This window comes from Pollicipes pollicipes, unplaced genomic scaffold (assembly GCF_011947565.3).
Source record: "Pollicipes pollicipes isolate AB1234 unplaced genomic scaffold, Ppol_2.1 Scaffold_4002;HRSCAF=4701_pilon_pilon_pilon, whole genome shotgun sequence".
Lineage (NCBI taxonomy): Eukaryota > Metazoa > Arthropoda > Thecostraca > Pollicipedomorpha > Pollicipedidae > Pollicipes > Pollicipes pollicipes.
The window spans coordinates 38,484,020-38,554,803 of record NW_023596420.1 but is presented as its reverse complement, the minus strand read 5'-3'; the positions used below and the strand labels follow the sequence as shown (position 1 = coordinate 38,554,803).

At 53.5% G+C, this 70,784-nt stretch overlaps 3 protein-coding genes across 3 annotated transcripts in view; 2 read left to right on the top strand and 1 right to left on the bottom strand.

Moving 5' to 3' along the window:
• LOC119094468 (esterase FE4-like) overlaps positions 1-3,310 on the bottom strand; it is a 3,827-nt gene extending 517 nt beyond the window's left edge. The window contains exons 1-3 of the mRNA XM_037217525.1: positions 3,297-3,310; positions 1,178-1,539; positions 510-763 (exon numbers count right to left, since the gene is read on the bottom strand). Coding sequence (XP_037073420.1) covers positions 510-763; positions 1,178-1,539; positions 3,297-3,310 — 630 coding nt within the window. The remainder of the gene's footprint in view (positions 1-509; positions 764-1,177; positions 1,540-3,296) is intronic.
• Positions 3,311-5,612: 2,302 nt separating this feature from the next.
• Positions 5,613-10,442, top strand: LOC119094467 (WAS/WASL-interacting protein family member 3-like). The gene is made up of 4 exons (XM_037217524.1): positions 5,613-5,703; positions 7,789-7,959; positions 8,214-8,287; positions 10,394-10,442. Exons 1-4 carry the CDS (start codon positions 5,623-5,625, stop codon positions 10,440-10,442), a joined length of 375 nt encoding a protein of 124 aa, XP_037073419.1. The 5' UTR covers positions 5,613-5,622.
• A 12,210-nt stretch (positions 10,443-22,652) lies between these two features.
• Positions 22,653-52,623, top strand: LOC119094466 (protein expanded-like). The gene is made up of 15 exons (XM_037217523.1): positions 22,653-22,766; positions 25,346-25,445; positions 28,267-28,346; positions 33,948-34,027; positions 37,441-37,624; positions 40,141-40,365; positions 43,548-43,619; positions 44,335-44,494; positions 44,667-45,065; positions 46,105-46,284; positions 46,612-46,743; positions 49,929-49,962; positions 50,410-51,532; positions 51,997-52,107; positions 52,609-52,623. The coding sequence occupies exons 1-15, from the start codon at positions 22,653-22,655 to the stop codon at positions 52,621-52,623; spliced, it is 3,009 nt and encodes a 1,002-aa protein (XP_037073418.1).
• Positions 52,624-70,784: the final 18,161 nt, after the last annotated feature.

Genomic DNA, 70,784 nt, shown 5'->3' with positions numbered 1-70,784 from the left:
CTCTTCTCGTGGCAGTGCAGAAGCATGCGGTCCGTGAGGAGCTCGACCAGTTCGCTTGCAGTCCTGTCATCTATTGGCCGATCGCCAAAATAATGCTTTCTGATCTGCTCGCTGGTGGCTGCCGGTCAGCGGCGGTTCGCGCAAAGTGCAGCAGCTGCGGCGCCAGCTCGGTGAAGCGGCTGTTGAGGTCGCTCCAGCTGCTGGCTGTCGCTGAGCAGCGCGTAAGCCGCATCCGCTCCCTCGTCCCGGTTTGTGCCCACGATCCACGGACTGTGTCGGAAGTTGTTTTCGGTCATCAGCTCGCTGGGCGGCTTGGGCAAAAAACGGCTCGGTAGCGTACGCGTCGATGACGGGCCCGAACGGCGCCGCGCCGCCCATCTGTCCGCTGAGGTGGGCCGTGGCGCGCGCGATGTCCTCGGCTGAAGCGTCGCGCAGGCAGGTGAGCATTGCGGCGCTGTCCCCCGTCGGGCAGGCGAGCCGAGCGGGCCAGCTCATGGCCGTTGGCCAACCGTCTCCGGCACCAACGCCCCCGGGCAGAAGGCCGTGCCACTCTGCGAGATGGCGCGCTCGAACAGGTTCTTGGCGCGCTGCGTCAGCTGCAGCATGTGAACCGAGACGGCGCCCGTGCCCTCGCCCATGATGGTCGTCAGGCTGCGCAGGCCGCCGAAGAACGCGATGTTGTTGTTGATCCAGTCGAGCGCCAGCACCTGGTCGTGCAGGCCCAGGTTGCCTGGCGCCTGCTGGTCGCCAGTCGAGAGAAACCCTGCCAACAGAGGGAAAGGGCCGGTTGACTCATAGGACGGGGACCGAACTGCGTGCTCAAATTAAGGGTCGTCAGCATCAGCACAATGTTGTTTTCTGCTCTGGGTCAACAAGGTAATTGAAATGAAGTCAACTAACCGGTGCGCCTGACACCGAAATTCACCTCCACGTGCAAGTTCTACCCATTCTCAGCATCTCAGGCAATCATATTTAAAAAAGAGATCTAATGCAAAATCTCTCAGCCATTCTGAAAATAGTGATTTTTTCTGATCTTTTGACCCCCACCTGAGCGCGGCGGCGTTCAGAGGCGCTCACGCGTGGCAGTGACACCAGCAGTGATCGCACCGCTGTCCGCGGCTGAGGACCACACACGGAGCGCACCGCCGACGGACCCCTGCCGCCGGGTGGCACTCACCGAACGCGCCCAGCCGGCTGTTGAGAGTGACGAGTACCACGTCGTGGTCGAGCCAGTAGCGCGGCCCGTACCAGTGGCTGCTGCCACTGCCGCTCGTCCAATCGCCACCGTGCAAGAAGACGAGCGGTGCCGTCGGGTTGGCCGGCGGCAGCGAACTCGTGTATATGTTCAGGTAGAGGCACTGCTCGCTGCCGATGGCGCGCTGCTGCCGCTCGTCCCACTGCACGCATTCGGCGCCGTCGGTGGTGGCGTTCAGCACGCCCTGCCAGGGCCCGGCCGGCTCCGCGCGGCCGAACCGCTCCGTCACGCGGCCGTACGGCACGCCCAGGGAACGCGTAGATCGTGCGGTTGTCGAAGGCGCTCTGGAGCAGCGTGGGGCGCAACTCGCCTTGCGGCACGCGCACTGTCGGCACGGCGGCGTCCTGCGCGCCAGCCGGCGCCGCCAGCAGCGCCAGCAGCGCCAGCAGCGCGGCGGCACACCACGTCATCACGCTGGTCTGGACAGCCGCGCCTCGCGCCTCGCGACAGCCTGCTGCACAGTCCCACTGGCTGGTGCTTAGCTCTCTACCGCGTAACGCTCAGCCTTACTCACTGTCCGGTGCTCTGTTCTCCACTGTGCGGCGCTCTGCCTCTACTGTCCGATGCTCTGCTCTCCACTGTCCGGCGCTCTGTCCTCCACTGTCCAGCACTCAAGCTTCCACCGTCCGGCACTCAACCCTCCACCGTCCGGCTGGTAGTGGTTCCGAGCGGCAGCCAACTGGGGCCGTGTGTGCCGACCACTGCTCACGTTCCACGTCGCCGTGCAGCAGGCGCCGGCGGGGGCCGGCCGCGCCACAGCGCTCATCTCGCTGGCCAGGTCACTGAACCCACGGTGGCCGGGGGCCGGGCAGCTGGGCTCACCTCTAGCACGGCGTCCCAGCGAAGAGGTGCGGGCACACCGAGCCGGTGAGTCGCTGCTGACCGGGCACTGCCGGGAAGCAGGCCACCGCCCTCGCACGGCCGGCAGGACGAGACGCGGATCAATCCGTGAGGAGGAGGTTTATTAAAGGCATATCGCACTGCAAGCCTGATGGGGCTCTGCCAGTCCACGTGGCTCTGTTCATAGTCGATGCATGGAAGGTTAGTAGTTTGGTCATTTCAATAATCTTAGAAGCTCTTTCATTGATCAGATGCATGCAACAGGCTTTTCAAAAGTTGGTATAATGTCATTCCTTTGCAAGCTGTAGGGACTTCTGCACGATGGATTCAGCCTTTTCTTAGGGGCATTGCTATTGTATTACGATGGCAAGAACTCCACAGCGGACCCATGTACAACGAACACCAAATCAAAGTTTGATTGCAGATCGTGCAATTAGAATAAATCCACCATGTCATTGTGGTAGTAAAACGATTCGCTGGAACACAAAGCACAGTTGCACATGAATTGAAAAGACGCTTCTTTTTTGGGAGCCCAAAATATAACCAACGGACCGTTTCGCAAGTTGTTTTCAACTTTTTTTCGTCATCTGTTTTGGGCGAACCTAGCTCCCAGCGCCCCTGCGTCAAAACTGGCATCGTATTGACGGATTAAATGCGCCTCCTTCAACCACCCACGGATGAAATGAACTTCTTCCTCACCATATGCTATCTCCGGATGTAACCGTTGCTTGGATCAAAAACGTACAATAACAAGCACGAGCATCTCAGCCATTCCAAAACCGTTCATCGTTCAGCGGAAACCTGTCGCGTGGCTGACGACTTGAAAGATCATCAATATGATGAAAAATCCTAAAAGAATTCCCACAGTTTAGGAGGAACACCACCAAACCCAATTGCGAGCGTTGAGCCTCCACAAGCGCCTGGAAGGTCGGTTGGATACTTGTCGCTCGGGTGGGGGATCAGTTTGACGTCCTGAGATCTCAGGAGCTAAGGAACCTGGAGACACCAAACTCACAGGGTGTGTTTTTCTGTACGTAAACTCACTTAGGTCAAAGTGTGAGGTTACTAGGTCATGACCTTCGGGTCAAATAAGGTCAAAAAGGTCAAACCCGAGGCTGGCGTCCAAAGTACCACCAAAACCTAGATAACTGTTCCAAGCAAGGGGTCACAGGGTCATTTAAGGGCGGCGACTTTGTCTGACCTTTTGAAGGTCATGGTGACTAAAATAATATAATACTGTTTTGAGTTTTACGTTTCAATATGCGGCAAAGGTTACGCTGGACAGTATGTTCCAAAGAGTAAAATGTTGACTTGGGTGATTTTAGGTCAGTGACCTATTATGACCTGAAAAAAGTCCATAGAAGATGTATAGTACGGTTCCTGTTCTCAATAAATTCCAAATGAGCAACCGAAACTACCCCATGCAACAAGCCATGGAGTGTAAAAACAGGCTAGGTTCGACCTTGGTCTGGTCTTCACACCTGACCCTAGGTCAAAGTAATTTGTCCATTCAATTGTTGTGTTGCCTAAGGAAGAATATTCGAGATGTATTGCATTGTGTAACACTCCGTTGTTGCAACAGATTGAACGATTCCCTAGAAAGTGGCTTCGCTGAATCCATGGTCTGACTTTGACCTGCTGTAGGTTAGTGACCTCAGAAGGCATATCTAAATGTTTGATACCAAACGATCCACTATGCCACTGCCTACAGCTCTGCAAACTTTGGCGCGGCCTCGCCTCGCTATTAGGAAACTATTCCGGAAAAACCTTCAGAGCGTCAATTTGACCCCCACCCAAGCACGTGTTAAAACAAAACAAGAATGAAAACGTGTGCCCTCATGAGAAAAAGCGATACCTTAATTTAACAAATCTCGAGATCCAGAGCCGAGTTAAAGTCAAGTCAGCTCAGCTCCTTGGGCATGAATTGTATGCTCTTTCGATAGCGCTACATATTGTGTTTTGTGATAGCCTGGCCAGTGTTCATTGGTTTGGAAGATGTAGCACATCTTATCATGCATAACGAAGTCGTACCCACTTATTTGTCACAGATAGGCCGTGATAATCGCTTGCCTCAAGCTTACGCGCTCAAGCTTACCTATAAACTGGCCTTACATGACCTTTGTTGGAAGCCTAGTAGAACCTTCTACGATGGGACTGGCTTTGATCTGTGTGCTGAAGAATGCAGCCGAATCAGTAAATAATTTATACTAAAACAACCTGAGACAAAGGAAGTAACTTTTCGTTATTCCTCTTTGTAGCGCGCTTAACCGAACGGCCCTGCGCTGATACCGTCAAAACTGTGATTGGGCCTAACATGGATGTAATTGTTCTCCAGAATGGCTGAAACTAATCGAATGACAGTCCCAGATGCGTGATGCGCTCACCTGGAATGGTTTTGAGACTGTTCTAGGAGATCGGAGGTGAACTTCGTCTAGGCCTCAATCGGTTGGCTATTAAAATGGTATAGTCGTTAGTTTCATGTGCCGGTTTAAAAAAATGAGTGGTGAGTTGTCTTTACAATTTAAGATTGCGTTGTTGGAAACATGCCCCATCATGCAACTCGACATTGTGCCCGCGTCTCAAGCCATGCTGACTATTTGCATCCATCAGCGCACATTCTGGCATGTAATTTGTTTCATGTTATCATACGCAATAGGAAAATACTGAAACCACCTGCTGTTTTTTGTTGTTTTTTCTGCTGCGTTAACAGTGGATTTCTACCAATGGTTGATGGAAAACTAGGAGTGTCGATTTGTATAGATTTGTGAGTGTCCTGACCTGACCCACCCAACGTTCATCTGGCCTCCATTGTTGCTTCGAGGCCCAGCATTTATTACTGGCACGTCACACAACACAAAAGTATTGTAAAATTTAAGTATCACACAAGGCCTGTATTTTTGGGGTCTTATTTGTTAGTTATAATGAGCGACTACTACGCTGCTCCAATGCAAGACCATTTGATGAATAAAACTAAACTAACGGATTACAAGTGTTTTTTTCTAACGAAGTCGGCTGAATCCGCTGGGGAACACACATTTGGAAGGAAGTGAAGCTGGTGGGCACTGTCCCCCCCCCCCCTCCCACCACCAATGGCCAATCATATACACGAGTGAACGCGCCTGGGGGCGACAGTTGTTACCGAAGTTACCGAATGTTGTTATGTTGTTGTTGTGTGTTACAGATGTTATGTTGTGTGTGTGTGTTGTTGTTGTGTGTTGTGTTGCACCGAAGAGCTTCCAGGAAGACGAGACTCTCAAAGGGTAACGGGGTCGCCGTCGGCGCGGTTGGATCAAAGCCGCTATGAGGAGCTGATGCTCATTGAGCTCCGCCTCACGATAGTCACGACTCGTCTCTTAATCCTGTCGATGCCTTTTCGCAGCTCGCCTCAATGACAGCCACAATTACGTTATCAAATGTCATTGTCTGCAAGACGGCGGCTCACAAAGCAAAGTCCGTCTCCGTCCCGACAGGCACTCATTACGTTAAGGCCGTCTAACGACTGATCTCTTTTCAGCCACCAGTTCCACATGGCCTGCGTTGACCCTTGGCTGTTGAAGAACCACTCATGTCCAATGTGCAAGATGGATATTCTGAGATATTACGGCCTGGTAAGAAAGTGACGTTGCATTGCACTTGGAATCTTCATGCTGTGTATCACAGATGTTGTGAATAGACTTCAGCTTCAATACTCAAATTTGTCATCCAGTGGCGACACTGCGTTGACTGCTGACAGTTGATGGGGCTAGCCTTGGTCTGGCGTGCTGTGCATTTTTTTCGTAATGTGTAAGTCTATCATCTTTTTTGCCTGGTATCCATTTCATAGTGTGTTATTCTTTCGAGTCGCTTGGCCCCGTAAGACCTGTGACAACCTGGACAAGTATGTTGGTTTTACCTGGCTCGCAAAATACGTTGGCTTACCGACCAATCCAATGTTCATTAGAAATGGGCTGCATAAATAATTCGGCAGCTCATGGATCAAAGTGAAGGACGCAGCTTGGAACTTCTCTATCTAAGGGTGTTTGATCTGAAAAATATCTTTGAATGTATGAAAAGTGATACCAAAAATAGGCCACCTGTGCGCCATCTGGTAAGTACTGTTGCAGATTGCTGGACATTTGGATTGCGTCTTTTACGCAATCATTGTGGTTTGGGAAATAGAGAAGCAGGCCTCCGTCCCCGCACTCAGCGACTGAATACGCCATTTGCGATACACTAGTAGCCGGGGAACGTGCTGGTTATTCTGGAATTCGGAGAGTGCGTTCGCGTTCCGGGGGCTGCCTTGAAGACGTTTTGAGGGGGGGGGGGGAGGTGGACATTGATTATTAGAAGAGAAATGTCCAAATGTTCTAAGATATGTAACAAACGAAACTGGTAAATGCATGTCACTTTATGCATATCACGGCCCTTTTAAGATCGACACTGTAGATGAAACACCCTGTAGAAGCACAGACCATTCACTAATGCTGGCCCCGGGTTTTTCCACTGACGGCCCTCCGCCTCCACTCTGTGGCCTGACGCAACATTAACGGAATCTTTCAGCCAAGAGCTGCTAACATCTGGACTCGTTTTAAAAACGTAGCTGTTCTACCTAGAGCGGCCAAGGTGATCTTGCAGGAATTCGTGAGGGATGCCGTTAGCATGTGCCCATATGGTGCCGGGGTGTGAGTTAACCCCTCCCCCCACCGTCTGCAGTGTTGCAACCGCGACCGCCTGCGAAGTGGCATCTTCCCCAGCAATTTCCTAACTAGTTACTGGATAGTAGAAATTGAAACAATCGGTATCCATGGTAACGGCATCTCACAACGCTGTATGTTGACCTCCACCGCTTGAATGATGACGTCCAGGTTTTCAACACTGTATAGTAGCTCGAGACACCCTGGCAAATGTAGTAATGGTCGCAAACCTGTGCGCCGGGCCACAAACAGGGGAGCGCCTCCCTGCGCGCATGAAAGGTGCCGTAACATTTTGGGAAAAAAAAACTTCAAGGATCATGGTCAGCTCCATGTCAGATGAAGCCAGCTGATTAAATATGGTCAGCTGATTAGATGTGTTCTGCTCTCCCGAGTCCCATCATCCAAGGTGTCTGATAGGGATCCGATCATTGGACATTGCTAGTTTGGGAGTATTTATCACAAATTGACCGCACAAATCACTTTGGTTCTGCACAAAGAAGAAGTCCCCCATGACCTAGGTGCCTTCGCATAATTTTGTATATTAAGATTGTCCCTGTGCATGTAGTACGATGTAGCCGATCGGTGCAATGCTACTTTACATTAAAAGCATCTGAGAAAAACACGAATTTCTGCGTGCAAAGGAGACGAGGCAGGTGAGCCTGCACTGGTCATCTGGTGGCGGATCGGCCAGTCAGACCGGAATGTTCCCACAAGGTCTGGCGACGCTCACCATGTGATAACCTGTGTGCTCACCTTGTATTGATAACCTGCTAAACGTGGCTGGAGTGGTGTGGAAGTTATTTTAGAAATCTGGAACGGCGAGGCGGCTGACTGGTGTGTACTTTGATGAATCTAAGAACAAACTGACAAACAAACCGTAGTCGGCAACCGAAACCATAACCGAACAAACAAACCGTAGTCGGCAAAATGAGGCGTACCTTCCCTCGGTGCCCCCACCCCCACCCCACGCTGAGTGAATCCGTCCCTCGGATGCTTGTGACCCAGAGCGTCGCGCCGCAGACTGTGGTGACCGGAGAGGAGGGCAGACCGCAGCTGGAGGTGCAGGACGAGCCTCCGCCACCGCCACCGCCACCGCCACCGCCACCGCCACCTCCGCCTCCAGCCGCCGCCCCGTCGAGTCCGCACTCGGCGGCAGCGGCGTCGTCGCGGCGCTCCACAAGCTTGCACGCGGTGAGCCCTCAGGTCCCGACCTTGCTGCTTCGTCAGCGCAGGGTCCCGGCCTGGCCGCTTCATCAGCGCGGTTCTCCGGTCTCCACTTGTTCCCTCTTGCCGTCCCCGCAAGATGACGACCGGCACTTTCGGGCCGCTGTGTGACTGCGTACAGCTGGTCACACGGTATTGGTGCTGCCCAAGGTGATGGCCGGGTCTTCCGAATCGCTTCATGACCGTTTACAGCTGATCAGACGGTGTTTCTGCTGCCCCAGGTGACGGCCGGGTCGCAGTGCGCGCAGCTCTCGCCGTCCTCGCCGTCCAGTGAAGGCTCGCTCCGGCGGCAGGCGTCGGCACCGGCGGAGCTGGCCGCGCCGCCCGTCGCCCGGCAGGAGGCCGCCGCCGCCGGTCGTCTCGACGCGCCGCTGCCAGCCGATCGCCGGCTCTCGCTGGCCGATGGTGAGTCGGACCGTGAGTGACCTCGCTACCGGAGGTGCTCGCGTACCAGTCAGTTGGGGGAGTGACCTCGCTACCGGGAGGTGCTCGCGTGCCAGTCAGTTGGGGGAGTGACCTCGCTACGGGAGGTGCTCGCGTGCCAGTCAGTTGGGGGAGTGACCTCGCTACCGGGAGGTGCTCGCGTGCCAATCAGTTGGGGGAGTGACCTCGCTACCGGGAGGTGCTCGCGTACCAATCAGTTGGGGAGTGACCTCGCTACCGGGAGGTGCTCGCGTACCAGTCAGTTGGGGGAGTGACCTCGCTACCGGGAGGTGCTCGCGTACCAATCAGTTGGGGGAGTGACCTCGCTACCGGAGGTGCTCGCGTACCAGTCAGTTGGGGGAGTGACCTCGCTACCGGAGGTGCTCGCGTACCAGTCAGTTGGGGGAGTGACCTCGCTACCGGAGGTGCTCGCGTACCAGTCAGTTGGGGGAGTGACCTCGCTACCGGAGGTGCTCGCGTACCAATCAGTTGGGGGAGTGACCTCGCTACCGGGAGGTGCTCGCGTACCAGTCAGTTGGGGGAGTGACCTCGCTACCGGGAGGTGCTCGCGTACCAATCAGTTGGGGGAGTGACCTCGCTACCGGGAGGTGCTCGCGTACCAGTCAGTTGGGGGAGTGACCTCGCTACCGGGAGGTGCTCGCGTACCAATCAGTTGGGGGAGTGACCTCGCTACCGGGAGGTGCTCGCGTACCATCGTTGGGGAGTGACCTCGCTACCGGGAGCGCTCGCGTACCAGTCAGTTGGGGAGTGACCTCGCTACCGGGAGACGCTCGCGTACCAGTCAGTTGTGGAGTGACCTCGCTACCGGAGACGCTCGCGTACCAGTCAGTTGTGGAGTGACCTCGCTACCGGGAGACGCTCGCGTACCAGTCAGTTGTGGAGTGACCTCGCTACCGGGAGGCGCTCGCGTACCAGTCAGTTGGGGTTGGCTCGGAATCCACCGAGTCTCGTGAACGATAGGTCTTTAACGGGTCATTTTGCTGACAACGTCGTTAGGTGTTTTAGTTTTCTTTGTCTAAAGGCAGGTGTCTTACTCAAGATATATCTCTAAATGAGGTCATCAGAGCGCGCGTGAGGTAGAGTTCAGGCGGCCGGTGCCGGGACTGTCACAATCACGTAAAGAGGCACGTGTGTGTTCGGAATCGATACTGTGCGCTCCTTGTACATTCACGCTCTGCTGATGGGCAAGCGCAGAGGGGCCTGCCGAGCTGTCGTCAGGCTGTTACTATGGTGACCCAACCCCAGTAACCGGCCGCTCCCGGCCGGCTAATGCTCCCGGCTGTTCCGCCGACTGCAGTGCGGAGTTGCGATGAAGTGTTTGTATGTAGACAGACGTTGTTGGAGCCTGAGTGGTGCGTGGGATGGCGTATGCTGACCAAGCGTCGTCGCTAATCGTGGCTTGACGCTGTAGCATTGTTGTCGTCGGCCGTCGTTAAATGTTATTATCTGGACAGGTAAGCTTGACAACGACGATGTGTTTTAGAAGCTCGTGTTGCTGGCACAAGGCACACCGCGTTGTATGTGTACACGTTCGGCTATGTTTATTTTCATATGTATGGAACGATGCACATCTGTATCGGTCAAGCTACCGCCAGCAAATGGGTGAGCTGGGGTGTTTGTGGCTTATCAGCAGGCTGGGTCATGATATCCATGTTGTTCGTGCATCCCCGGCGCGGGTGCACAGACGTCCCGTCCCGGCTCCGTGCCGTCTCCCGCCGTCACCAGTGCCGCGTGACTGTCTCGTCGAAAGACGCCGTGCTCGAGCGAACGGCGCGCGGCGTGAGTCTGAGCGGTGGCCTTACCAGCCGGCTGCTGCCGTTGCAGACGACGTCAGCCTGGACGAGAGCGCCTCCTTCCAGTCGTGCCGGCTGGGCTCTGGCGGCAGTGCGGCCAGTCTGGCGTCGGCCAGCTCGCCAGCGGTGCGACGCGCCGCCGCCGCCGCCCCCGCCGCCGCCAGCGCCGTCATCGTCGTGCACCGGGACGGCGGCCACGAGTCGTTCACCTAGGTCGGCCCGTCACCCGCACCCGTACGCCGTGTGTCACCCGCACGCGGTGGGAGCTCTCAGGCGGCCGGTGTCAGCGGGCGCCGCCGAAGCGCGCGGCGCGGCGCCGTCCAGCATGTCTTTCGTGTCGGTGCGCGGTGGGAGGCAGACCGGTCCGGGACCGCCGACGCCGACGCTGTCCGCTCCATCTGGAGCGCCGTTGGGCGCGGCCGGGACCGACGGTCGGACCGGCGCCCGACGTGGGCCGGCGCCACCTGGTGGCGAAGTGGCACCCGGCGCTGCCACCTGGCGGTCGCTGTGGTCGTTAGTCATGGCCGGCCTGTCCGGGCTCTTGACGCTAGTGACCGGTGACCAGTTCACCCGTGGCCCATGACTATCGGGCCCGTCGGGACCGTTGCTGATCGTGAGTCCGGTGGTCGTGTTATGTGTGCTCTGCTATATAAACATTGAAGTACACGCCTGTGGCGCCATCACAATCACAATCGCGCCCATACTGGGACCCAATTTGCGCAATGGACAGGAGTGGAAATGATGTTAGATTTTTTAGTACGTTAAGACTCCGGTTGTGCCGATCTTACCATTCAGTTCGTCTCTTTTGAGCCAGTCTTTTTGTTGGAAGCTGCTCAGTCGATTGCTTTTGCGCTCGTGCAGATGTATTTTTGTTCCATTTGGAAGACTGCTTATCTGATGTTTCATGTGGGACTGTGTCTTAAACCAAATCAAACGCTAGCAGTTTAAAACCAAATTAATTCGTCGATAATATGTGCAATATTTTCACCATGAAGTCAAGCTCATTACTTGGTCTTCACCGATTCATCATTTGATGCAAACGCTCCTCAGATCACGTTCTGTCCTTAGGTGTGAAATTGGGTTGTTTCAATAAGCGCAAGGATGAAAACTGACCCTCAGTAGCACCGATTGTAAAACTGAATGATGAGGTATAAATTTGTGGATTTTAAATTTCTTGCATTCAGTAACAAGCCTTTTTCGTGCTTTGTGAGCTAGATATGTTGGCGTACTTAACACATTCCATCCAGAGAGCTATGTGCTGTTTCAGAGCGAGCTGCTGTTTTAAGGCCCGACCTGATCTATTGGCTGCTTCTGGCGCATTTGCCACTCTGGCGGCCCGCCAAACCGCACTGTTCTGGGTGCGCGTTCGGCGATATCTCCCGGCTGCATTGAGGCGGTGCGATATGTGATCTGTCGGCACCGGTCTCGGTAGCGCTCAGCCCTAGCCTCGGTAGCCTCAGACGTGATAGCAGGACACGCGACTGTGTCATGACAACACGTGTCATGACAACAGGCGCGTGTCAAAAGGACGACTACTGATTGCGGCGGTGTTGAGCGGAAGACGCGTTGATGTATACTTGTTTTGTGTCCGAGGTATCGAGAAAGGAGGCTGTCCTTCGCCATATGCTGTTGTCGTACCTGCACATGCAGTCTTGATTGCATGTGATCGACAATGGCGTGCAGCCAGTAAGAGACACCTTACCCATGCTCCTGTTTTTCAGTAAGATGGTGTCCAAAGAGATGGATGTCGGATGTGATGGGTGTTTTTGTCGGCTAATGTCGTGTAATGTTACCTGTCATGATAAGCTGTTTTAATGTTGATAAGTCATTGTGTTTTAACATTAGGACAGGAACTTCATCTGACTGACACCATGCCGCGAGCAAAATAAATGCGTAAATGTGCATTTGTTGTTTACGGCTGCTACCAAATGTTGCCTCATGGTACCCTTTTCCAATGAAGTTAAGTAGTGAACACCTCTTGAGAACAACAATGCTCGTATAGCCACCTCACAATGAGATGCATTGCCGACACTCAGAGTCATATTTTACACAAGGATCTTGCGGTAAGTGTACCCCATGCCGGCCGCCGCTCTGCACTGCCCCTGATGGACGCGGCCCTGGTCCACGGACCGAGCTCGTGAAGAGAAGCCTGTGGGCCGGGATGGGTTGAGCTGGGTCGACTGATCAATGGGACCAAAGTTGTAGTTGACGCAGAGCAGCGGAGGGAAGCGTTTACGGCAAACGGGAGAAATATACAATGCAAAGGACGCTCATTTTGCGTTTTTATTCCCGGCTTATGCTTTGAACTGTTTTTTAGCCCAGCAACGCTCTGAAAGCACCGCGAGCAGTTTTTGTTGAGAATCGGTTTGCGTCAGGCGCCTGACGAGCTGGTGCCTAGACTGCGGGGATCCTTATAGCGGTTTCCGAGACGGTCACATGCCGCCCGAGAAATTCAAAGGACCTATCGATTAACCCACGGTCAATGTCGGTTATCCCCCGGTTATCTGTGCTGTGTGGGACCGAAGGCCTTCTCTCCATGTCATATAAAGGAAGCGCACGCCGGGACCGGTCCGTAATAGGACGCATCTCGGGTTACGGCCCGCAGCCGCCCCGAGGCGACCGCCCCTCCCTCAGCCGACGAATCGGAGAGAGCATCTCCTCAACGACCGCAACTCCAAAGACGGCCGGCCGCACGGCCACGCATTGGGCATTGCGAGATACGTAACTGCGGCTATTACGCAACATGTTGGTCCCCACGTGAGCGCCTCACACGCCAACCCACGTGCATCCTGAACACTCGAAAGGCAGTTCTTCCAACAATGTCCCCCAGGGACACGTGCTTAGGATGCACGCGTCTGTGACCAGACAGTGAGCACGTGTGGACCTGTGTGAGTTGCGAGCCTCTCCGATGCAACACAACCAGTGTCTTCCCACAACCAGCAACGGCTCCAAGATCCCCGACCACACCTGTGGGAAGTTGACCACTAGTGAATTATCGGCATGGTGCTGAGGGGCGGCGCAGCAGGAAGAGGAGGGGAGGGGGGGGGGGGGCATAGCCAGTTGTCCACTCCCTGCCCGCAGGCCCCTTTTGATGATGGTGTCCCTTCTCCCAACCTAAAGCCATTGTAGCTACCCGTAGACTACCAAAATGCTGATCAATGAGGACCCCATAACTTAGTTGAAGAGTAGTAATCGGGCTTGGAAGACCCTCAGCCACGTCAAGAGACCCGTTGCATGAGTGACGAGGTTACCTCTATGAACAAAGTAGCCTATGCTCTTGATTAGGAGGGCCAATATCGTGCTAAACAAGCCCCTTTTCTGGCTTGGTAGGCCCCGTTGCAAACTAGGAGGCATATATTGGTGGTTAGCAGGCACTCTATATATTCAAATATTTATGACGACTGGAAGGACACATAGTTATGAGTGCCCAGTCTGACCGCATTTTGCCCGGTCTGAGAGCTCGAAAATGGCATCCATTTGGCCATGTGGGCCTCGTTTGCGATTAATTCATTCCTTGAGGATCATGATCAGTTTGTAATTGATCCGTTCTACCGTCTACACTTTGTTATCGGTTCGCGCTCTTTGATTCGTGCTCTCCCGCGCAGAGCGCAGAGGAACCTCTCGCGTCTTTTGGGTGACGGTATGAGCCTCCCCCCCCCCCCCCAAATCCGGCCAGGAGTCAAAATCAGTTGTCGATGGACTGTCAAAGGGGAGCCAGACAGGCGCGGTTTCCTTAGCGTAATATTACATGCCTGCAACGCATTAGCCAGCGTCCAATGGCATGCCAGTTTTGATGTAAGGACCCCTGGGAAAACTCGACCAAGACGTCAAGACGACAGGATCACATGACCAGGATTCGCCACCTGCAAACAGGCGCGACAATAACGCTATCCGGTCGCGTTAATGAACCCCGAAAATGCATCCAAATGGCTGCCAACGTCTTACGATATTGTGATTCATCCCGGAGCTACACAATGTGACACGGGTTCAACAACGTTCACAAAAATGAGTGCCATTTTTGGTGTGGTAAGCACATCAAATCATATCATCTGTAAATATCTTACCACGCCTGAATTCTCCTCGTCCCAGCCTCGCCATTACATAACGGCTCGTTACGCGAAGATTGAAAGAAAAATGTGACCGCTGCAATGTGGTTACAAATGTTTGACCCTATCAGGCCAATGATCAGATGCATGCCAGATGGCAAACCTTGTCTCAGGTCAACGGAATCGACATTGACTGAGGGTAAACTTATACGTTACTTTAGGTATATGCAGTACTAGAACTTCAGACTGTTCGGTTGGTAAGCAAATGCAGCCACTGGCCTGATTGGGCCGCATCAGTCACACCAACAATAGGAAAAGCAGATCAGCATGTATTCATCTATCATGGAGCGCTCAATCGCCACTAGTTTGTCAAAATAAAAAAGGACCAAATGTTCTTGATTGACGCTCTAGTGCCTCCGGTGTGGAAATTTGTACCGGCTCCTGGTGTTGACATACCAAATGATATGCCATTCGAAACCACCCACGCCACTGATTAGATTACGGCACAATATCTGACGCAAGCTTGCATCTTCACCGACCCATTCCTTCACGCTTACCTGTGCTCCGCATACCACAGAGCCCAGATCAAAACATAGCGGTAATGTGCTCCGGTGTGCGATCGTGGCCCGTACCCGTTTCACACGTGCACTCTCAGACACACTATCCCTGCGCTAGACCGGAGATCTGCGTCCCCGGCGCCCCACTCCGCCCGCCGCCGGGGCCGCACCCGCGCTGGCAGCCCCGTTAGCTCGTTGTGCACGATGTCAGAGACTGTGCGGACCGGCGGAGAATCCCGTCGCCCGGGCAGAGGCTACGGGTCCTGGTTTCCACACGGCATTCCACCGTGTCGAGGTAGGCCGCTGGTTGCCGCTGCGGTACGGTGGTGCGGGGACGGGGCCAGTGTGGACGGAGCCGCCGGCGGGCGGGGGTGCGGCGGCGGCCGGCGGACGGTGCTGTGCGGTGGTGCGAGCCTGACCCGCGTGCGTCGCAAGGTAGGATATAGAGCGGCTGCCCTGGATCTCTGCTGGGGAGCGCACGCTGGGTCTGGCGTTGACCATTCACAGGTGAGCAGGGGGATTCACGCGCGCACGTGCTGTGCAGCCGTCAAGGGCTGTGTGTCAGTGTCAGTGTCGGTACCGTCAGGAGCGCAGCGTCAGTGTCGGTACCGTCAGGAGTGCAGCGTCAGTGTCGGTACCGTCAGGAGCGCAGCGTCAGTGTCGGTACCGTCAGGAGCGCAGCGTCAGTGTCGGTACCGTCCAGGAGCGCAGCGTCAGTGTCGGCACCGTCAGGAGCGCAGCGTCAGTGTCGGCACCGTCAGGAGCGCGGCGTCAGTGTCGGCACCGTCAGGAGCGCAGCGTCAGTGTCGGCACCGTCAGGAGCCCAGCGTCAGTGCCGGTGCCGTCAGGGGCGCAGTGTCAGTGTCGGCGTCGGTGTCGTCAGAAGCGCAGTGTCAGTTTCGGTGCCGTGGCATCAGACCATTGGGTCGGGACGGCGCGCCTGCTTTTCTGGTTCAAACATTCTTTGAAGACAAACATATATATATACATATATATATATATATGTATATATATATATACACAAGCATATATATATATATATACATATAATATGGCGGGGTGTCAATGGGGGGGGGGGGGGAGGGGGGGGGGTCGGCGTGGGCGTGCGCTTGCGCGTGCGCGTGCGTGTGGGTGTGCGTCTGTGCGTGATATTTGTGGTACAGAAGCAGGGCAAGTGTAAGAGCATTTTACCATGGTCCGTGCTAACTATTGGTGTAGGCGTGAAAGGATACGTACGTGCTACGTAGAGATAGTCATAGGGGTGTTGGCCTACTTACAGTGGAGCAGCTTTTTGGTCGTAACTTGCTATGTTGCCCCCCCCCCCCCCTCCCCTCGATTTATGAGTTGCAGCTGGCCGGGTTCAGGAAGCCAGCTCGTGGCTTCTGACTAGCCAGTCGGAACACGACACCCATACCGCATCCCAACCGGTGATGGGCGCCTGTTTGAAATGAAATTTAATATTGTCGAAATTAATTTGGGAAATAAATTATGGTATTGTTTTTTAGCATGTGCCCGGTTGCCGCAGGTTAAGAAATGCATAGACGTTTGTAATGTATATGTGAGTTTGTTGGCATAGGCATAGAGGAATGTCAACTAAGCGTATACAAAGGATATCGTTTACCGATTTGCCGGGATATCAATGAACTTTTATTTTTCCATTCCGGGATCTAGGGATTGGTAAAAAACCGATATTCACATTGCTGATTTCAAGCATCACGTGGCAGTTCTTGAATCGGGTGTAGATTTTGATTGGTGGAAGTTTTCGCGTCAGAAGTTTTGTCGCGTAGAAATAATGTCACGTAGAAGTAACGGTACGTACAAGCCCCTAGGTTGCAACTTATGTTGTATGGAAGTTGATGCGCTATTTTTGCGTTTGAAGCTATTTCTCGTTGAGGCCTTTGCGTTAGAGGTTTTGTTACGTAGAAGTTTATGCACTAGATGCTCTTGCATCAGGGCTAATGCTGCGTAGAAATAGTTTCGTGCAAGTTCCGCCGTTAGCAGTTTATTTAGATTTCACGTACTGTCGGTGGACTTTTTCAAACGGCCCATAGGTCCGAGCGTGTCATTAGGTGATACAGGTGGACATGGGCGTGGGAGCATGTGGAACGGCGTAGAACGGCTGTCACCCGTTCACAATCTTTAAAAAAGCGCATTAGCTGGTGCAGTAAAGAGCGGTACGAACAAGGAATTGGACAAATGCCGTCCAGCCACCGGGCCTCGTGCCGAACTATCAGACGTCCGTATACGTTTCTGCCGTCAGATCACGCCTTCAGCGAGCTTGACGTCTCGCGACAGTCGTCAGGTCACACCTTCAGCGAGCTTGGCGTCTCGTGACAGTCGCCAGATCACACCTTCAGCGAGCTTGGCGTCTCGTGACAGTCGTCAGATCACACCTTCAGCGAGCTTGGCGTCTCGTGACAGTCGTCAGATCACACCTTCAGCGAGCTTGACGTCTCGTGACAGTCGCCAGATCACACCTTCAGCGAGCTTGGCGTCTCGTGACAGTCGTCAGATCACGCCTTCAGCGAGCTTGGCGTCTCGTGACAGTCGTCAGATCACACCTTCAGCGAGCTTGGCGTCTCGCGGCAGTCGTCAGATCACACCTTCAGCGAGCTTGACGTCTCGCGACAGTCGCCAGATCACACCTTCAGCGAGCTTGGCGTCTCGTGACAGTCGTCAGATCACACCTTCAGCGAGCTTGGCGTCTGGCGGCAGTCGTCAGATCACACCTTCAGCGAGCTTGACGTCTCGCGGCAGTCGTCAGATCACTCCTTCAGGGAGCTTGACGTCTCGCGGCAGTCGCTTGTCTCGCGCTAGACAAAGTCGTCAGCGCATCGGCGCAGGAGCCAGGCTGGCCATTCAAGCAAGCATTAGAGGGCACCACATGCCAGGCAAAGTGGCTGTCGCCGAGCTAGCGCGTGGCTGGCTGGCTGGCTGGCGGTTGGAACGCCCTGCTGCTGCCCTAAAACGCCTGCTCACCTGTCTGATGGCCCTGACCTGTCGGGTCCAGCCGGCTAGCAGCTCAGAGGCTCGCGCTCTGTTCACTCATCACCAGCTAGCCGAACGCAGATCGAGTATTGGGTGTACGAAATACTCTGCTACTTCACATTTAGTCTGAATCTTTTGATTTCATTGATTTCTGGCTCTGACGCAAAACAGTGGTTGATGCGCGAGCCCACTTTCCACATTCTCCACTCAGCCCCACCTTCCGATCGTCGAGTTCCGTGTCAACGGCAAAATTTTTCAGCGATGGCATAATGTACCGTAAGGTTTGGCACGGTCCTTCCTGCCCTATGACATCACCTGGCCTTTAGCGCGGTCGCGTCCACCTGTCGAGGCCATTCTAGTTAGGGGCAAACAGCGAACGCTGAATCTGCACGAGCCTACCCCGCTAGTGGGAAGCAGGTCCTCGGACCGATCGGGCCATCGGGGCGGAAAGACCTGACTCGAATAGCGCTGGTATCGATGTCCGAACGAGACAGATCATGTTTAGGCCCTGAGGCCCTGCCCCCCGTCCAGCCTTTGGTGACGTAGAACTATCCCAGTCGCAGCTCTGAAGTTCAAGTATGTCGGTCATGCTACAGAAGAAGGACGGGCAGCGTGACTGAGCAAGCGCAGCGTGAACTCGGGGCTTCCAGCTGCGCCTGGTGGCCTTGTCGACGGGAGCGTGATGGCGGGATTTGGTTCGAGGCAGTCTGGCAAGCTGCATTTGATGTAAGGGCGGCTATTTCTTGCCGTTTAGCTATTTGTGAAATGCTGAAAATGCGCTTTAGGGCCGTCATCACAGCTTACTTGCAGGCAATGAAACCTTACTTGGTGTCCAAAAGGATACCTGTGCAGCGATTGTGACTGTAAAACACACACATCCGTCGCTTAAAACCTAACGCGCCGTTGTCGGTAGGCTTGGCTCTCATATTGTGGACTTACATTGTACATTGTTATGGACCGTCCGTAATAGTGACACCGTGAGTCTGTCACGGTTCCACGTCCCGGGACTGTCCCATGGACGCCATTACAGAAGGGGTACCGCTTCTGGAGTATGTGACGCTCCGGCGCATATTCGGCTTTGCCACTGTCATTGGGCGTTGTATATCAACATTTTGACAACATTTTATGTATCATCATCATGTATCATCATCATCATTATGTATCATCATCATTATGTATCATCATCATCATCATCATCATTATGTATCATCATTTATATATCAACATTTCGATGTCTGGCCGGGCGTCTCGCCCGGCCAGACGAGCCATCTAGCCTGCTAGGGCCAGCCAGCCTGCCCGACGTCAGCTCGGGCGGCCGCTGGTCAGCCGCTGCACGTCTTCATCTTCACGGCTCCGCCTGGCACGTTTTTCATACTGTTCACGTCCGAATGGCTGGGCTGGCCCGTGCGCTAATGTTTTGAGGGCTTGCGGGCGTGATCCGGACGTCCGCCTAAATCACACAAATATCATGTCGCCAGTGATCACAGCCTAGAGTTGCATGGCGCGTGGCGCTAGAGCTGCACTTCAGTGCGCATGGCCTCAGACGACAGCCCTTGGATCGCAGGCAAGGACAGCCTCGGTGAGTCCCGCCTCGCTGATGCCGCGTTGCCGGCGCGGCGGGGGGCGGGGTCGGTGCCTCGCCGGTGGGCGCGGACAGGGCCGGTCAGCCCACCATCAGCTCGGACAGTGACAGCCGCCGTCCATCCTCGCCGGCCGTCCCATCCAGCGCTCAGCTCTGACGGCATCATTGGCTGCATTGTACTCTGACTGGATCATCTGAAGAATGGCTGAAATATTGCACTGGGCCTTATGACTACAACGTTGGGATCAAACAATGAGGTGCTGGAGATTCTCAATGCACAGGTAATTCGTGGCAGCCGGAGTTGCAGATATTGGTTCTATTTGATGAGATGTCTGAGTGGATATTATATATCTGAATATATATATATATATATATATATATATTCACCGTGATATTCATGGATAGCAGCCTTCATACCCACGGTTATGGGCTTTTCGCGCGGAGGGTAAGCAGGGACAAAGTCGTCTGCTCCATTCACGATCGTGAACATGGACACCGAAAATCGTTCACCGTGGGCGGTGAGGTTTGCGAGCCGGGTTGAGCCAAAAAGATTTTTCTGCGTTGGTTCAAATCTTTCTACACGTCTTCAGATTTTTAAAAACCAAAAATGTCTTCCATTTTCACGAGCAGCGTCTTCTTTTTGCAGAGATCTAGAGTGTGAATCCGTGCTTCGACGCCTTCCGTGATGGCCGAAGCCTTCCATGATGGCCCGCGGCTCTGCGTCTTCCCCTGTCTACCGCTTGTTAGCAAATGCATGAACAAATGTCGCGGCTGCGCAAATCTGCGAGGGAAGATGGCGCCACGACTCCAATAACGATTTACGGTGCTCACAACAATGGATAGAATACAAAATCATCTTATTTTAAATTTGCGCTCCCAGTCAATAAAAAACGCTGTTGCCGTTGGGAACCAGGACACAGGCGCTCCTATATGAATGCGATCCATCACGCGGATCGCGGTTTGCCGTGTGATAAAATGTGACACTGTCCGTCGATGAGCTACGCGAGAGGGTCGGCTGGGTCACACGACGGCCAGTAGCGGCCGGCTCTTCCCATACGCACAAGTGCTAATGATCATCGGTTTTGACATATGGACGGAATAATAGTTCGTGCCATTACTAAGCATTTCAACCAGTTAATTCCCCTGCCGTATCTCGTGTCATTCAGTCCTGGAATCGCAGAGCGTCAGAACTCAGGAATCCTGAATGCGCTCGTGGCCGAAACGGTGTATGCATACCAACACACCACACGAGGATAATAATCCCAACATTATTCATCCGTGATGCTGATGCGTCGCCTCAGTCATTGCGGTTTTCACACACGTCATGCATGTCGTCACGAACAGAGCCGAGGCTCTGGTGATGCGTGCAGTGTTGATGCTTCGGTGGCCCATCAGTACCTTTGTTCGCTTCGGTGGCTCATTTGGAATGATTCGCATAACCATCAACATAAGCACGCAAGTGTTATATATTGCAGTGCTTCTATGTTAATTGCGCGTTAGTCGTTAATGCCTTTCTGCCACTCACCCATGGAACCTGATACTAACAGCGATACGGTGCGCCTGGCCTTTCATTCGGTGACGCATGAAACTGCGGCAATACTACATAGCTGCTGTAGCAGAGCGTGTTTTTTTATACCAAACGCTTGTAATCTCTGGCAGAAATTGAAAATTAATATGATGGCATTTCCGACCATTGTGACTTTGCAGCCCGGCTGACCAGATCACTGTTACGAGACTGCACGGCGGCCGCGGTAAGCCAGTGACTGGCCCAGCTCCACCATCCGATTAGCTCCGTACGCCAGCCGCCTCTGCGTTCAGCGGAGCGATGGTTTTATGACATGAGCCTCTCGCGGCTTTATTGTGGCACGCTATTTCGGTTCATTATGGCACTGTATCGGGTGCAGATATTTTTACAGCTGTAGGATGGTGTGTGCATAGTACACGGACGTAATGCGTGTGCAATGCATGCATTCTGTGATCGCGGGCTTTTATGCATGTGCTGGCGTGCTTGGCTTAGTGCGGAGATATTGCAGAGTAACCTTTTTGTGGTTTTTATTTACGTGACAGTAAACGTTAAGGTCTGATTATCATGTCAGCAAGAATAAGCTAACCACTGGCGCCGTTTGAAGAGCCGGATGAACGACGTCGCCATTGGTTTAGAGAACAATTCTAAAGTACCGATGAATGAATGTATACATCAGCCAGGACGTCCGCTGCGTGACGTCACACCACGCGCACACCCGTGCCAAAATACCGACCTGTCTGTCGTGACGGTAACGATAAGCTTCGTGAGCAGCATTGGTGGGCATCGACCACATCCTGTTGCTCACGTAGACCGCCTTTAACCGTTAATCCGCTGCATTTGGTCTTCACGCGTGTCTGGTAGTTAGCAGTGACGTTGGTTGTGCTGACGGCTGCCTGTCCATGCCAGCAGCACATGGCTTGCTGGGGTGCTGCTTTGAGGCATGCAATTTTCGCCGCATCAAGTATTGGGTATGGTGGGGGTAGCGGAGGGTGCTGCTATTTGCATCTTTGTCCTTCCCTTGCAATTCCAGGCCGAGACACGCCGAAACGCGGGTGCTCGGTTCCAATGGGATTTCACTATCCCCCACGGTGAGCGCCTTCATGCATGACGCTGTGAGGATTGAGTACCGGGAGCGCGTACTGAGAGGCGTCGACTGTATGGTTGGTGTTGCCCGGTCACCTGGCTCGAAGAGCGTGCAGGATGGGGCCGGGTGGGCGGGACCTTGGGCGGGGCAGGACGTTTGCTGATGAGCTTCCGTCGGCTGGCCGGCCCGTTATGGCGAGCACTAAGCTGGAGCGGCTATCAAGCAGGATCGTAAATCGATAAACTGGTGCAGACCGACGCGCCACATCGCCGTAAGATCTCACTAGCTGCGCTGTGACCGCCGCCGGTTAGCCAGGAGTCGCCAGTGGGTGGCGCGGGCGCGGGCGGCGGCGCCTCTCAGCGGTGACGCCTCTCAGTGGTGACGGCTGCCGTCCGTCCCGGGCGTTGATGGCCGCGCCTCTCAGCGGTGACGCCTCTCAACGGTGACGGCCTTCGTCCGTCCCGGGCGCGGGCAGTGGCGCCTCTCAGGGGTGACGGCTGCCGCCCGTCCCGGGCGCGAGCGGCGGCGCCTCTCAGCGGTGACATCGCTCAGCGGTGACGGCTGCCGTCCATCCTCCGCAGGGTGTGCTCCGGCGGCGGCGGCTGCTATGAGCCGGCCGGGCCGGGCCCGGCTCCTCTGTCATGCGCCGGCCGTCCGTCTCGCTGGTCGCCTCCTGCGCTGAGCCGCTCTCCAGCTGCCGCAAGTACGTGGCCGTCCGGCTGCTGACCCAGCAGCGACTCTACTTCACTATCGACGTGAGTACCAGCTCGGTGCCGTCCAGCCGCACGCACGAACACGTCCAGCCGCACGAACATGACGTTACGGCATTGCCGGACGATAGGCGGACTATTTCTGCGTGTGCCCGTAGAGCCAACGAGCAGGTACGAGGCGCAGTTTGTTGGGAAGTTTTCATGGCAGTTTCGCTTCTCGTCAGGGCACTGGCGCCCGAACACTGCATGTGTTTCCTACCGTATGCAGTAAATTTGGCAATATGCGCACATCCTTGTGCTAGGTTCAGACGCTATCGAATGTCATGCTTGTCGAAATGTTTTGTAGTTTCCCGTGCGATTCCAGTGACCTGGCCTGTTTTCCGCGCTTGCCTGAAACTGTTTATCATTTATTCAGTAACATGTGCGTGTCCAGACTTAGGGCATATGGTTCCTGATGCATTTTCATTTAGGAAGCTGAACAGACATACCAGCTTCTGTGCATGTTGTGTTTGCATACCCGTGTCGGTGTGCAGACACCTACAGCGGAGGTGGCACCGGTCCTTGTTGGCCGCCTCAGCTGTGATCCGAAGCTGGCGCGTGGGATCAAAGAAGAGACGACCCTTTGTCCTGAGCGCTGAAAGCTGCGGGGGACGACTGTGGCAAGAACCACAGCCGAGCCAAACGCGACACGTGCCGCACGTGGCCACGTCCTGCTGTCGGAGATGCCGCTGCGGCGCGAGACAGCCGAGCCAGACGCGACACGTGCCGCACGTGGCCACGTCTTGCTGTCGGAGATGCTGCTGTGGCTCAAGACGTGTCGGTCGACTGCGGCGGCTGGGATGTGACCCTCCACCGAGGCATGCCGGAGGAGCCAGCTGTTTGCAGTGACCCGGACTGAGGTCACCGCCGTCAGGCGGCGTCGCTCCGGCCTGGTCAGCCCTAGTCGGCCCGAGCACACACGCTCAGTGACCTGGGCTGAGGCCACCGCCAGCAGGCGGCGTCGCTCCGGCCCGGTCAGCCCTAGTCGGCCCGAGCACACACGCTCAGTGACGTGGGCTGAGGCCACCGCCAGCAGGCGGCGTCGCTCCGGCCCGGTCAGCCCTAGTCGGCCCGGGCACACACACTCAGTGACCCGGGCTAAGGTCACCGCCAGCAGGCGGCGTCGCTCCGGTCCGGTCAACCCTAGTCGGCCCGAGCACACACACTCAGTGACGTGTGCTGGGGTCACCGCCGTCACGCGGCGCTGCCGGGTCCGGTCAGCCCCAGTTAGCCCGGGTACATACGCTCAGTGACCTGGCCTGGGGTCACCGCCGTCACGCGGCGCTGCCGGGTCCGGTCAGCCCCAGTTAGCCCGGGTACACACGCTCAGTGACCTGGCCTGGGGTCACCGCCGTCACGCGGCGTCGCCCCCGTCTGGCCAGCCCTTGTCAGCCCCGGTGACACGGGGGTAAGGATCCAGATTGCCACCAATAATTCGTTGGCAGAGAGCGGGGCTTGAACGACGGCTTAAGTTGGAGCCGACTCCGAAATCGACCAAATATTCTTTTATCCAAGGTGGAATCGATTCCTTTGAAATCTATGTAAGACTTAGTTGGTGTTGGGCGATGCGTGTCGGCTGAAATCTGTGATTAAAAGTAAAGCTAATTGATACGTTTTTCTCTTATCGATCAAATGCACGTCCAACGAAAACTTTTACGTAGCCTTAAAACCTTATGTACGCCGAGCTCTTTCCACCAGATTCAGCTCCATCCCAAATCAATTCCGTAAGCGCAACACATATACGCGAATTGGAATCGGAGAAGACTCGAATTAATGACTCTGTTGTGCTGTGTTTCTCGGAGTCAGAGTAGGAACCAATCACATGCCTCGCGAGTCTGAATGTGAATCGATTCGAAATGAAAGGCGTGAGTCATGAAAGGCAGCATCAGCCACAAATCAGAACCAGCAGGCATGTTTCGTCAGTCACCGACGAGACATTTGTCTACAGTGCAGACCAGTCTGCGTGCCGTCACTTCCCTGCGCGTTGCGACTGTCCGCGGGATTGTCAACAATCACAAGGCCACTGGGGCTGACCTGATGCGCCGTACGCCTTCCCTGTGCTTCCCAAGTCAGTCTTGTACGCAGGCACGGCTTCAGCATTTAACCAGTGATATATGCCCGGTCAAACAAACGCGTGGGGCACTGTAGGTGCTGGCGAAGACTCGGCCAGTAGCCCTGTCTGCTGCCGGCGCCGGCCACGTCAGCGCGGTGGGGGCAGCGCTGGTGCCGCAGCGGCTTGAACCGGCGCAGCGCTGCGCCAGACTGCCCGGCCGCCGGCCGCCGGGCGCCGGGAGCCGCGCGCGGGCGCGTGCGAGCGCAGGCAGCGGGGCCAGGTGTTCATGGCTGGACGCATCACACGGCCGACCGACTCTGCGCTGAGACCGAGGATCGGTCACGCGTCAGCTAGCCCGCCGCCTGGCTGACGAACGAACACGCCAGCCTGTCCTGCCGCCCGAACCACCTGCGTTTCAGGCCTCCGCACGGAACGCTGCTCCTGTGCAACTAGGTTACTCTGTGTCCCTCTGCATTTGAGTCTACCGTGCGATAATGCGCCCGTCTAATCCCCGTGGGCCTGTCTGTTCCAGCCGAAGTGCAAGCTGTGTGAGCTGTATTCATCCGTAGCCGAGCAGATGTGTCTCCAGGGCATGCAGGACCCGGACCTGTTCGGACTCGCCGTGATCTTAGGTGAGCTCGCCGGCCGGCTGGTCAGTGCACCGTCACCCAAACGTCTGCCGCCGGGGTCAGCGGCGCCGCCCGCGCGTGCGCTGCGCGTCGGGCGGCTCTTGTGTCGCGGCCGCCCAACCGCGCCACGGTAGGTGAGGTACTCTCTCAGAGTGGCTCGGATGACAGATGCGCGCGGCCAAGTGAGGCGCGCCACCTGTCACCTGTGCCGTCACGGGCGGCTGCGGGCGGCACTCTGGCGTGACGGAGGATCAGTCCCGGTCGGTGGGGCTGCCGACAGGGCGGGGCCACTTGACGCTGGCAGGGCACGGCCCCCGAGGCCGACAGGGCAGGGCCACTTGACGCGAGCAGGGCACGGCCACCCGAGGCCGACAGGGCAGGGCCACTTGACGCGAGCAGGGCAGGGCCACCCGAGGCCGACAGGGCAGGGCCACCTGACGCTGGCAGGGTACGGCCACGTGACACCGACAGAGAAGAGGCCACGTGACACCGACAGGGTAGGGCCACCTAACACCGACAGAGGAGGGGCTACCGAGGCCGACAGAGCAGGGCCACCTAACACCAACAGAGGAGAGGCTACCGAGGCCGACGGAGCAGGGCCACCTAACACCGACAGAGGAGGGGCTACCGAGGCTGACGGAGCAGGGCCGCCTTACACCGACAGAGGAGGGGCTACCGAGGCCGACGGAGCAGGGCCCGCCTGACGCTGACAGAGGAGAGGCTACCGAGGCCGACGGAGCAGGGCCACCTAACACCGACAGAGGAGGGGCTACCGAGGCTGACGGAGCAGGGCCACCTAACACCGACAGAGGAGGGGCTACCGAGGCTGACGGAGCAGGGCCGCCTTACACCGACAGAGGACGGGCTACCGAGGCCGACGGAGCAGGGCCGCCTGACGCCGACAGAGGAGAGGTCGCCCTAGACTAGACAGGGCAGGGCCGCCTGAAGCGGATATGGTAGGGCCACCTAACGTCAACAGAGGAGAGGCCTCTCGAGATAGACGCGTTCGCCACAAATAATATTTGTAACGAGTTACTGGTGTTGTAGTTTGTATAATGGAGGTCGACCTAGCCTAGTGCGGGGGCTGTCCTTTTGTCTCGCCTTCCACTGCTCGTGAGCAAATGGCAGTGGAGACTCGAGTCCGGGTATGCATCACATTGGACGCGCGAGCCCAATTCCTGTGCAATTAAGATACGCCCATTCGCTCACAAGAATGGCCTGACTAGTCTTGGCTGATGCATTTTGAACTACACTTCACCGCTTCCAACAGATTGTGGTAGAGTTTGGACAAATGTGCGACACTTCAAGCTTACCCTGACCTTTTGAGGATTCTCTTCGCTCCCCGTCCTGTGGCACATGTCATCCGACCACCGTCAGCCGCTACGCGTCATCTCCCATGCAACGAGGAGTCGTGTGCGAATTGGGACCATTCGAGACCGAGACGCACGGCACGGCGGGTGCCGTGCGTCCCTGGGATGTGGGCGGCATCTCTGGGATGTGGCCAGTCACGTTGAGCCTGAACGGAACCACTCCTTACGTACTCCGCTGATGTCACGCAACAGCAACATAACATCGCCACAGTAACCTGCGGCGATCTTCACCCGGCGGGCCATGGGCACTGACTGGTGTCTTTCGAACTCGCCGCCAACCGTTCCCCATGGTCTGTTGACCTCACAGGTGTTGAGCTGTGAATGGTGCAGGCATCAGGTCATTGCAGCACGAGGGCCTGTTCGCTCGGTAAGCTGTGTGCGGTCACATTGCTGTGCGGCACCTCGTGTCAGGATCGTGCCCGTTGCTGGGATTTAGAAGAGGCGGCTGGGGCCGCACCGTTGCATGCCTCCCCGCGATTGGTGACGCGCAGTAGGTCTTCTGGTCCTCGTTCCGAAGTCGCCGGCCGGCGGCGCTGCCGCCCTGTCGCAGCCAGGCCGAACTTATCTCAAAACCTGAGTAATTGAAATTAATTGCCAGTACTGCATTTAATTATCTGTGCTTTGAAGAGTATCCAGTTTGTGGATTTATCTTTGGCTCTAAGATTTTATAGTGCTGTGAGATGTGGGGCATGATAAGTATTATAGTGAATTTAGACGACCCCCTTACAATAGCCATATACCTGATATTCGTTAAGCTGCATTTTTGTATGAACTTTTGGTTCAGCGCCTTGTCCACAGAATAAAATATTCCAGTATCTAATGGACACCAGATGCTAGCCAGAGTTGCCAGCGCGTTTTTCTCTCCAGCACACACGTGATCACATGACACACATTTCTCACACTGTGACCGAACAGATTTCAATAGATCACAGGCCGTAGGATGCACTAGCCTTGTGCAGATAAACACTACATTTTTCTCTAGGATGAAATATTTTTAGTTGGATTTGCTTAGATTTTAGCCACACAAAACTTTACCTGTCTCTGTCTGTACAAAGTTAGTGCATTTTATCACCTTTGGGTTACTGCGATTTGTGGCGTCGGGCCGGCGCAGGTGGCTGGCGTCAGCGCCACTGGGACTGGTGTGATCGCTCGCGGAGCGGTATCTGGAGACGAACCGGATCCTTGTGAAGACAGCGGCATACTCTCCCCCACCGTGTGGACACGTGGGTGCCGTAGGTGTGCCTGTGGCGGCGTCGGGTCGGCGCAGGTGGCTGGCGTCAGCGCCACTGGGACTGGTATAATGACCCCCGGAGCGGTGTCTGGACACAAACAGGATCCGCTTGAAGACAGTGGCCTGCTCTCTCCGACCGCATGGACACGTGGATCGGAGTGGTAGCTTGATGTGGTGTGGAGCTATGGTTCCAGAAGACTCATCCGTTTAACTTATTTTTCAGACGGCGAGTATGTGTTTGTGGACCCAGAGAACAAGATTGGGAAGTACGCACCGAAAGCGTGGAAGACGTCACAATCTGATGTAAGCAAAATCATGGCGCGCCACTCGACTGTCATTGACGAACACCTCCTTTGAGTGCAGTGTGCATCACAAAGCGGATATCTCCAACGAACTTCGGTTGGAATTTGGTTTCCACACAAATACATGACAGCCACCAATGATAAAGCGTCGAGCTGGCTCTTGCAATCTTTGTTGCAAAGTTCGTCGTTCCTTTTTCTTCGCTCGTGGTCCGTCGTTCATGACGAAATGCGCGGCTTTTTGGTAAAACTTTGGGCATTTTATCGCCACATGGCCGGTTGTGCCTGTTGGTTAGACACTCCAGCTCGTTCCCAATGCATGTGCAGCGCGGACGGGTTCTGCCGTTGCACCTGGTTACTGTAAACAAAAAGACCGTCGAATTTATGATCAGCCGAGCCGTGCTGGACGGCGTAGAACACGTTTTGGTGCTGCATCAAACGCAAAGCTTCTGTTGAAAGTAAGTGCCGTTGACATGGCCCGGCGCGGCATTACGCATTACTGCTGAGAGTATGGCGCCGCGGGTAAGGGGACGCTGAAAGCCCGGCGTTCTCAAGAAAGGTCACTTGCCGAGGTGGTTTGGGGGGGGGGGGACGCCGACGCGCTGGCCGTGGTGGAGATGGCGAGGAGGGTGTGGGATGGGTGCCGGCGCGCTGGCCGTGGTAGGGATGGCATGGGAGGAACACCACGCTGGCCGTGGTGGAGATGGTGTGGGAGGGACGCCGACGCACTGGCCGTGATGGAGGCGGTGTGGGAGGGACGCCGGCGCGCTGGCCGTGGTAGGGGTGACATGGGAGGAACACCGCACTGGCCGTGATGGAGGCGGTGTGGGAGGGACGCCGGCGCGCTGGCCGTGGTAGGGGTGGCATAGGAGGAACACCGCGCTGGCCGTGATGGAGGCGGTGTGGGAGGGACGCCGGCGCGCTGGCCGCTGAGCTCTGCCGCCAGGTCCGCGGCGGTCACGTGACCGGGCGGAACAGCCGCCGTGAGACTGGTTCGGGTACCGCACAGCGAGCCCAGGCGGCTGCACAAACTCCACATAACCCTGTGCCGTTTCTCCACCGTCCGGACGGGGAGGACGGCCGGCGCCGGACCCTCACATTGCGGGGAGATGATAGCGTTCATCTTACAGGCATGAGAAGCTTCGGTGGCACTCAGAAACGCCGATGTCCCTGGCCGCCGATCTTACCACATGGTAGTGCTTGATTTTCACAATATTTTCCTGTAAAATTGTGTGAATTAAGCCGTTTACGATCACTCGATCATGAAGCATTTAAACATGTTCACATCTGAGAGCTTGGGACATGGTTAACACAATATTTCCTCCCTACGAATCAGTTAGTTTCATTTTTGCCACCTGTCTGACCGGAGATATAAGCAATGTGTTAGTCCGTCGGGTGCGTTCAGCGAAAAACATGACGAATGTTGTAATCACACATGTTAACAGCATTCATGTAAGTCATAACCTGCCCCTGCCTATGCAAGGTTTTGTTGGCATCTGCCATTTTTAGTCTGTGAAAGGCTTCACGCCTATTTGATTGACTTACTACCTGGCAAGTCATAATGAAACAATGATCATGCCCATTCTCTAACTGTGCGCCTAGCGGCCATGGCATTAATTTGTCTGGCAACGCAACAACGACCAGTTCCGGCCCAGTGTTCCGACCAAACAATGCCAGCAATGCCAGCCGATTACAGTTGCGGTTAATATGCGCTGTCCTGTATGACTGGATGGCATGCTCGAGTTCAGGCGACCCATACACCGTCCAAATCTGGCTCGATATTCCAACCAACGATTCCATATGCATTCCAGAAATCGCGGTGGCGAATTTCTAAGTGCCATGTATGGGTGTGCTATTCGCCCCCCCCCCCCCCCAAGTGGAGGCCGTTGCCGTGGTTTTAGGCCATGCCTGATCAGTGATTGTCGGCATCGACTGATCTCTGAATAACGTCACCCGGAAAGCCGTGCCTTTCAAATTTTTGTCCTCTAATGACAAAAGTGATAAGATAACAGCCTGACTATATTAGATATCTACGGTTTGGCATTCAAGCAGCGCTCAACAAGGAAAAACAATCGGAGATATTCCTGATACAATAGCTATGCTCATATTCTTCGGTTGGGCGTCGTGTCGAGGCCGGTGAGAAAGCAACAGATACTTTCGTGCTGAATTGGGATTCGGTCAAGATCAAAGGAGCGTGACTTAATGCGGGAGCTTAGAGCTGAAGCCGCGGCGGAATCCCTCCGCACAATCAATGCCAGGTATCCACAGCAGCCCCAGCAGCCACAGCATACACAGCATCCATGGCACCACAGCACAAACGGCATCCACAGCACATGCAGCGTCAGGAGCATCCACAGCACACGCAGCATCCACGGCATCCAAAGCATCCATATCTCACACAGCATCCGCAACACCCTCAGCATAAGCAGCATTCACAGCACACGCAGAAGCCACAGCAGTCACAGCATCCACAGCACACGCAGCATCCACAGCATCCACAGCTCCACAGCATCCACAGCATTCACAGCGGCCGCAACAAACGCAGCACCATAGCAACCACAGCAGCCTACGAGTCCACCAGCCACTGCAGACATTTATCCAGCTGCGCTCGCTGAGAGCCCGATTTGCCAGCGTATGATTGGACCTGCTCATGATGACACCAGTCGGAATAGCAGAGACGCCCTTTCTCGCCCAGATGCTGCGCATGACACTACGCGACATCCGGTGGTAGAAGGACGCTGCTCTGCTCCCACCGCGTCCCACCAGGCGGTCTGCTCATCTCCCACCGCGTCCCACCAGGCCGTCCGCTCTGCGCTTACCGCATCCCACCAGGCGGTCCGCTCAGCTCCTATTGTATCCCACCGGTGTAACGCCTCGTGTTAAGAATGCCGTCCAATGCGACGCCTCGTGTTAAGCCGGCCCGCTCCAGTGCCGTCCACTGTGACGCCTCGTGTTAAGCCGGCCCACTCCAGTGCCGTCCACTGTGACGCCTCGTGTTAAGCCGACCCGCTCCAGTGCCGTCCAATGCGACGCCTCGTGTTAAGCCGGCCCACTCCAGTGCCGTCCAATGCGACGCCTCGTGTTAAGCCGGCCCGCTCCAGTGCCGTCCACTGTGACGCCTCGTGTTAAGCCGACCCGCTCCAGTGCCGTCGAACGTGACACCTCGTGTTAAGCCGACCCGCTCCAGTGCCGTCTAACGTGACACCTCGTGTTAAGAGTGCCGTCCAATGCGACGCCTCGTGTTAAGCCGGCCCACTCCAGTGCCGTCCACTGTGACACCTCGTGTTAAGCCGGCCCACTCCAGTGCCGTCCACTGTGACGCCTCGTGTTAAGCCGGCCCACTCCAGTGCCGTCCGCTGTGGCGCCTCGTGTTAAGCCGGCCCGCTCCAGTGCCGTCCGCTGTGGCGCCTCGTGTTAAGCCGGCCCACTCCAGTGCCGTCCACTGTGGCGCCTCGTGTTAAGCCGGCCCACTCCAGTGCCGTCCACTGTGGCGCCTCGTGTTAAGCCGGCCCACTCCAGTGCCGTCCGCTGTGGCGCCTCGTGTTAAGCCGGCCCGTTCCAGTGCCGTCCACCGTGAAGCCTCACTCACAGCTTGCCGACGCCGTGGTCTGTATGGCAGACAGGCTGGTTAGGTGACGGTTCGAGGTCACACTCCCAGCAGCCGTGCTGCCGTCCCGTTTGAGCGGTGTGCAGTTGTCGCCCCCCCCCCCCGCAACAGATGCTTATGTTTGATCTGTCCAGACAGCTTCCCTAGAACGGAAGGGGCTGGGTGCATATAGGTGGTTGCCACCCTGGGACGAGGGCGGGCGAGGCCCCTTAGGAAGCCGCGCCGAGATCAGGAGTACAGCTTATCATCAGAGTGTTTGTGCGGTATGCACTTCAAGGCAGTCTGTGCAGGACACCTGCCGTTGAAGGACATGTTCAACGTTTATGTGGGGTTTTGAACTGAAATGGCCGTCTTGAAGACTTTTTGGTGCAGTTAACAGCCCTGCCATTCTTGAGACCAAAATCCCCTTAGTTTCTGAGCTGCACGCCCGTGAAAATGGGGAGAGTATTTCGGGGAGAGTATCCCAAAGTCATTTTAGTCACAGCAATCTGCCAATTATTTGACCACCTGCGACGACCAGGGATGTTGTTGCTTCAATGACGGTTCATACGTTGATCCGGGGTGAATGGCGTGAGTCACAAGGCCTCCCGCGTCAGAGAGAGGACTAAGGTGAAATGGTGTATCCCTCTAAGGGGCTTCGGATCGGCTAGGGGATCGCGCAACAACGACGATCGCAAAATGATGTTTCCGAATTTCATTCAAAATCAAGCCGTAAGGTTCAAAGATTACACAGCGGGAATAATTTTTTGCAACTTTGTAGTTGTCTTCTGGACAGCTTAACACCTACAACAGCACGAAAATTGAAGATTTTAGCTTTACTCTTTCAGTTTCACCACCAGATTCGAGGACCATTTCGCGGTGCTGTACAGGCCAGTCTGTTATTATTATCATCAATCTAAAAATCGCATAAGTGAAATATACACCCGGAATATCTATAAATGTACAATTGCATGTCCAAAAGCGTTCAAAGGTTCTTCTTTCAAATGCATCATCATTTGCGTCCACCTGTTGGCTAAAGCCTAGTGTTGGCCGCGGGGCCGACGGCGAGCGGCCTGTGGAGAATACAACGTCTGGTGTCGAGGTTTTCGTTGCTAAGATATGCAGGTGCCCTTGCTCAAAATTGCGTTACATAGTTTGCATGACTAATCACGATTTTGGTTGAATGTGGAGCATATCCAGATAAAAATGACTTGGCCATGCTAATACAAATTTTTGAACCATTTGCTCTTTAAGCTATATTTGTGGGTTCTTGAAATCCTTGCACAACCCAGACAAAAATTTCAACACAGTTTCTGCGCTCTATATCGGATTAAAAAGTGTCCGCTGAACTATTTTCAAATGAAAAGTGCCATGGATTTATTTCATGTTGTCATTTAACACATGACGTTTTCAGTTTATTGACTATATAAACTTCAGGCAGAATTGATCTCGCGGTAGCGCCCGGCATCCATTTCAGTTGTAAAAGGTACAAATGTGTAAGATTTATATATATATATATATATATATATAAAGATATATACAAAAATATGCATATATATATATATATATATATATATATATATGTGTGTGTGTGTAGTCTACGAACAACATGCTTAAAAACATGCTTCCACTAACGCCATATCCGACATTTTTTGGGGGGAGGGGGGTTGGAGGGCCCTTTTACTATTGCGCTCCTGCGGGGGGGGGGATGGCGGAAAGGGGTATGGTGTTCTGTGATCTGTAGCGCTGCTGGCCGCGGTCAGACAGTTGGGTATCCTCTGCTCCATTGTTTTAAATAAACAGATCATGCATTGGGTTGCGATGCATTGGATTGCGACTTGCACATCTGTGATGATACCCAACCAGCCTAATGCACTTTTCAACACCAGCCACAGCTACACTGCGCCGGATGTTGCTGCTGTCCTGCATTGTTCGGAGGAGGGAGGGAACTAAATGATGCGACCGCATGGTGGACTTTGTCGCGTTCGGAATAAATATTCCCATCAATATATTTTTCAGGGTCTAGACGCCTCAAACCAGCCCCTACTTCAGTTCAGCCTACGGGTCAAGTTCTACGTGGAGTGTCACCTCCTTCTCAGGTGAGTGACATGGAGGCGACGCGTAGTTTTAGCTCGCGGTTTGCGGTTTGAGTGCGAACGAGCATTGTCTTGATCCGCTTTTGCTTGCTGTGATCATGAACTAAGGTAGATTAGTGTATTTCAAAACTTGTTTGCTTAAGGTCCGGGTCTAGTTCTCTGAATGCACCTTCCTTTCCTCGATGCATCGGTTTGTGAGGTTGCGTTGTCAACGCCATGTACATGTCACGGTGCGACGGAGTACTCCTAATTTCTCTGGGGAAAGAACTGTTCTTGAGCCCCTGCCCGGTAGGGTGAGCTCAGATTTGTTTATATTGCACCTATTGTCCAAAGCGCGAAGAGGCTGTGCATTGCGATGCGTGGTAACACAACCCAAATTAAAGGCAGTATCATACCACATTCTTTCAAATTATGCAGTCCAACTCCCAATGTATTGATAACTATTTTGTGGAAGGAAACCAATTTTTAAAAAAAATCAGAGGCTTGAAATAACAGTCAAGTCGAAGGCAGTGAAAAACCCATATCTTGAATTCTCAGAGAGACGACGGCGATCAGGATGTAGTCTGTGAGAACACATAGTCTGAATGACGAGTGAGGCTGACGGACTCCTGACGATCATGTTGTCTTCCACTTTGTGCAAAGAAATACTTAAAGCGGAACCCAACTTGATGTTGCACACGCCATAAACACGCGTGTGAAAAAAGTTAGAGCCTTACAGAAAAAAATTGAGCTCATTATGTGGCCAGCTGCAGCATACCGGTATCATTCATGTGGTATCTTTTGCTGTTAAAGACGTGGTCGCCTACCTTTCTTGTGGCTGTTGCTCCTCCTCTACTTTTTAATAGTCGTACGGTTTGGCTTTTACTCGAGTCGGTGTGAGGCTTGAACCTCATCGATATGCGTTGTGAAAGCGTCGTATTTGGATTTGAATTCAGTATCGCGCTTCCATTTACTTCGCATTCTTCGACTTACTTTAAAGCCAATTCGAATTTCATTTGTGAGTATCAAGATATTTACATGTACGGCTGTACAGCCAAGCTTCTTATTCAGCCCCATGCATGTCATTAGGAAGTCTTCATTGCGGGTCACAAATTTACCAGGTCACAGTCGGGTTATGCAGCGAGCGGTTGAGGAAGAACAACTGATGAAGCGCGATGACGCTTAACTAAGGCCTAGGCCAGACAAATGCTTGCTCTCGACGGCAGTGGGTGCATCCTCATGTTCATCCCTACGCGTTATATGCCTGCGACACCAGGGGACATCGAATTTATAGGTGTGGAAACTAATGCGCAGATGAACGAAGTAAAACAGTTTATTTCATGACATCTAAAAAAACGCGCTTGTTACGTTTTCAAACGCCTTCTTGCATCTGATGTTCCTGTCGAGATACGGCAATGTTCTCACCCACACCGAATCGGCTAGTGCGCGGTGACTGCGGCGAGTTTGCGCTGCGCCGCGCGCCGCCACCGGGCGGCACCAACGACACCCAACCGGAAGTGCTTCACTTCCGGTCGGGAAGTGAGTCGGCCGGTTGGCGGGCGGCGCCAGAGTCGCTGTGGGTCAGCCTCCCGTCCCGCGTGGCGCGTGGTGGGCAGGAGCATTAGACCGCGGAAGGCCGTTGGTGTCTGGAACGGCAGCACGAGATCAACTTGAGTGAGAGAAAGAGACGCGGCATCGAGTCTTATCTCATGTCGTGGAGCTTCGTGGAGCTTGTCAGCAGAACCAGTCGATCAAATTTGTGCATTGCGCATCACCTTGCACTAGCACTTCTTAGAGCGTCTTGTAGTTACCCCCTTTTCACGCAAGCATTACTAGACAGGGGCATGATTTGGTACCACGCCTGAAATGCTTGACAGGATGGATACGAAGGGATATGATGATGTTTTGCGGTATGGGTTATCAGCATGGCTGTAACTTTAACGCGATCAACTCACCCCGGAGGCGTTTTGTATCATTATCATGCACATCTTCGTCATTTCCAGTGTGTGATGGATGCTCCATGGGTTGTTCCCATGGGTCAAAATACACAGGCGTGATGTGGCCCACTGGAACGTGATGTCTCAACAAAATTACTTAAAGAATAATGTTTACAGGATATTAAACCTGACAACATATTTTTGATAGACCTGACGAAAAGCCATGAGTTGCGGCACCTGTGCGTCCCATGTTCCGTTAGTTTTAGAACGAGGTGTCTGTGGAATGCGGCTGAACTAAATTAGGTACCAGTCGAACAAACGCTAGCGTGGAAAGGGTGTTACATATCTTACGTTTCATCATGCATCCAACCTTCTTTCCTCAATCTTGCTCTATCCTGCGACTTCGTGGCGCCCCGTTTGCCCGGGTCAAACTACATGCACGAGCCACGAGCGCGCTAAGGTGCCCCTGGTGGTACCAGGCACCCCCAGTGCCCCATCAGAGCGCCGAGCATAGAGCTCGTATGGTGGCCCCTGCGCACTGTGCGGGCTCAGTTTCGGCGGAGGAACCCCCAGGTGTATATAGCTTTGTTCCACCACTATCTGCTCTCGTTCAGGCTTCATGGTCCTGAAGTGGTCACAACCGGTCGAATGGGCTCCAATCCAAAGCAAACCAAAAAGTGTCATCAGGAAATATGCTGAGGGACCGAAACATCAGGACATAAAGATATTTCTGTCTCACAGCAGGGCTTTCACTTAAGTGATTGTAACTTAAAACTATGTCACCTTGCCTTGTACGTGATCAGCCTGCACAGATCATCTGGCGTGCAGACGCGCTGAACATGGAGTGGAATATGTCGTGTGTATTTTGTATACAATTGAACCCCTACCCAGCGTTTAGTTGACAACTGTGGATGGATCCTAGAACCAAAGCCACAAGGCGCAGTCGAGGGCGACACTTTCCACAAGGATGATTGGGGTGCGGGTACACTAATGAGTACGTGTTGGACTTTTGTGGCAATTCACCCCATGCAAGGATATAAGCCTTATCTAGTAATCCCAAACAGGAGTATGCAACGTAGGCACTCCTGCGAACAGTGATGTTTTTAATTTCATTGTTTCTCACGCAAGGATACCGAAGCAATGCTAGACTTGCTAAAAATTCCGCTCCTTGTATGTGCCCGTTGAGCCTGGGTCAGCTTGCACCCACTGCGTGGTGCCCTCGGGCCGTCCTCGCAGGGGCGTTGTCAGCATTGTGTGGGTCAACCCTCCTGTCTGGTCAGCCGGGCCACCCGGCACCGCTGTGTGGGCTGACCTTCCTGTCTGTCCCTGCAGGGACCGGGTCACCCGGCACCGCTGTGTGGGCTGACCCTGTCTGACCATCCCTGCATGGACCGGGTCACCTGGCACCGCCGCGTGGGCTGACCCTGTCTGTCTGTCCCTGTGGGGACCGGGCCCCCCGGCACCGCTGTGTGGGCTGACACTGTCTGCCTGTCCCTGCAGGGATCAGGTCACCCGGCACCACTACTACCTGCAGCTGCGGGAGAACGTGCTGGCGCACGGGCAGGCGTGCAGCCGGGAGTTGTGCCTGCTGCTGGCCGGCTGGGCGTTGCAGGCTGACCTCGGCGACCGACCACTTCACGCCGGCACCCAATACTTCCGGCCGGCCGACTACTTCCCCGACTGGGTACGCGTCCGCTCACAGACAGAGTGGTAGTGGTGGGGGGCGTCTGTTTCTGTCCCGCTCGTCACGCGTCCGCCGGCGTGGTCTCGTCGTCCCGTGTTTAGGCGCTGCGCTCGCGCATGTCGGCCGGAGCTGCAGAGCGTTTGTGCAACAACGGGGCAGCGCATGCGAGTATTGTGGCTGCATTCCTGGAGCAGCCACTCACGTGTTCATGTGGCACAGTCTGGGGTATTTCGCCATCCGCGGCAGCCTAGAGAGGGCTTGATTTTAACTTCTGCTTCTCGGTATTTCAGGATGTAATCGTCGGACCGAAAAAAACTCAAACGACAGTCGAGAGCCCCGGTCGATCTTCCTGAGAAATTTTTCTATTGACGTCCATCACTGATGACGACCGCTGATGCATCCCAAATTTTCAAATGATTTCAAGGACCTCCACCCTCCTTAATATTGATTGAGGGGCTATGTGACCGGAATCAAACGGACGAGCGCGTATTCTTGCGTCGCATAGCTACGCATAGTTGGTAAAGTGGAATGCTATAATACTAAAAACGGTAAGCGTTGAGGTCGTATCATATCACGTCATGGTTATGCCAAGTCCAGGTCTTGTTATCAGATGTAAAGGATTTTCGCACTCATCCGGTTAAAATGCTATATAGAAGCCATTGGTATGGAAATGCCTCAGTTATACCAATTTGTTAACCACAATTGGGCAACACAACTTACGTTGCTTTAACACCTGTAAGATGGCCTAACATGATCTCGAACGGTGAACCGGTGTGAAATGGTGTGGCCGACCGTTATTAGAGGCACTCAAGCTAGCGGAAAAATTGATTGATTACATTACAAAGTAAATTAACCACAACTGAAAGGGAAAATTGAATTAGTTAAGGTTTATTAAATTATTTAACATTTAACTCGATATTAATTAGTGTTGAATAAAATAGTTCATAATTTTTTGATGCAATGTTACTTAACTTAATTAGTTAAGAACAACTTGAGACTTAAAATGGAAGTCCAGAAAAACAAAGGAAATTGTGAATCGCTGCTCGCGGTTGTGACGTCACAGCTTGCGACTTGACCTAGTATCAAAAATTGTGATGCCCAGGAATATGCGAGGTTGATTAAGTGCCAGTTGCTGAAAATTTAGCGCACCTACCAGCTGGAGCCAGCATTTTTTTTCTGTAAACATGGAGGAGGCTGCTTTTCCCTTTTTCGAAAGCCTCCTCCCTTGCTACGCTGTGCTAAGCGCTGTGTCCCAAACGTAACGTCCGTTTGGCCCCTAATTGAGTTAAAGATTAGAAGTTAACCGTGTTTGGTTTGGGGTTTTAAACTATTAGAAACTATTTCAGCACGATTTACAACCTTGCTTAATGACCAACATCTACCGCACCTAATAACGACACCTTTTAACTAATACCTAATAACCGCTCCAACCACCCCAACCACCCCAACCACGTCACAGCATGATGCGATATTCTCGCGCCATCATTGCGATTTGATTAGACTCGAACAAAAAAAAACTCCTTCCCTCGTGCAAAATGTATTTATGGACGGCCTCTGGTTTGCCAGGACTCACTGGGGCCACCAATAAAGCCACAGAATATCACGCGGAGCACAGAAATCGATTATCATGCTCGGGGACTAGGAATGGGCTTCACTCAATGTTCACACCCATGCTTTAAGCGAGCATTTGCGCAAAGCGCATGTAGGATAAGTGGCCTGTCCGACACTGGTATGGCAGACTTCAGGAGAGTCTGTGTGGTGCTTTTGGATGTAACCGGCAAGTTAAAGCATTAGTGTGACAATTGATCATTTCAGATCATTCGCTCATCATTACCATCTTTATGGTTTTCGCTGGTCGCTCATTATGCTGCAATGTTGCTGCCCAGTTTTTGGCATGAAAAAGGATCCTGTTGGTAGCTGTTGTTACCAGTGCACGTTAATGAACGAAGTGTTTCATAGCACGGCATTACGGTGATATCGTCCTGACGGCAACTTTGGGAATATTTCCTTCGATTACTGCGTTGCGTGTAATTTGTGTGTCCGTCTAGTTGGCACTTAATTAAAATGTGATAAAAAACTAAATGGCACTTAATTCAGATTTGCACAAAACTGGGGGACGTGTCCGTCTAGCTGGCAACAGATGGGATTTAACCCCCTTTAGGGTAGGACATAGCATGCGTGTTTTCACGACAATCGTTTAAAGAATAATTTCAGGTCTGGCTGTCTTCTCCAGATTCTAGTTTGACCCCTCCAATACGGATTCATTCTCTTAATCTTGCATACATGGTTACATCCATGGGTTATTGTTTGGGTGGAAAATGTTAGTTTTGAGTCGCACCACCCTCGTTGCCCCGCAATTCATTTTAAAAAGTGGACCCAGCCCCCATATCAGCCTGTTCTGGCTTTTCGAAGCGCTTTGGCAGGCAGCTCAGCTGGTGGTCCGTCTGGTTTTGCGAAGCGCGGCTCCCGTCGTCTCCCTGTTCAACATCAGCTGACAGGCCGCCTGCTGTCGGCAGCTGATTGGTCAGGCGGGCGCCGAGTCCATCCTGAACAGCACGCCAGCCGTACACCGGCACAACAGGGGCATGTCCAGCGCGCAGGCCGAGCTGGCTTATATCAGGGAGGCGTCGGCGGTCGAGGCGCCCTTCAACCTGCACCTGTACCGGCTCAGGCGCCGGAAGTCGGACACTTCCGGCTCCGTTCTGCTCGGCATCTGCCCCAACGGCGTGGAGCTGTATCAGGTATGGACGCCAACGGTGTCGGCGCTACTTTGCCAGCCTGTCTTCTGACGGATGTAGGATCAATACAGAGTGTCCATTTGCTAATCGTGCGCTAGGAAGATGATTGCGTGCTGGATTTGGCATAGGGCACAAAGTTGTGCAAAGTTTGAATTTATAGAAGCTCTCTGAGTCTGTTTTCGCACAACCCCAAAGTTGTTAATGCGCCGCTTTTGTGCTATTACCGTCCATTAAATAAGTCTTGGCGTTATCACTTGAGCCATCGCCTTTGGTAAGCGGGCTGGATGAAGGAGTTCGATGGGGGAAAAGAGCCTAACTAGCGTCAGTACTCCGTGAATGACGGTAACTATAAGAATATAATAGTCAGATGCGATGCATTTCGTTAGGCGTCATTTTATTGCGTCATTGCATCCTGATTCGTCAGAAAAGTATCCAAGAAGTTTAAATTATTTAACTCGGCTCGTATTATCTAAAGTAGCCAGGACAAAATGGGGATGCTTGAACTTCGTGAGGAGTGGTCCATCCGGAATGGCCTTGGTGCTTGTAGGCTGCTTTTAGGTCCAATTGTGGAAACGCATCAATTGAAGACGCTTCTATTTGTTTAATTTTTCAGATTTCTAAGGCGTGACACATAAGGTTATTACATCAACCCCACAGCATCTATAATTCATGATAAAAAATGTGGTCCAATGCTCGGAAGCTATGATATCGTTAATATCATAACATTTTTGTTCTTTTTTAAACACAGCGTGAGCCTACCGTTTTCTTTTGTTTGTGTACTCATAAAGTTATTTATCTAGTTTTTTCTTGTCTTTATGAAGTTCAAAGCTTCTTATACTTTTGTGGAGTTTTAAGTCCGGTGTATTTATAAAGTTATGCCATGCAAATGCACACGGGCAGTGACGCACCTTTGCTACATCGTTTGTTTACTTCGTGCAACCAAGGCGCGATGACTCTCCAGGTAATTCCAGTAACGGGGTGACTCAATCAGGTAACTACATGTTTCCAAGCGAAATGATTTATCCTTTTTGATGATCCTGCACCCCTTGTGCTACCCGTCCTGCAATGACTCGCTTTTTCCTAGACATGCTAATACCCCGAAGTGTGCATATTTCAGTGTTTGTTTGCACAAGGGATAAGGCTAGATGACGGACAAAATGAAACAGCTCCCTACTTTGGAAAGCGTAACTGACTACCAGGCTGCACTAACGATAAATGAGCTTAAATGATGGGTCCGTTCTAGGACGTCGTGTGTAACACAAGATACTTCAGAAATGGCCCAAGTTTCTCCATCGTACCCTTTTGCGTGCTGTTCTTAGTGCAATTTTCTGTGCGAACGTTAGCACCAATAATTTTGCGATTGTAAATGCACTTAGAGTCATAATTACAGCTAGAGTAGTGAGGCCAACCGTCCGCGTCAAGGAAAGCTAAAAATCCAGGTTGCGGATGCGGCGACGGCGGTCGTGCAGTTTTCAGAAGTCTAAGCATCTGTCATCCAGAACACCCTCAAGACATGAATTGCACAACTTCTGTGCATGACAGTGTGTCGCGAGCCGTGTGCTTGTTGGTGACCCGTTTCAGATGTTTCGAAAGGTCCACAGGAATGCGACCAATCTGTTTCTTGCCTTTGTGCTCGCGGATTAAGGTTAACTGCATGGACGCACGGCTTGCTGTCACACCATGACATAGCGGCATCAAAGTGTCGACTACTTACCCCTCCCTGGTTTATGTAACACAATGCAAAGAAGGCGGCAAGCACCGGAGAATCCGAGCGAGGCGGGACCGGCGGCGCCGCGCCGTCCGGTCCGTACCGAGTCCGACGCGGGGGCAGGCGGGCAGGCAGGCTGGCCGACCCGGCTAGCCCGCCGCGTCCGCCGCAGGCTGGCGCCGCTCCCATTCCTCAGCGCTGGCCGGGGAGCGGAGCTCGGCCGACCGCCGTCCATCTGGGTCAACCCGCGCCCGGCCGCCGCCGGCCAGCGGCGAGCACCGCACGGCGGCCGGTTCGCCGCCGTGCCGCAGTGGTCGCGGTCCGGCGGGGGCTCCCAGCGACTGGACACGATCCGGCGGGGCCTCCCACCGACTGGACACGGTCCGTGGGGCCTCCCAGCGACTGAACACGGTCCGGCGGAGGCCTACCAGCGACTGGGACACGGTCCGGTAGGGCCTCCCAGCGCCTGGACACGGTCCGGCGGGCCTCCCAGCGACTGGAACGCAGTCCGGTGGGGCCTCTTAGCGACTGGACACGGTCCGGACACGGTCCGGCGGTGCACAGGGACTGGGACACGGTCTGATGGGACACAGGGACTGGGATACGGTCTGGTGGGACACGGGGATTGGGACACGGTCCGGTCGGTACAGGGAATGGGCCACGGTCATTTCGATGGTATCCAGGGATCGAAGACATGGTCTAGTAATGTCCAAGGATCGCCGGCAAGGTCTGGTGGGATCTGGAGACCGAAGAAAAAGTCTGATGGGGTCTGGAAACCAATGACACAGTCTAATGGGTCTGGAGACCAAACAAACGGTCTAGTGGGGTCTGGAGACCGAGGCCATGGTCTAGTGGGGTCTGGAGACCGAGGCCATGGTCTAGTAGGGCCTGCAGACGGAAGGCACAGTCTAGTGTGATCTGGAGATCGATGACACGATATTGGAGGGGGGGGGGGGGGGGGGGTGGGGGGTGGAGGGTCTGGAAGCCGAAACTACGGGTCCCCAGCAGAAACAAGTATGGTCTGTTTGTGTTGCATCCTTGTTGAACGAACATTCTTGTTCACAAGATAACACAGCATACTTAGTTCTGCATGCTCAGTAATGGGGAGGAGGACGTTGGGATCAGGGGTCAGGCAAAGCACTGCCTACTGCGGCGTGCTTCACGTGTACGTATGTATGAATGCATGCATGTATGTATTGAGCATGTATGCCATTGAATGAATGTGTCGCAACATGAGATCGTCAAGAGTCGGCATGGGCGACAGACGAGGGAGTGACCGGGACACGGGGCGCAGCCGGCTATCCCTCATGTGAGCAAACCTCCATGTTACCATAACATGGAAGAGGATAAGCTTCCGCCTCATGCTACCATCTTGTCAGCATTGACGTACGTGTGTTGCCGTCATGTTACAGACCCGTTGTCTTTCGCCTTTTCCATTAGGGTCTTGTGCCTTTGAGATGGTTTTCTTTCCTTACAGGAGGAGAAGAACAGTGTTAGAAAGCTGATTGCGTCTTTTATCTGGACAAACATCGGCAGGCTCGGCTTTGAGGTGAGTCAGTTGTTGCACTGCGTTGCCGTCTCGACATGGTTCTCTTCTCGTCAGTTACGCGTAGCTCTAACAAGAAGCGTTGTACCGTCTGGCGCGTGTCAAAAGCAGTGATGTCTTAAGAAAAGATGTGACTTGTAATATACCTGTGGATGCTTAAAGATGGATGTAAGACTGCTTGCTCTTCGCAATGCAAGTCATGTCGCACCCTCAAGTTATATTAAATGTCAAGGCGCAAATGAAAACTGTAATCGTTGAACCCTCCCGAATCCTTCACACATATGGCAAAAGTAAGTTGCGTACTATGCATTCAAACATGCAACCAAAAGAGACTGAGTTCCTCGTGCCCAAAGCGTAACCAGACGGAAGCTGGGAGATGAAGGCACATACTGTGCGCAGCGGCGATAGGTGTCGAGAAGCGTGACGCATTCAGCAACAGTATGAAAGGCAGACACATGGCTTACAGCCATGGTCTTTAGTGGTTATGATCTGTTTAAATATGATCTTATCTTGGGTCATGCAAGGCAGGGAAACGTTCACGAGAGATGAGCCTTTTTACGAGCTGGTTTCTGCGATTAAAATGTTTTCTCCAAAGATTTTGGCAGTTCTTGAGTCGTACCTCTCCGAATGATATGATAAGGAAGTTCTATCTTAGACCATTACCAAGCACTGTCACCCTTATCGTACATCATTTTGCCACATCCTGCTTTGTTTCCAGAAAAAGAAGTTTGAAATCAGTGCCTTGACTCAGAAGTTCACTTTCTACACCACGGACGACGAGAAATCCAAGCAGCTGTTCCACCTCTGCAAGGAGACCCACCTGTTCACGCAGTCAGCTCATGACCGGCTCGCCCTCATCCAGCAGCGTTCAGAAGAAGGTGCGTACGGCGGCGGACTGTGTTTGTCACGTGTGGTGGACCGCTGTGCTGGTACAAGCCACAGAGGAAACGGCCCTCGTCAGCCCAGTGTTGCTGGCACGACCCCGCTCTACCGACTCTTCCCTCGCCGGACCAGGTGGTCGGTCTACCGACTCTTGCCTTGCCGAACCAGGTGGTCGGTCTACCGACTCTTGCCTTGCCGAACCAGGCGGTCGATCTACCGGCTCCTGCCTCGCCGAACCAGGCGGTCGATCTACGAACTCTTCCCTCGCCGGACCAGGCGGTCGATCTACCGACTCTTGCCTCGCCGGACTAGGCGGTCGATCTACCGACTTTTCCTCGCCGGACCAGGCGGCCGATCTACCGATTCACCCCTCGCTGAACAAGGCGGTCTATCTACCGACTCTTCCCTCGCCGAACCAGACGGTCTATCTACCGACTCTTCCCTCACCGGACCAGGTGGTCGATCTACCGACTCACCCCTCGCTGAACAAGGCGGTCGATCTACTGACTAACCCCTTGCTGAACGAGGCGGTTTCACAGCCTCCACCAGAGTTTTTTTCTAGAATAAGTCATGAATGCATTATACTTAAATTTTGTTAGCTGAGTATACCGTGTTTTTACACACTCGGTGGAAGTTCGTGTTCCCGGCCATTCATAGTTCACGAATTGTGACATCTTGAGATCTCGTCTGTTGCATTTTGCGTCCAGGCATCCGGACATGCAAGTTTGTCGTAAAACGTGTGCTCTGAAGGCTGAGGGCGTGCATGCTTTACGATTCTACACGATGATTGTGAAGTGATTGGAACCGAATCAGCATCCAAATCAATTATAAAAAATCATGGCGCGGTCCCCAATGATTCAAAATAATTGGGGACCGCGCCATCATCAAAATGAAACTTAGTTTTTAAAGTGGTTTAATTTAAATGTTTTGAATAAAACGGTATCATTTATGCGGACTGAATCAAGCGAAATAGAGTGGGGGTCATGATTCGATTTAGTGTGATAAGAATCACAGATTTTGCTACTTATTTTTCTGTAATAGCACACCATACAGCACCATCGTTGGAATTTGAGAAACTTGTTGCACCCAGTGATCGTGTTCTGTAAAGTTTCAGGACGTGTGCATCTGCACCACAATGTATTATGCAAATAATGATGTGGCTCTATTCATGTATGTGAAGGAAATATATATATATATATATATATATATATATATATATATATATATACATGTATGTATGTATCCTTCAACACGCCAGGCGCTCGTCGATGAATTGTCAGTTTGTTGCAAAACTTAATTTCATCACGGCATAGATAACTGAAAGCTTTGCGCGCTACACTTATTCAGATGCCTCGTACACTTTAAAAAATGTTGGTAATTTTTTGTTTTCGTTGCTTAATTTCATTGCTCGTTGCATTGCTTGTGTCGCCGCGCTGCGCCGGGCCACCGCCACGGCCGCACGTCACACACTGCGCGAGCTGACGTCAGCAACCGATTACGTCCACTTGAGAGCTGACGTCAGCAGCCGATTACATCCACCCGAAAATCGGCTTTTGGAACGCTAAGCGACGCCGCGCCCCTGACGGGAGCTGGGTCTGGCTGGCAGAGCGGCGGACGCCGGCGAGCTCGCTCCGGCGCCCCCGTGACCTGCGCCCGGGCTGGGAGTACCTGCAGACGTCGGCCGGCGACGCCGAGCAGCGGGTCTCGGTCGTCTCCAGCACCTCGTCCAACGCCACGTCCGGCGTCGTCTCGGACCGGACCGTGCCGAGCCTGGACGACAGCGACGGTGAGTGTTGGCTCGTCCGGCCGTAGCGACACCGCCCCGGCCCGAACACCGCCGCCACGCCGTGGGTGCGTACGTTGAGATGCCCTTGTTAGGGTGTGTGGGACGGCTGCTGCCGATCTTGACAATGCCTTGGTATGCAGCGCTGAACAGATTTTTGATATTACGAACTGTCGGGGAAGCCACTGAGTCCTCAAGCAAGTGAACCTGTGGTGAGCGGCTTACAACGACCGAGGGGCTGGTGGCAAGGAGGCACCAAATAAACTTGCCGCAGTCCGGGCCGTTTTGCTGGTCCTGGGCGGTGAGTCAGGTGCGGTCGGGTATTTACAGATGACCTGCAGGCGGAGCTGCTGGCCGGCTGCGGGGCGGCCGAGTCTGCCGAGAGCGGGGTGGACTCGATGACTCGCTCCCGCTCGCAGCTGGACGCCGCCTCCCCGCGATCGTCACAGAGATCCTCCGCCGGTAAGTCGGCACTGAGGCTCCCACAGCTTTGGAAATTAGTCTCAGCTTTCTGTGCAGTCAGTTGAATGTTGAATTGAAGACGTTCGTTCCACTCCGGATCAGCCAGTCCGCGGCTGCACCGGACCGGAGGCACTGGCCACATTGACAAACGCCGTCCTGAGATGCCCGTGACGTCACCAATGGACGACTGAATCTGGTGCAGCACGGGGTAAGACCCGTCGAGACGTGGCTATGACGTCACAAGCCACTGGCTCGGGATGATAACTGTCGGGAACGACGGACCTCGTGTCATTTTTTTGCACAATGCGTAGACAGGAATGTGACGGAAGCTGTTTCGCAAGTCGTTGGCGCTTCCGATATCGCAATTCCGTCGTCATTAGGGCTTTACGACGCACTCAGCTACTGAGTGCATGTGGCCTCGTCTACCTCTCACCCTGACGGGAAGTGTGGACACCGCGAGGAACCGAACCCTGTACGATTGGTCATATCATAATTTGTATATGTAGGCGATATCATGACTTGTCACCCTTCCGTCACTTCTACCGCTACATGGACAGCAGGCTGACCCGGTTGACGATATTCAGAGGTGTCTGTTTTTTTACTCACTGACGCCCAGAGGCTGTTTTTCCCCGAACTTGTGGCAGTATACTAGCTAAGCATTGATGTTAGTCTGCCAGCGCGGCTGATGTGGTAGTGGTCTGTCATTTCGCTGTCACTTGACACCGACTAGGTTCAATTATCCAACACTGTCGCCGCTACCACCATCTACTTCCAGCCATTAACTAGCACTGCATAACTTGAACGCCAAGTTATTGATCGTACCTCTTGATTCCGAGTGAGGTCGCAGGTTGGGCGATCCTCACTTGAGCCATGTATGATGCGACTTTCAGCTTAAGCGGCCCGGCCCGGCACAGCCCGGCCGTTGTGCTTCCTTGGAGTTGACGCATTGGAAGTCACTCATTGTGGGTTCATGCTGTATGGTCGGACAAACTTTTCTTGCAACATTGTAATACGAGCACGATTCCATTTCCCCATTCGGATAACATGAGAAAGGAAAAATTGCCGCACGGAGAAAACCCTGAAGGACTATGGGTGAGCCACGCTAAACCCGACTCAGATCTCACCGACCCATTGTCGCAGTGCAATGAGACCAACAGATTCAGACGGAAGAGAAAAGGGACAGTCGTATTGGCCACGACATGGGCAATGTGCCGATGTGGTCACGTGCTCTCGTGCGCCAATCATGGATCCTCCCGTTTTGGGGTGTTTTGGGGGTTGCTGTTGGATCTCAGCAGCAAGGTTAGATCGATACGTGAACTCAGCTGCACGGTGCGGGTGAATGTATGATGCTCACTGGCCGGTCTCATAACTGCCCCACCTGTAGTGATCTGGTGTGACCGTAGTGCGGTCTTGTGATCTAGCGACTTGTTAGTGACCAATGATCGACCGGAAAGCGACTTACCTTTTCATCCTGTTCGAAACTGATCTCGAAAGCCTGATGGATATTTTGGGTCTGGAAACTACACTGGTTATAGACCTGTTCGTTGTGAGCAACGTCCACCAAAATATTTTCGTTTTCCCCAATATTGTGGCCATGATTACAAAAACCGTAAACTACCGCACACTTCTCGATGCACGCACGCACGCACGCACGCACGCACGCACGCACGCACACACACACACTCCCACCCACACACCCACACCCACACCCACACCCACACCCACACCCCCCACACCCCCTCCACACACATACACGCACGCATACACACGTTGTTCCTTTAGTGATATAGAAGAGATTTTTTGGCAAAACACGTCCAAGCTAAAATCGAGGGAGGTGTGGACCTCGCCTGTATGTTTGAATGAAGCATCATGTGTGGTGCCTATTTCCTTGAATTCGTTTACATGTACACGTATGCTCGCGGACTCTAGTCCTTCGATAGGCACTGTATCGTGGTAATGGCTTGAAATCGCTCTTGGTTTAATCACCGGAATGCTGGTGTCCTGTAAAAACTGTGGCATGCTGTTTAAAAAAAAAACACCGAAAAATCGAGTGGTATCATCAGCAGGCAATTTTGAATTCACTTCTGCTATTGTTTCGATAAAAGTATGCTGCCGACATATCGACTCAACCATATTTCCATTCCCCTTTTTTTCCTCGAGGAAGAAGGTTAATACTAATGTCTGTTGTTATACTGTATGATTTCAAGTGTTGTGGAGGACATGGGTGTGAGTGATTTTGGCGATCCGTTCGTGGGTGGTGGGTGAGCAAGAAGGCAAACACCATAGTTTTATGGAAGGGTTGCGACGAGACGTCAGTTTCACTGATGAAACAATAATACGGACTGTTGTCCTCGTCTGATGGTATGAACACGTGCTCGTACTGTTTTTATTACGGGGTATTTCATTTTGAACTTTGACTTTAATAAGGCGATCATATTTATGTACAAAATCTCTTGAGAAATGTCCTTGTTTTACAGACATTTCAGCATTTCGACACTTACGCCAATCAGTGTTTGTGTGCCTAAAAGCGGCCCACGGCAGTTCCATGAACACGAGTGCACTTCCAGAATAACTCACACCCGCTAGAGCTTTGCGGATGACGCGTCCAGCCGCTGAGCTCGGGGATGAAAGCCTGTATCTCCAGCTCCCAAACCACGATGACTGCGTGGAAGACACTAATCTAAATGCCTAGCAACCTTCAACAATATTTGTCAAATAGGTTGTGCTTGGTCCTTTTTTGCCGCCCTTAATTGCACTGTTGATACTGATATTTCAAGTGAAACTCCCTTCGTACAAATATACATATATATATATATATATATATATATATATATATATATATATATATAAAGTATTTACGCCGGTAGATGCTTGCACACCAGACAAGGACAAAAGTCCGAACAATTATCCCATCTGTGGGCAAACATTGCTGTACGGTGTGATTTACTTCACTTTGAAGTGGAACGGCTGTGCAGTTCGTTCTCCGCGAACACTTGCTATCAGTGTAGACTAAACTGCCTTCAGCTGGCACGCCAAATGAGATGTTCAAGGCAGTGCGATCATTTGGTGTACCAAACCGACCAAACACTCCTCATCTGTGGGCCATTCGGTTCGAGTGTACCAAGTGGCTGCTGCTTTGTGCGTTGGAACGCAGACTTCTTACTGACGCGTCGTCTCGTCTCCAGGTGGAGAGGTGACCTCGCCAGCCCGGCGGCGTCCGTCCGCGGCGGCGGTGGCGCCGGCTGCGGCGGCCGACGCACGGCGGGGCTCCGGGCGCACCGGCGACGGCTGCGCTCCTTCCCCGCGCCGCCTGTCGCTGACAGGAAACCCACACTACGCGCTGGCGCAGCTGCCGCCGGCCGCCGCCGGCCGTGTCGAGGCCAGCGAGCCAGCGCCGTCGCCAGGGTTCGCATCGTCAGCGGCCTGCTGCACCACGAGCGCGCAGCAGGAGGCGTCGATGTGCGGTGCCGCGCGGCCGGCAGCCGGCGGCGGCGCGTGCCCCTCAGACGCCGCCAGCCGGACGTTAAACAGCACCATGTGCACGCGGCCAGACGGCAGCACCGGCTCCGGCTCGGACAGCGCGCGCCACCGCCCGCTGCGGCCGAGCGGTGCCACGGACGGCGACGCGCCGGTCAACGCTGACCTGCGCGGAGCCCTGTCCGACAGCGCCGACCTGTGCAGCGGCACCCTGGCTGCCGCCGGTCAGGTGGACATCGACTACAGCGTGCACTCGGCGCACACGTCGGTCGGCTCTGTCGTCACGACGCCCGGCTCGTTCCCGCGCAAGACCACCGTCTCCAGCACGTTCGAAACGGACAGCGACTACGTCCAGGTGCCTTACGACAGGCACGGCCAGCCCCGGATGGCTGAGCCGGCGGGCGGCGTGCCCATGGCCACGGTGACGACGGTGACGCCCGTGTGTGTGGCGCAGTCATGCCAGACGGCGGCGGCGGACGAGCGACCGCCGCCGGCGGAGGCTGCCGTGCGCGTTGTCACCGTGCCGGCGGCCGGGGCGCCGGTCTCGGGTGAGGCGTCGGCGCGCTTCATCACCGCCCGGCCGCCAGTGACCGTGCTGCGTGCATGCGTGGCGAAGGCGTCGCTCCTCGAGCCCCAGCCGCCGCCGGCCGCCCTGTCGCGCCCAGCTGCTCCAGAGCGCAGCGTTGCATTCAGCGGCAACAGCTGCCTGGACGTGCGCGCGTCCCACCCGGCCCCGGGTCCCGGGCCGGGGCCCCGCGCGTCGCGACTAGCTCTCAGCACGGCGCAGAAGCCCGCGGCGATGCGGCCAGCGCCCGGTCCGGTGTCGGGTGGCGCGTTGGCACGTGTGGGGCCGCACCCTACGCTGGGCCACGCGGTGACTCAACCCTCGCTGAGTCCCTGTATGCACGCGGTGCCGACTCCCAGCTGGCAGCAGTCGGCACCAACCACCAGCTGGCAGCAGCCGGCGATCAGCGCGGAGCTGGCCGCAGCTGGCAGGCTGACCCAGTTGGCGGCGGGTCCGCTCCTGCCGTGTGGCCGAGCCCCGGCGCAGCGCGCCAGCCTGGCCACCGTGTATATCGGCCAGCTGGCCCGCTCGCAGATCGAGCAGTTCCAGCGCCAGCTGCTCTCCAACTCAGATTACGTCATGTACCCGCTGAAGGACCCGGGCATCAGCCGGCAGGAGTACATGGACGCCAGGCGGTGCGGTGTGGCGGACCTCTCGGACGGCCGGCCGCCGCCGCCGCTGTGCCGCGCCCCCAAGGACAGCGCGCAGTACCGCAGCTCTCTTAGCGCAGGCCCGCGCGGCGCCAGCGTCGGCCCGACGCGCGAGGCGGTCGGCTCGCTGGTGGAGCGGCTGGACAGCCTGCGCCGCCACCTCAGCTGCCAGTCGCTGGCCCCCTCCGCCACGGGCGCGTCCGCAGTCAGCGGCACGCCAGCGCCCAGCCCGGCACTGCCGACGGCCGCCAGTGGCCGGCGCGCCGCTGTGAACCGCGCGACCTCGGACAACCTGCCGGCGTCGGCCGGCGCGGCGCGACGCTCGGCGGCGTCGGCTCACGGCGATGAGCGGCCTCCACCGCCGTACTGGCAGGTTAGTCAGCTCGGTCAGCCAGTGGCCGGCGGTGTTGCGACAGATGTTCTGAAGCGTGCCTGGTGCCGGTTTGTCACCATGCCATCTGCATGCGCCGCTGCTGGTCGTCGGGTGATCGGGGAACGGGTGCGCTGCTGCCGCGTCAGGTGATAGGCGCGCCCCTGACGACGATGGTGTGCTGTACCCAGGCGCAGCAGCTGCTGCCAGACGCAGCCCCGAGCCGGTCGCTGGTGTCCGTCAGCCAACCAAGCCAGTCGCAGCGACAGCGGCGCCAAACGCTGAACAAGCACCAGCTGCTGGTCCGCCAGCACCTGGATTGCATGGAGCGAGTGTCGCCGGCCAGCGGCGCCGAGCCGCCGACGCCGACGGCACCCTCTGGCCAGCCTCAGCTGGACGTGGACCAGCTGCGGCTGACCAGCGACCGGCTGGACCTGCCCCTCATCTCGGCGCTGTGCCGCGACCGTCTCCTGCGGTCGCCGACCTGCCGGCCACGCACCTGGCACGAGGCGAGCGGCGCACCGGTCGCTTCGCCGGCGCACCCGACCGCCGGCCAGCCGATCCTCGCACGCCACCAGTCGCTCGCGCTGCCGGCGTTTCCGGCGGCCGGCCGTCCGTCGGAGCCGGGCAGGCCGCGACGCCGGCCGGTAGCCACCAGTCACCGCCATCCGTCGGTCGTGACGCCGCTCACCGCCAGCACGCCTGCCAGGCGCGGCGGGAAGGCGGCGCCGGCAGCGGGCGCTGGGGCTGCCCGGTGACCCAGCCGTCAGGTGCCACGTGGTGTCACGCGCGCCTGTCGTCAGGGTCATCCGCGATAAGGTTGCCACAAATCAACGATGCCGTGGATCGCGTCCTTGCGGGCGTCTGAGTCATTTCCCTTCCGCCCGTCTCATCGTGCCTACATTGGCAAGTCATGATCCGGTGTGATCCGGCTCCCGCCGGGTGTTCTGGCCAGTAGCTTGTTTTGCTAGCGTCTGGATGGTCCCGAACAGGCGGGCAGCAGGGGTTTTCAAAGGCGGGGTTTGGTCGCAAACGGAGACGCAGAATTTGGCTGTAGTTTCAAAATGCAATGGAGGAGAAGCCACCAACAAAAGAGATTGTGTTGCTCCCTGGAGCCATGTAGGCCGTCCAGATGAATCCACTTTCCAGGCAATGAGTCTTTCCATAATCACATGTATTCAACTCCCGTGTGGCTTATTTATCATTTTTTCGTCCAAGACCCGTCCCGGGAAGCTTATCCTTGAAGCCTCTTGCTTCGTCCGCCAGTGTACTGTCACCTCGTGTTTGTACTTCAAGGGTAATGGCCACTGACGCTCGCTGTGGTTCGGCATGGAATGTCGGTTTGGGCAAGGCAAGATATCGGGTCATGTTCCACGTTGATTGTGATATGTCCTCCGAGCGTGTGGCAAATGTGTCTTCACCTCTAACACTGTACGGTGTATGTGTAATGTCGTGTATGCGCACCTGAACAATCGCCAAGTTTTCCAAAGCAATTCATATTTTATCAGAATAGTGTGTAGTTTGTGGCGACGTGGCCCTTACTTCGTGTATTGTAGGCGTAGATATGTGTGCTTAATCTTGTTGTTATGCGTGGTGCACTGCGTATGTCAAATATGACCGGTCGCTTACCACCAGCACTATTTGTCTACTCTACAAAGCACTGAGGACGCATAGGCGGATCCTGGGGGGAGGGGGGGGGGGGCACGGCGGCATGGCCCCCCAAACCCTCTGAGAATATGTTTTGGCTACCCCAAAATATTCGCAGAACTTCATAAAAGTTTCGTCTACTTACCGGCTGTTTTAACTTCAACTGTTTTAACTGTTTTGTTTTAACTTCTGTTTAAGATTCAAAAGGATTTCGTTGTTTTTTTGTTTTTTTGTTTTGAATGGTGTCCCTACTAGGTTCTCGCGAAAGGCACCATGCACTGAACCCCGGATCCCACACCAGCCAGCTGACGACGAAAGGATGCCCCCCCCTCCCAAAACTCCGGGCTAGATACGCCCCTGTGAGGACGGGCTACGGCCCTGCAGCTTCGAGTCCACCTGGGGCTTGGGCAGGGCAGTGGTCTGGCCAGATTTCCTCCCCCTATGATGCGCCCCGCTTGTCATTCCATGGGTCAGGTAACGCGCACGATTGTGTTGTTTTGTGGCAATTCAAGTTCCTTATGCGCACACGCGCACATGCATGTATAAGCACATGCACACGCATAAGCACATGCACACGCACACGCACACGCACACGCACACGCACACAGGCGCATAAAACGATGCTTTTCGTCCGCACGTCTGATTTGTGACAATTCAAGTTCCTTACGTCCACACACACACACATGCATGTATAAGCACATGCTCTCGCATGAGCACACGCACACGCACACGCACACACGCGCATAAAACGACGCCTTTCGTCTCCTTCGACAGTGACAGGTATGCTCCCAAGAACCAGCTAGACGAGAACTATTTATAGATACTTTCCTAGGGCGCCGCGTGCGCCCTTCACGCTCAGCGCGGGGCGGTGGCGGTTAGGAATGTGCCGTGAAAGGTGCTTTGATGACCAAGGTTATGTCGGCTGATGAGCGGCTCACACTGGCGGCCGGTAGTGCTCCTGTAGCGGCACGAGGTCAACACTTCGTCGTGTGGGTCACCAATAGGTGGCGCCAACGAGTGCTGTGTGCTTGTGTGTGTGGCATTGTGTGTCGCGTGAAAGCTGTGTGTGCCTCCATAGCTTCGCTGCACTGTTAATGTTGGGGAATGATATGAATGATATGCCTACCACAGAACGATTGCTAGTATAGCTATTGTTTGCCCGCTAATGGCATATTGACTTCATAACTAAGCTGAGGTTTGCTGTTGTCAAGTGATGTAGTCAAACCGAGCCATGTCGATGATCAGAGGCTCTCGTCGACCCGCTCGGTGGCCATCCACCCGTCTGGCAAGACCTCAGCAGGTAGTTTGCTCATTTTGCGGCCCCCAGGCAGGGAGTCCGTTTCTGCATCGTCGTTCTTATCGCTTTCCCGTTCGCACTAGTTTGGAACTAGTGCGAACACACCTTTTCGCTTAATTTGTGTTGTTCTCTTCTCGCTACCCCAGTGTGGGGAAGCGGAGCAAGCGTAAGAAGGACGACACTGACACGGATTCGAACTCGACCTCTGACATCGATCATTCCCTGGATATGGCGACGGAAGTGCCGCTAGCCCCGCTTTGGCTACCACTTCACCTGATGACCCTCGCGCGCCCCAGGCCCATTCCATTGTTTCACGCACTTCCGCCACGGTGTCTGGACAGCACCCTTCTCCGTTCAACGTCCCCAGTTCCGACCCTCGCTCGCCTTCGACCACCCCGGTGCCTGTTCGATCTGATACTGACTCTCGCTTGACAACGACCAGTGTTCGCCTACCCTCTGAACCAACTGTGGATCCTCTCGGCTTTTACGTTATTGTTCAGCCTTGTGATGAAAACGTGTCATTCCGGAAGATCAACGTTTTCAGGCCATCAAAGCAAATCAAGGCTATCTGCGGTCCATGCAAACTCAAAATTGAAGCGCCGGCAAACGGATCGCTCATCATTAAAACAACCACTCGCGCACAAACCAAGGCCCTATCAAAACAACTGAATTTTGTGGCAAACAAGTAAGTCTCCCTGCACCATGTCAGAAACACCAGTAAATGCACCATCTTCGCGCCCGAGCCCCATTTCATGACGGAGGACGAGATCCTAGCGGAGCTCAGAGACGAGCAAGTTTGCCGTGTCCGATGGCTGGCGACTTTCAGAGATGGCCAGCGTCGCGACACCAGCCTGCTCGTCACCACCTTTGCTACTACTCGACTTCCAGAGACGCTCACTGCTGGTTACCTTCGTTATAAATTAAGAGCATTCATTCCAAATCCAATCAGGTGTTTCAAGCGCAACGGTTCAAATGCCAACAGTTCGGACGCGGCAGCAAGTACTGCAAACAGCGTGCCAGATGCTTGAAGTACGGCGAGGACTCCTCAAGAGGGCTCTGCCTGCACATCACCCCAGAAATGCCTGAGCTGTGGAAGTGCTGGTCACGCCACCAACTCTCCCTCAGTGTCCCACATGGAAAAAAGGAAAATAAATTTGTTCTGAAAAGGACAAAGACGGATGTGTCGTACCCCAAGGCACCGGCGCACTAATATATCCAAATGTCGTCGCAGCCTTAGCAAAACATGTGCACAAGTAGCAAAAGCACGATGGCCACATGTGGAACACAGACAGGACTTCATTACCCATCTGCCTCTTGAAGCTTCTCAACTCTCCGCCGTTCGGTCTCACCTGAGTCAACGGCGCAGACCCAGACAAAAAAACGCCGTTGAGTCGCCCCTGGCTGGGCGCGCGGATGCGCAGGCGCCCGTGCACCCCGTCCCTCAGGCTGGTCGGCGTTCCAGCCCGCCGGCTGTGCGTGATACAGGTGCGATTCAGGCCGTCCAGCGTTCTAACCCTCCGGCTATGAACAGCCGGCGGCCCGCTCCCTCTGGCCGCCACACGAACGTTACCTCCCCTCCCCCCCCACCACAATACCTGTCGAAACACGCTCGAACGAAGACCACCGGTCCCGTCCATCGGTGATGGTGGCGATGGGACGGGCTCGGTCTGTTTCGTTCGGGTGATTCCCACCAACCGGTGTGAATGGATCCCTTCATCATTAAATGTCTTTCATTTTACAGTGGAATTGTCGCGGCCTCATTTCAAAATGGTCTAAAATGAAAGCACTTTTTGCCGTATTACTTCCAATCATCATTGCCGTACAGGAAACATGGTTTCGTCCCACCGACACATATAACATTAAGATGTCAAATTACTCGTTATATCGCTGTAAGACCACGGACGGTGAGCTTCGCCAAGGTGGGGTGACGCTGTACATTAGTCAATAATTAACACACACGCCACTCGCTTTTAACACACGTCTTCAGGCTATTGCATGCTCAGTTCCGCTGCATGGCCGTACCGTCGATATATGCTCAGTATACATTACACCAACTTATAACAATAAGGAGCTCTTATGGCAACTTGACCAACTCGTTGCTCGATTTCAAGACCCTTTTCTCATCCTCGGCGATCTCAACGCTCACAGTCCACCACTTTTGATATTGCTGCTGATGCAATTCCTCGATATATACCCCGTTGGAATATGCGAAAGGCAGACTGGACCAAATTTCAGGAACTTTGTACTACCAGCCATCATCGCTTTGATTCACCAGAGCAATCAGTTGATCTGACACATATTCTTCATTCTGCAGCAACCGCGACAATTCCACTGACTAAACCTCCACCACGACGCCTCCCTGTGCCGTGGTGGACAGATGATGTTAAGAAGGCCGCCAGACGCAAACGTGCTTTTCGAAATTATCAACGCAATCACGATATTCACATTTACTCGCCCGCAACTCTGAACGCGCTCGAGCCAGGAGAATCATAAGAGCCGCCAAACGTTGTTCCTGGTTAAACTTCCTACGACAATTTACATCATCTACTCCCTTAAGCAAAATTTGGGGATTAGTTCGTACACCTTCTGATAAGCGTCCGTCTTCTTCTCATTCAGCTCTCCGAATCAACAATGCTTTAGTTACATCATCACCACAGGTCACGGAGGCTCTTGCCCAAAGTCTAACACATTTCAGTTCTTCCGACAATTGCAAAGCAGGTTTCGTAGATCAAACTGGACCCCAATTTCATTTACATTCCCATTGTTTTCTTTCCGACAATACGGAGGACTACAATGTACCATTTTCTCTCTCAGTGCTCTGCGATGCGATGAAATCGACCGATGACACTTCAGTAGGCCAGGATGAACTACATTACGCTTTCTTCCGTCACTTGCCTGACAGCATGCTTCAATTTATATCGGAAATTTTCAATGATTTGTGGTCCCCTCATATTTTTCTGGAAGCATAAAAAGAAAGAATGATAATTCCGATACCAAAACCAGGCAAGGACTCACACGATCCAGTTAACTACCGTCCAATTGCGCTGACCAGCTTCTTGGGAAAAACTTATGGAACGTATGGTTGGCAAACGCCTTGCCTGGATAATAGATTGTAAAAAAACTCATATCGGATCAGCAATGTGGATTTCGACGTGACCGTACCACCTGTGATCATATTATTCGTCTCGAAATATATATTGGTCGCGCATTTCGCCAGAAGCGTCAAGTCACTGCTGTGTTTTTGGATATTGCTCGTGCTTATGATACTATAGATAAACCAGCCTTAATTTTAAACACAAAAAGTTAGGATTTAAAGGACATTTGACACACTATCTTGTGGGATTTCTCTCAGGAACGCGGTCGTTCCGTGTAAGATGCCGATCGGCGGTCTCTTATGCTCACATTCAAGAGAACGGTCTCCTACAAGGTAGCTGTATATCTCCAATGCTGTTTAACCGAATGATAGACGACTTATTTGATGATCTTCCGTCAGGCATATCCTCGTCACTTTTTGCGGATGACAGCGCAGTTTGGTGCTCGGGTGAAGAATATGATCACTCATTGCCACGCCTTCAAAACGCCCTTCACAGGTTAAACAGTCGTCAATACGTTATGGTCTATTTTTCCGCTAAAAAATCAGCCGTTATGATTTTCAGTAAAAGGCGACGGGATACACCGACATATTCTCTCAAACTGCACAGGCACAAAATTCCTTTTGTTTCATCGTTCAACTTTCTAGGCGTCGTTCTCGACCCCAGGCTGTCCAAGTCCAAGCACGTCGAACATGTCCTCACCAAATGCGTCATACGCTTGAATTTGTTTAGGTGCATCTCGGGATCAAGGTACGGTGCTGACCGGTATACATTATTGTTTCTATGTAACTCTTTGGTTCTTCCTAATATGACATATGGATCAGTGGTGTACGCAGGTGGCACGGAAGGTAGTCTGAAATCCCTAACTGTTACACAAATATGTTTTGCGGCTTGCACAAGGAGCACTACGCACATCCCCAATTTCGGCACTAGAAGAAGATGCCTTCATTATGCCTTTAGCCCTCCGACGTATTGAGCACACTATAAGGTGCGTCACAAAGATAAGACAAAATCCAAGTCACCCAACATTTGCGTCCACACATATATTGCAACGAATTCGCCACACATACTTAGGACCAGCAGAGCGTCGCTCGGGCCTTACAATTGCATCACGCATCACTGTCTTGTGCCATAGTTTGAAATTACGTCCTTCTGAGAGCCTCCGTACCACCTGACGTAGTAATAGCCCCTTGGCAACTGGCACCTCGCAAAGTTATGTTTTGTTATCGATTCTAAACGTACTGTCACAACAGCTTACGTACAACACAAATTCTATCGCATGAACGCAAAGAATCCACATTATGCCGCATTATGTATATATATATATATATATATATATATATATATATATATGTATATATATATATATATATATATATATATATATAATATCAATTTATACCGGCCGTCCGGCCGTGGCCGTTTATAAATATATACATAAAGCGGCAGTGTGGATACTTTGCGTTCATACGATTAGAATTGTGTTGTACGTAAGCTGTTGTGACAGTTGCGCTTAGAATCGATAAAAAATATACCGATGGCTCTATGGCTTATGATATATACCGATGGCTCTATGGCTGAAAACCACACCGGATGCGCGATACTCTGCAACGGCCACTACTCACAAAAATGTAGGTTACCCGATGGAACATCCACATATCTTGCAGAACTGTTTGCTTTATTTCTTTCTTTGCAACATTTCGAAGGACGAAATCATAGGACCAGGTCCATAGTAATTTGCTCGGATTCTAAGGCGGCCCTTTTGTCACTTATTAACCCTGACCTCACTCACCACCTCGTTGTTCGTATTATAAGCATTTATCATTCTCGATGCACACAAGACATACACATTAAATTTGTGTGGGTGCCAGGCCAGCGGGGTATCACAGGGAATGAGAGGGTCGACCAATTGCCTAAGGAAGCATTGGCGTTCCCTGACACAACACCAGTCCCTGTTGACCATACTTCAATAAAAAGGTCATCCACAATTTAGCAAAAAAAGTGTGGCAACGACAATGGATGGAAACCGCCAGGAACCAGCTCCAAGACATAAAACCGGAAATTGCACCTTGGCCGCCGGTAAACCGTCCAGACCGTTTGGAAGAAAACATAAGAAAAAGAAGAAAAAGAAAAGGCATGGTACCATCCAGACAGGAAAAGTGGTGAATCTGTTCTATGAGAAGTTGGCGACCTGACTTTAATGTACAGGACGCATCTTTAACGATTTTGTGGATTTGACTAGCGTCGTGATGTGTTATGCATGCTGGCTTAAAATCACTTTCATGTAGCATTGTTGCCTGACGCTTGATTCACGATGTCTGATTAATTGCAATCGCTTGCATGTAAAAGTGGTGTGTGATGCGAGATGTCTGTATATTTGAAATCGCTTGCGGAATTAAATGATGTGTTATGCGTGATGCCTGTTAACTTGAATTTATTTGCATGTACACGTATTTTTGCGTATTTTAATTACCAGTTAGGTGTGCACTGTATCGCAGAAATGACTGGCAACGACTCCTTGTTTAGTCCACTGCGTGTTGGTGGTCTGTAAAAACTGTGGCTCGCTGTTTTTGAGAAAAAAAAACTGAAAAGTCGAGCAGGATCAGCAGACAACTTTGAACTTCTACGGATATTCTATTTCATGAACGCATATAGCCGAAATATCACATTTATCTCTCCATTTTCCTCGTTGTTCTTTGAGGGGGATTTAGGGCGCATCGACTGCTAAAGGTCATGCAGCCTCGTTGTTCTTTGAGGAATAACGCTATTAATACTGCCTTATCTATATGCATAATGTTCCTCGCAAATGCACTTCACAACTTGCGAAATGTTGCCGTCATGTTGAGAAAGATGGCAGCATGCCCTCTACATAATAGTTTAAACCTAATGTAAAGATCCTGACCCGTCACTAAGATGAGTCTAGATCAAAGGCATGCCATAACGCCAAGTCCACCTCAGTTACAACTGCGTTGTGAGCTATGGCTAAATGCCTATCCTGTAAATAAATCGTGTGCAGGGTTGATGTGTGGTCGTGTATGCAACTCCTACAACGGGAAGAGCGTTCATCGCAATTGTCAAAGGGCGGGACCGCCAGCATGGTCTCGTTTGGGTAAGATTGTGTCGCCGCAGAACTCACCCCGGGCCAAGTTTATCTGTTGCCGGCGCAGTATCACACGCCTGCCGCCGTCGGCAACCGCAAAGCCCGACCCTGTGCCTACCCGCGAACAAGAAACGAACTCAAATTCAGATAGTGGTCTGTGCCGGGTAGTTCAGTTGAAACCGCCGGCCGCGACAGGGTCCGATACCTGCCAGTCATATACGCAATTTCAAACAACAAAACCAAGGTGCTGCAGATGACTTTGTGGACTGGAACATATATCAATTTGGTGCTTGGGAGTTGCCCTGTCACCTACGCTGCCTTTTCCCTTCCTCCTCTCCCTCTTCTTACCTTTCCGCCCACTTTTCCTAATTCTTAAATTCCCCCCTCCGCAGAACTCGCCGAAGGCGCACCAGCCTCTCTCTGTCAAAGTCAGCCAGATAATGGAGTATTTTCAACCTTGCCTCTCTTTTTCCGAAGAACAGTTGTTCTCCATCTCTCCAGACACCCCAAATTCCTCGAACCAGCCAATAATATTACTTTCAGTCAAGTCCGATGAGCCTTGTGCATGTATAGTTACCTCTGAAGTGTTCATCCTGACATCTAGTTGCACATCGCTTTCCTCATCCTGGAAGGTCTTTGCCTTCAGAAGCTTTTCAAATTGAGCTTCGGTCTTTGTTCTCATAAGGAGACGACCATCAGCCAGAAAACTGGCCTTCCCATTATGTTCATTCCCGGCAAGAACATGTCGAACAAAACACGGAAACATAAAATACATCTGGCCAACGAAACCACAAGGGCCCGTTGAGGCTGGCCTCCCTCAGGTTCCGCACACATCCTCGAAACTAATCTTACCACCTGACCTGCCTGAATGTAGCTCAAAACAAGAGCCGGTTTTATACCGATCTTTTCCATAGGCTCCTAGCATGAGGTTGTCTGCAAATTAATTTCAGGTGAATTCGTCGGATTTTTTGGTGATCTTTAACCTGATCCAGGGCCACCATGTTCTGGAAAAGAAAAGGTTATCACCATTCATGGCGCATCAATTGGTAAAGTTTCTGTGCCAGTTGGTCTCAAAGGCTTGGTGATGGGGTTGTCTACAAACTACTTTCACGTAGTATTGGGCGCTTTCGGCGATTTTTGACTCCACCCTTGTTATAGGGCCTTGACTCTACGCAAGGTTAACATGTTCTGAAAAGAATAGGTCAACACTCAGCGCATCGACTGGTAAAGGTGTTATGCCGATCGGTCTTAAGCGTCCGGAGCATTGGGTTTTCTGCAGCTAATTTTGTTGGCTTTGGGCGTTTTTGGTGACTTTGACGTGACCCAAGGTCACCATGTGCTGGAAAGGATAGGATACCGGGTATGGTGTTCCGATTGGTGAATGCTTTGTGCCCATCACTCCCATGGGCTCGGAGGATAAAGTTGCCTGCAAATTTATTTTTCTGCTTGTTGTGTTTTACGTGGCCTTTAACCTAACCAAAGGTCATCATGTTCTTAAGAAGGGAGACTGCACTGACTAGGTGGCATCGAATAGTGAAGGTTTGGTGTCCATCTTTACCATCGGCTTGGAGCATAGTATTATCAACAGGTTTTATTGGCCGTTTGGTCTCTGCCCAAGAGATGTTAACGGGACAAAGCTAATAGAACAATCAAAATGACCACTTCGATTACCAAAATGCACATTTAAATCACCAACTGAATAAGCAAGCCGAAACGGCCAGTTTATCATCAGAAGGCTGAGTCATCACCAATGGCGCCAGTTAAAATCTGTTGTCATAGGCAGATCAGGCATCAGTGCTTAAACGTTCGATTAAAAGAATGAATTGAGGTGCATGAACAACCACCATAGTGAATTAAATCGTAGCCTAAAGTAACAGCTTGTTGCCCCCCCCCCCCCCCCCCCCCCCAGTATCTTTACTGGCATCAGCTCTTGGCGATCCCAACCCACCCGTGACGGCATGGGGTTCAAGTCACTATGTACGTGCTCGCGGGGGCACATCCAGGATAATCCCCCGCAGGGGCACCGGCTTCGGTCGGTGTAGGGGACTAGCGCCCCCTCGGGTCCCAGCTCCAGTAACGGGTGGACAGCGCAAGCTGGTCCTCTCAGGGCTTAGCGACCCTGCCGGTGCGTGAGCTCCTGCTCCTTGTCCCACCCGCTCCTTCCACCTCACCGGCACTCCCACATCCGGCCCTATCACCATTCCTCACCCTCGTTTTATCGGGGTCGCCGTGCCCCCCCCCCCCCCCGCCCACGTCCCCGGTTTGATCGGATCCTGGTGGCTGAGAGGCGCGTCGTGCGGGTCAGTCACAGCACGTCCCAACACTCCACTTTGGCCAGAATATCCGGGGGCGTGGGGGGTCCGTGGGGCCCCACACGGGTCTAGCGGCTTGTCGCTCGCGTTGCGATTGGGTGCTCTTTGCGGGTCTCCGCTTGGGGCACCTGACCGAGCGCAGCGGCTTAAGGGGTCAAGGGGTGGCGGCGCTGAACCACGGTCAGGACGGGGAGGGGTCTCCCCGGTTACACCTGGCCGTGCGGGAGGCGTCGTTCGCCCCGTATAGCACCGGGGTAGCCCTGGCGGTACCACCATCCCCTGGGTGAGTGGGCCGTCCCCCAGTTGGGCTCCGAGGTGGGTGGGGAGCCTCGGTGCCGAATACTTAAACCGTACACCTATGGCAACTTCAAATAAAAAAAACACCCGCACCCCGAAAGGAGGGCGGACAGAGAGTACAGGAGGTAGCGCGTCAGCGCCCATCCCTCGAATCTTGATTTTTCGAGGCGCCGAGGAGGCGCTGTCTTCCCTTTTGCCCTTTCAAAGGCGAAATGGGTGTGATCGTTTTGGAAAGGTGCTTCGATGTGATAAGCTGAAGGACGGTGGGATCGAGGTCGAGTTTCAGAATGGAGAGGACGCGAAACGGGCAATGACTTCGGATAGGTTTGTGTACTGCGTGCGGGATGCGGAAGGGAAAAAGGACGTGTCAGTGGCGATGACCGTTGAGGTTCACAGGACAAAGAACTCTTCAAAGGGTATCATCAACTGCTTTGACTTGAAAGATTTCAGCGAGGAGGAGATAGTCGACGGCCTTGCCGAGTTCGGAGTGACAGATGCTCGCCGCATCAAGGTGCGCAGGGGTGCGGAGTTGGTCCCCACCAACAGTATCGTACTGACTTTTAATCGTCCTGACATACCATCTGAAGTAAAGGTAGGCTATGTGAAGGTGAAGGTGCGCCTTTTTATTCCGAACCCATGAGATGTTTTAAGTGCCAGATGTTTGGACATACGAGGGATTTCTGCCGTAACCAGCCAGCATGCGGCAAGTGTGCTTCTCCGGAGCACCCGAGCGATCAGTGTACTGCAGCGAACCCATGGTATGTGAACTGTGGGAAAAGCCAGAAACCTCACTCCACTTTTGATCGCGCATGCCCGGCGTACGCCAGAGAGAAGGAGATCATCGCACTAAAAACCACGAAGAACATCTCATTTCGGGAAGCAAGGGACTTATATGAACTGAGCCACCCTAAGACATCATATGCCACGGCGGCCAAGGCCCATGTTCCACCTGAGGTCTCCTTTGACCAGATGACTGGAACGCAGTTCATTAAACTGCTTACATCGTTCGGGCTGTCGGTTGTACCGGCGTCTCAGGTGCACGCCACGGCATCAGCAACACTGTCGTCCCCCGTCTCGTTGGCACCTTGTGCCCCCTCTGAGGCACAGGCCAGCGCGCCAGTTGTTACCTCGCCGCCCCAACCCACACCAGCCGAAAGCAATGAGTGGACCGTGGCCCGCCGGGGCCGAACCTCTCGGTCTTCGCCAGTAAGCGCGCGATCACCGGCTTCACAGCCGTCCTCCCCAGGAGCATCACGTCCTACAACCCTGAGTGAGACGATGGGACGGAAACTGGACAACCTTGGGCGCCAAGAGGCGGAGAGACGGGCGCGCGAGGCAAAGCGTGCACGCCTTCAGGAGCAGGAGAGGGCAAAGGCAGCCAGTCGGCTGTCGGGTGCGGGCCCCGGGCCTGCTCCCACGGGGGAGGTAGTCCCACCTCCCCGAAAGCGTGTGGAAGCTCCTTCAGGCCCCTCCGACGCGCGGAGAGACCCGTCTATGGGTGTTCCACCACCACCGCCGCCTAGGACTACGGCGTCGCCGGCGCCGGCTCAGTTTAGGACGGGGCGTCCGGAAAAGCGTGGACCGCCGGGGCCGATTTCGCCAACAGATGGCGGTAGTCCCCGGATCCAACCCAGGATCCGCCCGATCTCTTCGGGTTCTGACGACAAAACCAACAACCATGGGCCAGGCTCTAGCGCTGCTGAGTTCTTTTAAAACCTTACAGTGCTTTTAAAGCCTCTTCATTCAGTCAGTTTTACAGTGGAACTGTCGAGGTGTAAGGTCAAGCACCCAGGACTTGCAGACGGTTTTTAGCGCGCACTGCCCGGTAGCCGCGTGTCTCCAGGAGACCAAGTTGGCGCCTGATGCGGCCTTCAGCCTGAAAGGGTACACTACCTTCCGCACTGACATGCCAACAGACACCGTTGCTTACGGTGGCGTTCTTTTGGCTGTACACCAAAGCGTGCCTACGCGGCGTCTGGTGTTGAGAACAGACTTGCAGGCTGTCGCAGCAACGGTGAATTTCAACCGCCGCACCATAACTGTCTGCTCTCTCTACTTGCCACCTGGGGTTTCATTTCCATCTGGAGGACTACGAGAGTTATTCTCTCAACTTCCTCCCCCTCTACTCGTTTTAGGCGATTTTAATGCACATCACACTGTGTGGGGGTGTGCTTCCACGAACACTCGCGGGAGGCTATGTGAGGCTCTCGTGCGTGACGAAGGTCTGTGCGTTTTAAATACAGGATCAAGAACGCATTTTACATTGCCATCCGGGCAATCGTCGGTGCTAGACCTGAGCATTTGTAGTCCGCAGTTGGTACCACACTTCACCTGGGATGCTTCAGAGGACCCCCTTGGAAGTGACCATTTTCCGGTCTGGGTTCGGTACCGTGGTGGTACTGTTCTTGGTACTCGACCTCAGCGTTGGAATTTCAAGAGGGCGGACTGGAGGGGATTTGAGACTCGCCTGGACGAAACGTTTTCCAACGATTTCGACTCTGCAACTCCGACTACGGAGGAATTTACGTCTCTCGTGTTGGATGCGGCGAAAGGATGCATTCCACGCACCTCCGGATGCCCTCGTCGTACCCCTGTACCTTGGTGGAGCGACGAGTGTCGCGACGCTATTCGTGCACGTCGGAGAGCTTTTAGGGCTTTTGACCGGCACAGCAGCACATTAAACCTCTTGGCTTTCAGGCAAGCACGCGCGGCCGCACGCCACACTATACGAGAGGCGAAACGTGCATCGTGGCGCAGCTACGTCAATTTACTAAATCGCCACACGCCGACGTCACAGGTATGGGGCCGCATTAAGCGAATCGCTGGACTGCATCCAGCAGTTTCCCTTCCCGTACTGCGAGTGGGAAGTCAAGACATCACTCACCCAAGTGATGTGGCAGAAGCCATTGGGGAAGCCCTGTCAGACCGTTGCCGAAATGGCACCTGCGATCCACGGTTTTTGCGGCACAGGGCACGATGTGAAACTTCGCAGGTTAATTTTTGTACAGATGACGTCCTGACGTACAACACACATTTCACTATGATGGAGCTTAAAGCGGCCATTCGCTCGCTGCGTAGTGTAGCGGAGGGGCCCGACCTCATCCACAATGATATGATACGGCATTTTCCTCCCCGTGTACTACGAGCGTTGCTGGCAGTTTTCAACTGCATATGGGTGTCAGGTAACTTCCCGCCAATCTGGCGAGAAGCAATAGTAGTGCCTATTTTAAAGCCCGGGAAAAGTGGGATGAGCGCTCTTGACTACCGCCCGATCGCCCTCACATCTTCGCTTTGTAAGCTCATGGAAAGAATGGTGAATGTGCGGCTCTCGTGGACTTTAGAACGCCAGAACTTTTTCACGAATGCTCAGTGCGGATTCCGTAAGAACAGGAGCACGATCGACCATATCTTAACTCTTGATACCGCAGTGCGAGCCGGATTTAGTAGCAAGCGTCATACCAGCGCCATCTTCTTTGACATAGAAAAAGCTTATGACACCACATGGAGACATGGAATTATGATGAAGTTACTCGATTGTGGCATCCGTGGTCACATGGGAAAGTTTTTACAAATCTTTCTGACTGACAGATTCTTTCGGGTGCGTGTTGGTTCTTATCAATCCGACAGGTATCCATAGGACAACGGTGTGCCTCAGGGCAGCGTATTAAGTGTCATTCTTTTCGCAGTGATGACAAACGACATAGGGGACACGCTTCCACATGGGATCAGCCCTTCTCTGTTTGTAGACGACTTCGCTATTTGGTGTAGCTCATCGACCACTCGCACGATGGAGCGACAGCTGCAGCTGGCTGTCACACGTCTGGAGAAGTGGAGTGTGCTCAACGGTTTCCGGTTTTCTACATCGAAGACAACTGCAGTTCATTTCTGTCGTCGTCGCCGTCACTGTCCTGAAATGGAAATCAGGCTGTATGGGCAACGCGTCGCCAATGAGAATACCGCGAAATTTCTCGGTATACGCTTTGACCGACGCCTAACATACCGTGAGCACATCAGAAATCTCCGCGACAAATGTTTAAAATCTCTTAACATCCTAAGGTGCGTGGGACGTACGTCATACGGTGCTGATAGGAGGACACTCTTATTCCTATACCGCTCCCTGATTCGTTCAAAACTTGACTACGGCTGTTTCATCTACGACAGCTCATCAGACCTGATCAAACGTACTTTGAACACGGTGCATCACGCCGCACTCCGTATCGCCACAGGGGCTTTTCGGACATCGCCCATAGACAGTCTTCTGGTGGAGGCTCACGAGCCCCCACTAGCATTGCGAAGGCAGATGCTGGGACTGCGCTACACGTGCAAGCTGGCGCAGTTCCCAGATCATCCCACCTACAAAGCAGTGTTTCGCGTAGCTTACGAAGGCTTTTCCTATGTCAACGGTCACCTAAAACTTCTCCCTTCTGTGTACGAATGAGAGAGCTTTTAGATGCGAGCGGCCTGAACCTACGGCTTATCATCAGACCTAAACCCATGGAGACTGCTCCTTGGGAGCTAGCATGGCCAAGAATGGATGTCTCTCTATCAAATATGCAAAAGCAACGTGTCCTCATGACGGAACTCAAAGGCGCAGCCTTAGAGCACATGGCCTCCTTTGACGGGTACAAGATGACTTATACAGATGGTTCGAAGACGGATGCAGGTGTAGGGTGCGCTTTTGTGTGCGGATCCACCATACGGTCATTCACACTGCCTTCACACGCGTCGGTCTACACTTCCGAGCTTACAGCCATTAGCAAAGCTCTCTGTTTTATTGAAGTGGACGATAGCAATATGCATTTAATTCTTTCCGACTCCTTGAGCAGCCTGCTGGCTGTTAGCGGCTTCTCCCCGTCGATTCCACTGGTTCAGGACATTCAATCTCGTCTTAGCTCACTGGATCGAGCAGGAAAAACGGTCGTTCTATGCTGGATCCCAAGTCACGTGGGGATATGCGGAAATGATCTTGCTGACGCGGCAGCAAAGCGCGCTACGACAGGGACTAGAATTCCTATAACACCACTACCTGCTCAAGACATGTACCCCGCAGTGTCGCTGTTTATGCAGAAGCGATGGTAGTTGTACTGGAACTCACTGAGCGCCAACAAGCTGCAGTCGGTGAAACCCCGCATTGGATTATGGCAGTCGTGCTTTCGGGACAATAGGGTGGAAGAAGTTGCCCTTTGCCGGTTACGCATAGGTCACACATATGCTACGCACCGTCACCTGCTATTGGCTGGCGACAGACCATGCTGCGGTCGATGCTCTGATCCACTGACCGTGCATCACGTACTGGTCGCTTGCCGCCACCTTACTGCAACGAGAGCGCAGTTTTTCGGACGCCACGTCCAGAGTCGCACGCTACGCGACTTTTTAGGGGATTCTTCGAACATCGTCGGGTTTGGTAAAGTGCTCCAGTTCCTTCGCGCTATAGATTTTCCTGTAATCTTCTCATCATGATGCTAGGGCCGATCATCATGGCTCTATAGGGTGACCTGATTGATGCACTTCTCTGATTGACGGCTCTGCATGAATCGATAGTTATGGGCGCTGCATGACCTCTAGCAGTCGATGCGCCCTAAAACTCCAAATCATCATCATCATCATCCAGGATAATCAAACACGGAAAGGGGCGTCTCAGTGAGAACTCATCACGTGAAGATGGCGGTAGGGTGAGATTGGACCTCTGGATTCTCAATCCTGGCTTCGTCTTTGTACGCTCGCTATTGGACTTCTGACTTGGATGACCTGCAGTCGGTGGCAGCGGCTGTTCAATGTCTGAGTGTCAAAGGGCAAGGGAACCGTGCCAAACGTTACGTACAAACCGCTTTTTCCATAAAGTTCCGCAGTATAATTGAAATTTTTCAATAGAAAGATGAAATCCCAGAACACACGACAATTCTGCTTTGTGTGAGTTCTGATCTCAAAGTCATCGAATCAGGAAGGTTTTAAAGACAAATCTGACAACAATAAAACAAGCCAACCGGACATAGAAATGGACAGTAGTTAAGGTTACCTGACCCTCAGCTCAAACGGGGGCCTCGAACCAAACAGAGCCCGGGCTAGGGACTCTGAAGGCCCCTGTTTGGTACCGGAGCCCGTGACTGCCTAGGCCTGTCTTTTGTCTCATTGTGTACCATTCCACTGCCATTTCTCGCGTGTCCATCCCATGTCTGGCAAGAAGACCTCGCCCAGCGCAAGTGGCTCTCTAATTCTCAGCGTCTCGCCCTACTTCTCTTCACCAAAATGTGCCTCTGATCGACTAGGAGACCCTCACCAACTCAGGGCCCCTTTTAAGCACTCTGCGCGTTGATATGGGGAACCACCTTGCTTCAGGAGCCCGGCCGACGCACGAGGCCTTCAGTATCAATCGCAGACATCGGCCATGTCCCTGCTTTGTAAAAGGGCTTCCAGGGTCCAAGTCGACTCAGAGCTAACCGCACAGCATTGGTGGCCTCGGACCTACATTGACGCCTTCGTCGTCCCGGGGGCCCCGCAAGCGCAACAAGTCCTACTGGCTGCCCTTTGAGGGCTAGGCCTTCACCCCGGGATCATCCCCCAGCCAGCCCTTCGGGCGCTCCAATAGGGCCCTCGATAGTCTGTACCGAGAGTTCCGAAGGCCCTCAGGGCCTAGAGGAAGAGTTATGTTCTTTGTGCCCCCTCTCTCCCCCCCTCCCCACCACCTGGCTGCGCCCCGGGATGTTTAGGTGAGTATAACGCTAGTTGAACTCAATGTTAGTCAGCAACTCTTCTCAGAACGCAACTTCAGTGTGAATAATGGCAACTGTGCCCCAAAACATTCGCAAGCCAGGTGTCAGTTTGGCTTAAAATGTGGTCGTTTTTGCAGGTATGCTGATTATCCTGGATTCTGGTACATATAATTGATCATCAACCATATTTCGGCAAGTTGTTTCACAGGTTTGTTGGAACCTCAGCCAATCTATAGATATTCAGTCTGGTTATATTATTTTTGGACGTTCCCTCCGTGTATTTGTTGACTTATGCAGGCATTTCAGTCAACGACTTCGTAAAATGCTCATATTGGTTTTGATTCATGCAGTTTAGAGGTGTCCATTTTGGTAGCGTTTAAATCTTGTTTGGTGAACATTTAGTAGGAAGCTGGGGTCAGCATAGGATGCGTTCGGCTACGGTAAAATTGTTTAAGGAATAATTATCTTCTCGTTAGTCGCTCACAGAGATACTTAATTTGTCCTGGGTCGGTCCGGAAATTATC

Bases quoted from the DNA above. Each gene is read 5' to 3' on its own strand.
- LOC119094466 (XM_037217523.1), top strand. From the start codon at position 22,653: ATGCGCCGGCCGTCCGTCTCGCTGGTCGCCTCCTGCGCTGAGCCGCTC. The intron at 34,028-37,440 runs GTGAGTGACATG...CTGTCCCTGCAG, and splicing joins GAGTGTCACCTCCTTCTCAG to GGATCAGGTCACCCGGCACC. The intron at 46,744-49,928 runs GTAAGTCGGCAC...TCTCGTCTCCAG, and splicing joins GTCACAGAGATCCTCCGCCG to GTGGAGAGGTGACCTCGCCA.
- LOC119094467 (XM_037217524.1), top strand. From the start codon at position 5,623: ATGGCCTGCGTTGACCCTTGGCTGTTGAAGAACCACTCATGTCCAATG. The intron at 7,960-8,213 runs GTGAGCCCTCAG...CTGCTGCCCCAG, and splicing joins GCTCCACAAGCTTGCACGCG to GTGACGGCCGGGTCGCAGTG. The intron at 8,288-10,393 runs GTCGGCACCGGC...CGCCGCCGCCAG, and splicing joins GGCTCGCTCCGGCGGCAGGC to CGCCGTCATCGTCGTGCACC.